This window comes from Acipenser ruthenus, chromosome 6 (assembly GCF_902713425.1).
Source record: "Acipenser ruthenus chromosome 6, fAciRut3.2 maternal haplotype, whole genome shotgun sequence".
In the NCBI taxonomy this organism is placed as follows: Eukaryota; Metazoa; Chordata; class Actinopteri; order Acipenseriformes; family Acipenseridae; genus Acipenser; species Acipenser ruthenus.
This window is the reverse complement of record NC_081194.1, coordinates 31,674,739-31,746,827: the sequence shown is the minus strand read 5'-3', so window position 1 is coordinate 31,746,827 and position 72,089 is coordinate 31,674,739. Positions and strand designations below refer to the sequence as shown.

The 72,089-nt window shown below is 41.2% G+C and overlaps 1 protein-coding gene across 1 annotated transcript; it reads left to right on the top strand.

Moving 5' to 3' along the window:
• Window positions 1-26,356: 26,356 nt before the first annotated feature.
• Window positions 26,357-68,709, top strand: zgc:136872 (uncharacterized protein LOC678524 homolog). Its single transcript, XM_059025951.1, has 22 exons — window positions 26,357-26,508; window positions 37,487-37,738; window positions 45,778-45,847; window positions 48,585-48,703; window positions 50,359-50,492; window positions 54,267-54,441; window positions 54,743-54,817; window positions 55,255-55,340; window positions 55,720-55,794; window positions 56,870-57,030; window positions 60,220-60,503; window positions 61,016-61,027; window positions 61,123-61,331; window positions 62,043-62,079; window positions 62,202-62,264; window positions 62,711-62,768; window positions 65,378-65,442; window positions 65,747-65,815; window positions 65,910-65,988; window positions 66,432-66,548; window positions 66,928-66,983; window positions 67,954-68,709. The coding sequence occupies exons 2-22, from the start codon at window positions 37,502-37,504 to the stop codon at window positions 67,978-67,980; spliced, it is 2,208 nt and encodes a 735-aa protein (XP_058881934.1). The 5' UTR covers window positions 26,357-26,508; window positions 37,487-37,501; the 3' UTR covers window positions 67,981-68,709.
• Window positions 68,710-72,089: the final 3,380 nt, after the last annotated feature.

The following is a 72,089-nucleotide window of genomic DNA, read 5'->3' as shown; positions in this document are numbered from 1 at the left end:
TCATTGCAATCAGCTGTGCTGTTCTCATCGATTGGCTGACGTGAGGCAGCGTGCTGATTGCAGGGGTGGGACTTGGCAGTATTTAAGCAGTATGGTTTTGCCATTCGGCCCCCTGTCCTGAACTGAAAACACGTGCTGTGCTTTGTTGTTGTTTTGTTTTATCAAACTGCTGTAATTCGCAGAAGCTTGAAACTTAAGGGACTTTGGTGGATTGCCGCAGTGGAAGAAACCCAGGACAAGCCAGTAATCCGTGGAAGGGGGCCAGGAGGCGGTGAGAGGAAACCCACTGCAGGAGCACAGAGAAACCCAGTGCTTCCTTTATTGTTGTGTGTAACGGGACGTTTTTGTTTATTCTTTTTATTTGAAACCTGAGTTTACCATCGCTGGTATTCCAGGTGGTTTTCTTGTTTATTTTCTGGAATACTGGACTGTTCTATTTTTGTTTGTTAAAATAAAATCCTGCCTGTACCATTGATGGTACGGGGCTCCAAGGACTAAACGACACTTCCGGCTCCTGTGTGCTGTCATTTCTGGTCCTTCCCTAAAGCTCCACCCACTACCCTCCCACATGCAGGTATTGTCATTTTTTTTGGATTATACACGATTTGTATGTATATGTTTATAGTATTTATTATTGATGTAAGATGTATATGCAGATGCTATTATTACTGTCTTAACATTATGATGCATTCCTCTCTCGCTTTCTCTTTATATATGTATATATACATATACGCATTTGTTATTGATTTATTTAAATGTAAATGTGAAACATAGTCATACCAAGAGACTGCAGAGTTATTGTAATTGTTGTGTATATAATTATTGTGTTTGTGAATACGATCAGACTATCAGCCTTGGAGCAGAGGGGTTTAGCAGGGCCTGGAGGCTGAGACTGAGCGCTGTGCTGTCTTTCTGTATATGCAGGCAGTAATAAAAAATTTGGAAATCGTAACAGCAGTGTCCATGAGATTTCTTGTCGATAAAAAAACACAACGCAGAGTAGAACTTCCACTTTTCACCCCTGTTTTATGTCACGAATCAAGACGAAATTCGACCTATGTAACAGTTTCAGGAATTCAAAACTTGGCGATGATTAAATAAAAAATAACAAAAGGATTACAGTAAGTAAAATCACTTATATTAAAAGTTAACTGAGAGAAAAAACATGAAAGGAAAAAAGAAAAACAGGTTTGCAAAGTGTGACAGGTTTGCAATCCAGTGTGACAGACGCTGCTTAGAGAGGGGCTGTCCTAGGGTCCGTGTTCCGTGACAGACAAAGAGCTGGTCAGATCGCAATGCCCACACTGGCCAGAGGAAATTCAATCTCTCATCCTCCATTGAAGCAAACGGAGGTGGATGAAAGACTCCAGTTCCACAGACTGGTTAATGTGGAAAGCTGGAATCACCTTGGGGAGGAAAGCGGGGTTGGTGCACAGCGACACCCTGCTGCCATCCTCCCAAATACCCATGCAGGAGCTGTGCACAGAGAGCGCCTTCAGCTTACTGATCCACTTAATAGAGGTGATAGCTAAGAGGAATGCTGTCTTCATAGACAGGTACTTCAGCACTCTGAAGTGTAAGGCTCAAATAGGGTCTTCGTGAGAGCCTCTAGTACAATATTAAGGCTCCATTCGGGGAGAACAGTCCTCCTAGGAGGGCGTAATCGCCATGCACCTTTAAGGAAATGGGTAGCCAAAAAAGCATCAAGCAGTTCTTATATGACTGGCATAGGGTAAGTGATGGGGACATGGTTTCTCGCTAGACACCGAGTTTGAAAATACTTCCACTTATAGGTATACAAAGACCTAGTGGAATCTGCCCTAGCACTCTGCATTGTAGCCACAACCGTGTCCGATAGCCCTAGGGCTAGCCAGCAGTCCCTTTCAGGGGCCAGACCCATAGCCGGAACCTGCCTGGTTCCGGGTGCCAAAGAGAGCCTTTCGTCTGACTGAGGAGATCCAAACAACGTGGAATCTCCCAGGGCTGGATATGCAACAGCTGGCACAGGGTCGAAAACCACATTCTCCTGGGCCACTTGGGAGCCACTAGGAGAACTGACACTTTCTCTAACCAGACTTTTTCTAGAAAAGCTGGGAGCAGCGGTAAAGGCGGGAAAGCATACAAAAACGCTTTGGGCCACTCGTGAGCTGCTCTCAGCTCCCACGCATTTATGTGCAGGGATGTCCAGCGATCCGACCATGGTCCGCGAACTCCTCTACCTGCCCAGACCGCCCCCCCAACCAGAGTTGGGTGTGTCTGTCATCACTAATTGACAGTTGTGTATCACTCCTATCCTTGCAGATTCGCTCAGATGAGAGGCTTGCCTCCACCAGCGTAGGGCTTCCCAGCATAGGTGAGACACGGTCAGCTGATGGTGTCTGTCGTGCTTGGGGTGCAGCCAAAGGCACTGAGCCACACTTGGATCGGGCGCTTCTGGAGTAACCCTAGTTGGGTGGGTGATGAAGCCGAGGCCATCAGACCCAATAGTTTTTAACATAACACCAATTGTACTGTGAACCCTTGTTGAACAGGGCCAGACAGTTGCAAATGGCAGCTATTCTGTCGTCCGACAGGTAGGCTTGCACTGTGTGGGCCACTGCTCCTTCCTGCGAATGGGCAGATCAACCAGTCGTTCAGGTAATTCATCACCCTGATCACTTGTAGCCGCAAGGGAGCTAGGATGGCATCCATGCACTTTGAAACATGCAGGAGGCTAAGGAGAGGTCGAATCACAGCACAGAAACTCAGGACGCTCCCCTGTAAGGTGAAGCGGAGATACTTCCTGTGCGCTGGACGAATAGGAACGTGGAATCTGCATTCTTTCAGTCCAGTGTGATAAACCATTTGCCTGGCAGGACAGCCTGGCGAGTACAGCGGATGCCAGCATCTCATTCTCTATCTGCCGAGACGCCTTGCGTTCTCGGTGGGAGCGCTGCAGCAATTCCTCAACCGCTGGTCCAAAGTAATGGTCAGGGGAGGTTGGGGCTGCTTCTGGAGGAAGGAGCCACCTTCTCATGAGGCCACGACATAATCGCATCATGGTCCTCCTCAGCAAAGCTGAAATCCGGTTCTGTAACATCCGGGGCAACCACCAGTGCAGGCGGGGTCAGCTCCGGGGCCGGCGTTATCGGCTGAGCTGGGGCCATAGCAAGGGCTTGAGCCTGCAGCCTGGCCAGGGGCTCCCAGCGCTGCGTACGGCTCAGCTGTGTATTGAAGCACTCAGGCACCAAGGGTGCAGAGGCACCGAGGACACTGAGTGAGGTAGAATACAGTACTGGTGCACCGAAGCATCGGGGGCACCAAGTGCAGGTGTTATTGACATGCTGTGGTGCTAAGCACCGAGGCATGGAGCATCTAAACATCGTGGGCGCCGAAGCACTGAGAGGCGCCCAGCCTTATCCATGTGAAGTCAACACAACCCGGGGTAGCGCATAGCATACACTGGGGTGGATACACAGACTCGAGTGGCTGCGGTAAGCAATCAGGAGAGCAGTACAGGGGAGCGCACGGTGCTGCACCATGGTGCAGAGCGGCGATAACCTGGTTCTGGACCTCGTGCAGTAACACAACGTGGCAGTGCATAGCGTATGTCAGGGTGGAGCACATGCTCAAGGAGCTGTGGCATGTTATTTCTTTTTAACTGCAAAGGCAGTAATAGGAAAACATACAGGCTTATACACACAGCCATTCAGCTATGAGAGAAACACATTCACCATGCCAGGCGGGTGACCAAGTGCGCTGAGTAGGCGGGCTGAAACAAGCCGGAAGATTAATCTCAACAGCAGGGCCAGCAGAGCTGGGTCCCGGAGGAAGAATCACGCTTGTATTATTTTTTATTTCTAAACTGCAAGGCAGTAAAGAAACGAATACATACACACTCCACAGCAAGCTGTGTGTGTAAAAATAATAGTTATCACAGCAACGCGGGTAACTAATTTTGTTTTGTTTTTACCAGCCCACTGAGTAGGCGGGCTGAAACAAGCCAGCGTAAGCAACAGCGGGGCACAGCATAGCTGGGTCCCGATGGAGGAATTGAGCTTGTATTATTTTTTATTTCTAAACTGCAAAGCAGTGAAATAAAACCGCACATACACGCACACAACAGCAAGCTGTGAGGGTAATACAGCAGACACCACGACAACGCGGGTGAACTGAATTTTTAAGCGCACCGAGAGGGTGGGCTGAGGCAGTCCAGCAGAGTCAGCTCCACAGCGGGGCCCGGCAGAGCTGGGGTCCGGTGGAGGATCACGAGTCTCTTTTTCTTTTTAACCTGCAATAGCAGTGGAAAAACACAAAACAGCTATCGCTGTAAGGTTTTAAGCAGACTGCAATCACAAAGCGATGTAGGCTGTTACACAGAAAAAGAGTAAACACAGCGTAGTAACTGGACAGGGGTGTCTAGCCTGGACTACATGTAGTCACACGACCGGGGCAGCGCGTAGCCTACCGCGGAGTGGAGCACCATCTACAGGCAGAGGGCAACGAGGCACCTCGTGCACCGAGCACCCGAGGGCGCTATGCGCACTGATGTACTAGACACCAGCCTACTGAGCACTGTGCACACAGAGTACCGTAAGCACTACGTGCACCGTGTACTGTGCAGCACCGTGTGCTCTTGCACTAGCTTTGTACCAAGCACCGCACGCAGAGGGTATACTTGTCCTCCTGTGGGATGATGGCGTTGCAGGCCGTACAGGGATGGGACCCTGATATGGGCCTGACTGAGGCACTGCTCGCACTACGTTGAACACTGGTAAGTGTTAACATAGTGTGTACACTCATTAGCGTTACAGCAAGGTATTAACACTGTGCACTGTGCGCCGAGTACCGTGGGCATGTAGTGCACCGCGTACTGTGCCGTATGAGCACTAGTGTAGAACCAGTTTACGCATGCACCGTGCACTATGTACACCGTGTGCAACGTGTATGCTGAGCCCCGTGAGCACTGAGTATCCTGTTTCACAGGTACTGTGCAGCACCGTGAGCAACATGCACCGCGTGCACTGCTTGACCCGTGCGTACCGAGCACTGTGCACACCGAGTACTGGGGCACTACGTACACCACGTACCGTGCAACGCTATCGTGCACTACTGCTGAGGCGCTGGACTATACATCGCCTGCGTTGAGGACTTGTGCACCGAGATAAAAATATCACGGGCTATGCATGCGCCGTGGTACCGCAGCACCGGGGAGGGTGCTACGCAAAGTGCATACCCTGATCGTGTGGTCAACACACACACCTGGTCGGCAAGAAGCGTGTACCGGGGGGGAGACGCAGGGCCAAAGCCACAGTGAGTGAGTTTAAGCAGACAATAAAATATTATATATCTACTGTATATCAGAAAGCTAGAGAAAGAAAGAGTACACCGTTAGATTACACTACCCGTCTCACCGCAGTGGTCGGGCTCGGCCGGCAGCTCCACTCGACAACTGCGATACGGCAAGGCCTAGCCCCGTGGAGGAAAGAGTGGCTGGAGGTCACTCGACAGCGGGGATACTGCCAGGCCTGGCCCCGAGGAGGACACGTGTACTCTCAAGAAGAAAAGACAACCATTCGCGGATGACTGCACAGACAGTCGCTCACATACGACAGACAGATATAAAGAGTGGCCTACCACGCAAGCGGAGAGACCACTGAAAGACAGAAAGATAAAAGGACTCTGTCTTTTTTTAAGTTGTTGATTCCTGGAAAGCAGCAAGCCAGCTTTTAGCACAAATGCCAGGGAAATACAACTGACTCGAATCGACTTGAGAAGTTCTAGCAACACGCTCAGCTCAACACAGAGGTCTTTCCTTACCGTATTGAGAAGGAAAAAGTTCTGTGAGTGACGGCTTTATACCCTCGGTGGGTGGGACCGAGTGCATCATCCCAGGAAGGGGCCTTCAGCAGCTCTGGTATAGAGAGCTCAGCAATACCTACCTCAAGGGCAGGAATATCCCATGCATAATGTTGGTGGTCATCTTCGAATTGAAAGGGAACAGTTTACTGTGCTTGCACCAAGATTGAAGCTATAGTGATTAACGCACTATAATGAAAGAACTTAACAGGGACCTAAAAATCCACTCTTCTGAAATGGACTGTGGTAACCAACAATAAAGGTAACCCAAGCATTAGATATGTCCTGTATATGTGCAAAGTAATTTGTTCCAGAATAAAAAAGTAGTACACATGGTTATAACATAGAGTTAAACTTAAATTGTAAAAGAAAGGTGCAGTGCCTGTGCAGCAGTCAGCGGTTGTTTTTTTGTGTTAGTTTAATGTGAAAACAGTAATAATGATAAAAACACTACTTTCAAGTAAGAAGGGGGGGGGGGCATTATGTTGCCCGACCGTCTCAGATTTTGCTAGAAAAATTCGTCTGGGGGTTTTCAGGCTCGCTGAGTTCAGAAGTGCTAATCTTTTTTAATTTTTTTATTTCCCCTTTGAGCTGTGGCAAAGGTCATACTAGGTGAATATACTTAATCTACTTACATTTTTTACAGGATAAAATACAGCATGCAAACCAACTGAGTTGTAACATCACATTTACAGGGGTGTCTATTATGTAACATTGGGGGAAATGCGCAAAGCCTTACTCAAATTGTTATTAGTAATTTGTTTTCTAGATAAAAAACACAGGTTAATAAAAAAAAACTACAAATAAAACTTAAGAATATGTTGTATTGCTGTAAATTGTTCATTTCAGGGTTTTTTTTCTTTCCAAAAATAGTATTAATGAAACAAGTTTTATTAATTTCCCCCCATTGTTTCAAGCCTGGACACCCAAACCTCATCTGAAAATTTAGACCCTAATCCTGCTCCTACTAAGTTTTCAATGCAGTCAGGGAAAACATAGCAGAGTAAAATTTGGATTATACTCTTACAGCTTGGATTGAATTTAAATATAAATTCAACAGCAGACTTTTTTTATTTGGGGGGTGTGACAGTCTGGCTGGCAGTGGTGAGTGTGATGACGTCACGGACCAGGAAGTAGAAACCAAAAGAATGGATGGGCGGTTGAAGCTGAGTGCAATGGCACTCAGCGTATTTATTAATAAACAAACAAAAGATTTACACAAAACAACAAAACACAAAACAAAAGGGCACGAGGGCCAAACGAATCAACAAACAAACAAGTAAGTGTCGTGCTGGAGAATCCAGCACGTTTTAGCAATTGTTTTTTTAAATGTGACTCGCTCTCTCCGCTCCCCGTACTCTCCTCTGTACACCCAAAACCACGAGTGCAGAGAGCTGCAGGTTTATATACTCTGGCCGAGGGATTAACTAGTAGTTAATTATCTTATTATCCCTCGGCCAGAGTCTACACGCGTTTGGTAAGGATGCATGACTGTCAGCTAGTTAAATAATCAGTAGCTGATCAGCCATGCATCCTCACGGGGTTTTTAAATATAATAATAAAAGACGCAGCGCTTTTACCCGCGCCGTAAACAAAAATACAAATAATAATAAATAGGGGTGGGACACTCCGCCACACATGCCCCCCCCTTGTGCGCAGCACACATGGCCTTTTCGGCCACCTCCCCCCTTAGTCCCCAAAGTCCCGGTTAGCAGTCCCGGCGCAGGGGCTTCGTGGGGCTCCGGCCAAAATTTCTCCTGCAGCGAAATTGCTGCGGGGGAAGCTGGTCTCCGGACCTCCCCCCTCTTTTCCGTGGCCGGCAGCTCCCCTTCATGGGGCTCCAGCCACAGCATTTCCTGCCGCGAAAGTGCGGCTGTGGGAGCTGGTCTCCTGACCTCCCCCCCCCCCCCTTTTCCGTGGCTGGCAGCTCCCCTTCATGGGGCTCCAGCCACAGCATTTCCTGCCGCATGGCAGGACTGGTAGTGACCCCAGGCAAAACAGGCCCCTCGGGAGGCGAAGGTAGCAGCAGCGGACCCTCGAGGGGCGACGGCAGCAGCAGCGGACCCTCGGGAGGTGAACTCGGGAGGGGAGCCCCTGGCCATGGAGTTGGCAGCGGGAGCTCCACTTCTCCCTCGTTCCCTGTAGCTGGTGGCTCTCCAGGCGATGCGGAGCAACAGGCAGCCCCAGGCGATGCGGAGCAACAGACAGCCCCAGGCGATGTGGAGCAACAGGCAGCCCCAGGCGATGCGGAGCAACAGGCAGCCCCGGGCGATGCGGAGCAACAGGCAGCCCCGGGCGATGCGGAGAAACAGGCAGCCCCGGGCGATGCGGAGAAACAGGCATCCTTGGGCGAAGCGAGGCAGGCATCCTTGGGCGAAGCGAGGCAGGCATCCTTGGGCGATGCGAGGCAGGGCAGGAGCAGTCCTTCCCATGAAGGTGGATGTGGAACCAGCAGGTATTCACCCTCTGCTGGTGGAGGTGGGAGGGGAAAGCAGTCCTCCCACGGCGGCTGAGGCGGAACCAGCAGGCATTCACCCTCTGCTGGTGGAGGTGGGAGGGGAAAGCAGTCCTCCCACGGCGGTTGAGGCGGAACCAGCAGGCATTCACCCTCTGCTGGTGGAGGTGGGAGGGGCAAGCAGTCCTCCCACGGCGGTTGAGGCAGAACCAGCAGGCATTCACCCTCTGCTGGTGGAGGTGGGAGGAGCAAGCAGTTCTCCCACGACGGTGGAGGCGGAACCAGCAGGCATTCACCCTCTGCTGGTGGAGCTGGGAGCGGCAAGCAGTCCTCCCACGGCGGCTGAGGCGGAACCAGCAGGCATTCACCCTCTGCTGGTGGAGCTGGGAGCGGTAAACTGTCCTCCCACGGCGCTTGAGACGGAACCAGCAGGTATTCACCCTCTGCTGGTGGAGGTGGGAGTGGTAAGCTGTCCTCCCACGGCGCTTGAGACGGAACCAGCAGGCATTCACCCTCTGCTGGTGGAGGTGGCGGAGGCAGAGGCAGCTCCTGCTGCTCTGCTCCTGGTGGTGGAGGTGGCGGAGGCAGAGGCAGCTCCTGCTGCTCTGCTCCTGGCTGTGGAAGTGGTGGAGGTGGCAGAGGCAGCAGGTATTCTTCCTCTGCTGCTGGAGGCCTAGGTTCTGGACCTGTGGGCTTCCCCCCCCCCGGGCGCTGGATGCACGGGCTCCCCCCTTCTGGGCGCTGGATGCACGGGCTCCCCCCTTCTGGGCGCTGGATGCACGGGCTCCCCCCTTCTGGGCGCTGGATGCACGGGCTCCCCCCTTCTGGGCGCTGGATGCACGGGCTCCCCCCTTCTGGGCGCTGGATGCACGGGCTCCCCCCTTCTGGGCGCTGGATGCTCGGGCTCCCCCCTTCTGGGCGCTGGATGCTCGCGCTCCCCCCTTCTGGGCGCTGGATGCTCGCGCTCCCCCCTTCTGGGCGCTGGATGCTCGCGCTCCCCCCTTCTGGGCACTGGATGCTCGCGCTCCGCCTCTTCATATTGCGTGGGGCATATGGCCAACGTGTGCCCATATGCCCACAGCCAGGGCACAACTCCGCCACGAGGTTCACAATGTAAACCTCACAGTCATCCTCACCGATCTCCTCCTGCTGCTGCGGTTGCTGTTGCTGCAGCCTACCTCTCCCCCTTCTCTTCCTGCTCCTTCTCCCTGCCTTCCTCTCCTGGGCCAATTCCTCCTCTTTGAGGCAGGTGAGGCAGGTTTCCTGATCCACCTGCGGCGATGGTATGGCCTTCAGGTGGATCCACTCCTCCGCAGTCTCCACCTCACCTCGATCAAAGGCCTGCACAAAGAGGGGGTCTTCATATGGGCACACCTCAGGGAGGTGCCCATACTCCAGGCAGGCAAGGCACCATGTAGCCCCTCCTTCCTTTAACTCCCTCTGATGCGCATGCCACCTCTCCATGTAGGCGTCCACTTTATCCATTTTTTTTTCAAACACAAAAAAAACACTATTTGAAAAAACGAACACAAAAAAAATACTTCCTTTGCTGTTCCTGGTCCGGCTGTTGGAGGCGTTGTTTATCCCACTCTGACACCATATGTGACAGTCTGGCTGGCAGTGGTGAGTGTGATGACGTCACGGACCAGGAAGTAGAAACCAAAACAATGGATGGGCGGTTGAAGCTGAGTGCAATGGCACTCAGCGTATTTATTAATAAACAAACAAAAGATTTACACAAAACAACAAAACACAAAACAAAAGGGCACGAGGGCCAAACGAATCAACAAACAAACAAGTAAGTGTCGTGCTGGAGAATCCAGCACGTTTTAGCAATTGTTTTTTTAAATGTGACTCGCTCTCTCCGCTCCCCGTACTCTCCTCTGTACACCCAAAACCACGAGTGCAGAGAGCTGCAGGTTTATATACTCTGGCCGAGGGATTAACTTGTAGTTAATTATCTTATTATCCCTCGGCCAGAGTCTGCACGCGTTTGGTAAGGATGCATGACTGTCAGCTAGTTAAATAATCAGTAGCTGATCAGCCATGCATCCTCACGGGGTTTTTAAATATAATAATAAAAGACGCGGCGCTTTTACCCGCGCCGTAAACAAAAATACAAATAATAATAAATAGGGGCAGGACACTCCGCCACAGGGGGGAATAAAGGAAATCATGCTATTTTGTTGTTAATTCCAAACCTGTAAAAATGATCTTGGCAGACTGACTTTTTGGGAGAGCTGTTCAAATGAAGTAAATTTGTTGTCACTATATAGGTCTTTCAGAGACCACTTCTATGTCGAATGCGAAAGGCCTGGTCCCCTAGTGAAGGTGGAAACAAGTGGTTTGCATCAACAGGTGCGTAAACAGACATGGACTACAGGCTAAGTGCTGTCTAAACTGTGTCCAAATCCTGAGGGACAGCCTTAGTGGTTTAGTACTGCGCCAGGAGGTGCATAGAGGAAGGGCAGGTAGATAAGAAGACTGGCAGGAAATGCTTCCATCTGCAACCAAGCTGGAGGTGGGATTGCATCCAGTAGGAAATGCTATGAATGTTAATTGCCCAGTGTGACAGGATAGGGTTGTGGGCCCAGGTGTTACTGGCAGAGAAGGAGACTCAGAGGCAAGCAAACTGCAGTTTAAGCTCTGGTGCACACTTTAATAAACAAACAAAAATACAAAATACAAAACAAAAAAGGCACACGGGCCAAAATAAAGGTTTAAACAAACACAAAAATACTGTTCAAGCTGAGCAGAGCCTTCACCAAACATTTACAAATAATACCACAGTAACACACAAGAACACAGGTTCATTCACCAAAAAACTCTCAAACAAAAGAATTTTTCCCCCCCCTTTTATACCAAGTGTCAGGAGCCTAATTAATAAATGATTCAATAAAGGCACTGTGACAGGGATGGCTGAGTGGTCTGACGTCAGGCAGAAGCAGGAACAAAAATACTGACACCAGGTACGTACTGCAGTTCAAAAGGCTTGCGCCGTTTTAATTCAAAAATAAATAAAATATTTAAACACAAAACACTGTGCTCACCGAGCAAAACAAAAGGGTAAACAAAAACAAATCACGAACACTACAACCCGTCAGGCTGGGCAATCGCCTTCACTGACGCTAGTTAGTTTCGGTTTTTAAATAAATTTCTCTCGCTCTCCTTCTCTGCTCGCTCTCTCCTCTTTAACACCCCAGTAGAGATGAACATGTTGATTTAAAAAGATTGCTGTCAGAGAGAGTAACTGTGACTCCAACTATTGGCCACAACTTAAAGGGTAAATCAGAGAGGGGATAGTTTTCAGCAGCTGGTTAATAAGAAATAATTAACTTTTGTTCAGGTTGAGTTTATATCCAGAAACCTTTCCAAATTATTCTGGAATTGAAAGGACATGGGTAAAGGAAAAGAAGCTGTGTCTGTAAGGGGTCATCCAAAATGACCATCAAGTATAAGCAGTTTTCATAGTGTACTCTCTCAAGACACCCCACCCCTCCACACCTAAAAAAAATGCATACATTCAAAATGTTGAATGCAGAAGCAGGCCCTATGTTTTCAAAATGTAATTACTCACCATAGTAAAAAGAAAATAGTCACTTTTAACTCGTCTATTGTATCCTATATTGTACACAAACATGTAGAAATTGCATAATTTGAGCACCGGTTCAAAATGTGATAATCTTTTATCCCGTACGGGGTTCAAAATGTGATAATCTTTTATCCCTTACGGGGTTCAAAATGTGATAATCTTTTATCCCTTACGGGGTTCAAAATGTGATAATCTTTTATCCCTTACGGGGTTCAAAATGTGATAATCTTTTATCCCTTACGGGGTTCAAAATGTGATAATCTTTTATTCCCTTTGACCGCTTTCAGAAAATGATTAAATTATATTGGATGGCCATCAAGGTAAATAAGCATATGGGAGGAAACTATTTGCTCGTGCCCATCCCAAATCACCTGTGATAAGGATGATGTCACTGGCCAGGCTGTTATAACCAGGAAGAGACTCAGAGGCAGAGAAGGCAAGTTTAACAGCTGGTGCACATGCTTAATACATAAATGAAAACGGTACAAACACTTAACAAAACACAGTTGACTAAATAAATGGCACAAGGTCCAAAACAAAAGGCTACACAGAAAATCACAAAATGTAAACACGGACACAGCAACACGAAACACCTCAACAGACATTAAATCCAACACGAACCATTTCAACACCTGTGATCACCTTAGTTACACACATGCGTTTTTGCAGGGAGGATTTTAATTCCCTCCCACACAATATCCCCCCCCCCCCCCCCCCACACACTACCACATCACCCCTTACAGATTCTGACTACTAGGGAAATTGAGAGGGGCTCAATGGCAATAATTAAGAGAAGATGGGAAAAGGGGGCCTAGTTCTGCAATGGAGTGATAACTATTTGGAAAGTGTATTATTTGTATGAACTGAATATAGTAAATTATTCCAAGAGATGAAATTGGAGAGTGGGTTACCTTCTGTAAAGATCTTTAGGAGGGAAATTGGACGATATAAACTAATAAACGTTCATGTATTATCATATTCAGGGAATATGTCCCACAGGCTCCTCCAAGTCAGCCCTGGTTTGGGGGTCAATTGCAGGAATATCACGGTTCTCAAAAAAAAAAAAAAAATTAAAAGGGGTGTGTGGCAAAGTGGGTGGTAAGGGGAACAGGTGTAGCAGTGATGCGGTGCAGGAATGACGGGCAGACAACGGTAATCCAGGAAAACAAGCTTTTATTTACAGTCCTGGTCTAGTGACCACAAATAATAAGCCCCGGCAATACACAACGATGTGTAAAGCTCGGGGCTGAAGAACACAGGTTGCAGTCCTGACAAAGGAAACAAAAACACGGTCACCCGTCTCGGGTGCGTGCAGTCGTGATGGTGGTGCGTGAATATACTTTATTCTGTGACAGTTCGTGAAGTGGTGATCCGGCTTGTGCTGGCCCACGGCGACAGCTCCGGATGTGCGTTTAGCTGTCTAGTGATTTCAAAGACACAGACAGTTAGTTTACAGAGACGAACAAACACAAACCCACACACACACAACTCTTTGCAGAGTAATACAGTGATCACGTCCTTCTCGGTCCTTGGCTTAACCCAAACGAAGGAAAAGAACAGCGTTACCCTGGCCCCTATATGTAATCCCGCATGATATCTAGGTAAACGGTTGCAGCTGCCTTATTACTTGCAGCTGCCCCTCGTTTACCTGTCAAATCAATACGGTCTTACAACAGAGTCTCGCTTCCTTCCAGGCTGACCCACTTTCCGGTCCCGGAAACGAAATGTCAGGCCAGCCCTTCCAGATACTTCTCCTCCCGTTCTTTAGCGCCCTCACAGGTCGGGAGGAAGATTTATCACCAGAACTCATTGTATTTCTGTCACAGGGTGATATGCTGGAGATTCAGAAGTGTAGAGGGTTGAATAAAAATTCTGAAATTAATAATTTATTTCCTTCTGGTTCACCGTGGTTGAGCCAGATTGTGTGTTAATCTATGTAATTGATTTTATATCAGAAGACTGGCAGAGCACTTCTTATTAATTTGGGCAGAATATGAGGATTACGTTCCCATAATGATAGGCATTCAGAGTATAGTCAAATCAATTTCTATTAAATATAATACATTTAAAATAAGTAATAATTTGTAATTTTTTTCAAATCGGCCAACCCTCCAAAAGAAAAAAAGGACACACAGCTCGCGCCTCCCTTGACACCTTGCCACGCCTCCCTTAGGAGGTGCGTCCCATAGTTTGAGAACCGCTGCCTTATAGCAATGTATCCAATATAAACTAGATACAAATTCAAATATATGCTTACCTTCCAGTATATGGAAGTGTAGTGTAGGATATATTGAAAACTAAGAACTGTCTTCAAAAGACAGAGACTTCTGAATACGACCAAACAGCAATCAGTTTTTAACAGGTAATAGGTCTACCTGCAGGGCGGTGAATGATTGATGAATATATGTTTGTCTGTTAATAATATATGTTTGTATATGTATTAGAGATCTGAAGGGTCAATGTATTGGTAATGTTACTAGACACTTATTGAATCTGTATTGGATTAGGTGCGGACGTCACTCGGACATTGTCCTACAGATCTACCCACTCTTAATAACCAATCCAAGTCAATAAAGGGATTTTCAGTATAGTGTTGATCGGTTTCACAGTCACCTTAAGGTAACAGGATAAACCTTGCAGTTAACTGCTCACCAAAGTGGGGTGGATAAAGGGTATTTGAGCGATAAACCCTAGTTAAGGCCAATAAGTGCACATACAAACATGTAAATTTAATGTGCAAGGAAATGAAACCACTTATAAAAGTATACACACAGAGAGGAAGTGCTTTTGCTTTCTTAGAATAATATTGGAGCAATATATTGGTAGAAACAAAACAAAAGTAGACACAAAAGATTAGGAAAGATGGCTGAATGTGGAATGCACGAGTATCTATTGGAGAAAACTTTAAATTGAAGGAAAAGATGGAGAAAAATGGCTGTTCATGTGATATGAGTCATGAGGCTCAGAAAGAATGGTTTGTGAAACAAAAGAAAGATGAATTGGAACAGGCATGTGTAATGATGGTATGTAGAGGTAGAGTATTGCATAAGGCATACTCAAGTGTTTTGCGTGTATGTGTCTAAGTGTAGTTTGGTTTTGTTTTGTATGGTGTTGGGTACGTTGTCTGGGGAAAAAGCGAGTCTGATCAACTCCAGGATGTCAAAAGACAAAAATGGGAATGACACGAACATGGAGCATAGATTATGTTACAAAACATGGTAAAAAAGGGAGCCTATGTGCAGAATAGCAATGAACCTGTTGCCACAATAGGGCTGCAATGCATAAACAGAAACGAGAGAAAAAAAATTAAGTTAAACAAGCTAATTGCATGCAAGCGATGTGATAGACTGTCGAGGAGTTACAAATGTGATATGATTTTACAAGGGAACAGTTTAAGTAATTGTCTGTTGATAATAAAGGTTTGAGAGAGCAAGTTAAGCAGTTAGAAACACTTACAAGTACTACTTTGGTTGAAAGGCAATTGTCTGCTACACAGCAATTGGAAATGAGTAAGGAAAATGCAACGCAAAGACAACAATTGATAGATTGTCAGAAAAAAGATAATTAGTTTGGAATTAAGTTTGGAAAATGCACAGATAGCCTATCAAGAGCTATGGAAAGTGCCAGGCTGTGCAGGGTCTGTGTCTCGCTGTCTTGCAGATTCAAAGAAAAAGAGCATTAACTTATTTGGGCATAGCAAGGCTTTGTTCCTTTAGAAAGGAATCTAGCAAGTAACAACTGCCAATTGAATACAATTACTTCTTCTTAGGATATTTAAGTGTAAAGGGAATTTGAATAATGTTTAAGCAAAGGCAAGATACAGGGGAAAATAGCTGTTTTCTGTTAAGAGCGCTGTTTAGCTGAACAACTTGGAGACAAAGGGGTGAAGTCAGCACAGAGAGAGAGAGTGTGATGGTCGATGCTACACAGACTGTTGGAATAAACTTTTAGAAAGAAAACAAATGTTTTTGGAGATCTGTACATCTGAAACACTATGAAAACTAATTATGCGTACAGGTAATTCTGTTCAAAACAATTTAAGGAAAAATGTTAAGGTTTTATCAAAGTATACTGGTAATGTTTAAATGATTATGAGTGAAGCCAGGCATTGTTTTATTCTGTTGTTGCATGAATTAGGATAGTAAGTTTTAAATTACAAATTAGCATCTGTTACAATATGAATCACGGATTGAAAAATGAAAAATGAGGAAGGTAACATTTCAGGCATGGATGTTATGGGAACAAGATGTTACACAATTGATCTCAGAGCTAAATGAGCTACAAAGATTTCAACTGCAGCAACAGGTGGCCAGAGACACAGTGAGTTGGGTGGATATAATCCACATTAGGATATAATATGTTTTATGTTTATCACAATTCATGTTTTACGGAGCTTCTTGTGAGTTTGTTTTTCAGCCGGTCAAACACAGTTTCTGCATACACAGGAGAGGTGATGATAACTAGATTATTGTGATGATTGAACCATAAATAAGGTTGAAAATGAAATAGGAGTGTTGGTGCGAAGGATTGACAGTACAATACAGAACAGACGCTGAGTTAATGGCAATACCAGGGCAGTAAGCCAAAGGGTGGCCAAAGTGGGGCCAAGCAATGCTCTAATTGTGGTCATAGAGGACAGGCAAAAGGAACTTGCTGGGCTGAGGGAGGCGATGCTGAGGGAAAAGGACCCCAGCAGCAGTGTGAAATGCTAGTGGATACTGGGGCCAATGTTTCCATCACTGACGTACAGGTTCCCCTCACTACTGACTATGTAACTATTGAAGGAGTTGGCAGGTGACTAGCGCCTCTCAAGTTGTTTCATGTAAGTGAGTTGAGTCCGGAAGTACAACGGGTATCTGAAAAGTATCTGTATGTATGGACATGCCACAGCAATGACTGTGGGAAGGCTAGGGGTGTGGAAATCACAGTGGAAGGAGAACCCCCCCCCCAATGTCAGTATCCATTCGAAGCTGAAGCAGCAGAAGTCATACAAGGCATCATACAGGATCTGCTTCAACAAAGGATAGTGAGAGAGTGCAACTCCCCTACCAGTATTTGTATACAAAAGGGAGTCCCTCTCACCTCACAAGTAGAAGCTGACCCCGTATATGCTGTTAATCATACCTTACACTTTATGAGACTAAAATACCCTCTGTGCCTGGGAGGGAACGTCCTGCGGGACTGAAAAGATACGATTATATGCTGGTTGCCACACATATATGGTCCGGAAGATCCGTATGGGGTGTGGCAACTAGGCATGTGGCAGCTTAATCAGACTAAGAAGTGCGGCGTGAATCACGATTTGTCCTAAGGATAGTGAGGGACCCAGCAAAAAGGGATGGGGCCTTGTTTCCTTTGGGCGACTGATTCACAGGGAAAACAAATGAAATTGGGGAACCTCTGGGTTTATTAGAAAATCTTATCTGGCATCGGGTTCAAGTTTATGTCAATGTCTGTGTTGACTTATTTAGTAAAAATTGTTCTACCTTTTATACTCTGTATCAACTGTTTATGGGTCAGGTTAATTATGCTATTAAACGATATGTCCAACAAAGTAAGGTCACCCTGGACGGTAAACCAATTAGAATGGACTATTACTGATTTACTGTCCGGATGCTGTCAGTGACTCATAGAGCTCAATTACAAGCAAACACTGAAGGGCCCTCATGACACCACAAACTTATCATATGAGTTGTTGAGTTCCTCTGGGGAACAACTGCGACCGCAGGGACTGATAGCTTTCTGACCTTTAGCAATGCAACAAGGTAATCATGTACAGTGCCTTGCATAAGTATTCACCCCCCTTGGACTTTTCCACATTTTGTAGTGTTACAACCTGGAATTAAAATTGATTTAATTGGAATTTTTACCATTTGATTTACACAACATACTTAACACTTTGAAGGTGCAAAATATTTTTTATTGTGACACAAAAGTTAATTAAACAAAAAAAAAGACATGTGTTGGTTGCATAAGTATTCACCCCCCTGAGTCAATACTTGGTAGAAGTACCTTTGGCAGCAATTACAGCTGTGAGTCTTTTTGGGTAAGTCTCTACCAGCTTTGCACATCTGGATCCTGCAATTTTTGCCCATTCTTCTTGGCAAAATTGCTCAAGCTCTGTCAAGTTGGATGGGGACCGTTGGTGAACAGCAATTTTCAAGTCTTGCCGCAGATTCTCAATAAGATTGAGGTCTGGGCTTTGACTGGGCAATTCTAAGACATTCAGGTTCTTGTTTTTAAGCCATTGCGGTCCTATGTCGGACCTGGTCCGACATCGCAATTTTCCCTTTCCGGTCATCCCCATCAAAAAGACGCAAAAAACAGGTCTCTAGTCGTTTTTTCTCCGGAAAAAGCAGAGAAAACCATTCAATGGCCGAGTGAGTCTGATAGGAGCTGAGAGAAGCCGAAAAAAAAGAGGGCGTATCTCATGAATACTGATAGACCTGACACCACATTGATAACACGGACATACACAAACAAGATAGCTGCTTCCACATCACAGACATTTGCAGAGCTTTTTGAGATGTTATAGTAATAAAATAACAAATTGGAACACATTATTGAGGAGTTTGGTGATAAAAGGAGTGATCAAGAGATAATTTATCGGTATGTACTATTATTACGAGTTATTTGAAAAATATAGCGAACGAGGGGTGGGTCGGTGCTGGAGATGCAGTACTGAGTGTCCTGTTGATATGCAGTGCCTTTTAATCCTGTTTTACTGTGAAAAAAATACTTTTAAACAGTGCGTCTAAAATAAACTGCACATGTGAAAATAAATTGGACCTAACGTTCCTGACACGCACTGAATAAATGGACCGCTAAGGGTTAAACCACTCCAGTGTAGCTTTGGCTATGTGTTTAGGGTCATTGTCCTGCTAGAAGATAAACCTCCGCCCCAGTCCCAGGTCTCTTGCAGACTGAAACAGGTTTTCCTCTAGAATTTCCCTGTATTTGGCTCCATCCATCTTGCCCTCAATCCTGACCGGTTTCCCAGTCCCTGCCGATGAAAAGCATCCCCAAAACATGATGCTGCCATGTGATAGTCTGGCTCGCAGTGGTGACGTCACGGACCAGGAAGTAGAAACCAAAACAATGGATGGGAGGTTAAAGCTGAGTGCAACGGCACTCAGCGTATTTATTAATAAACAAAACAAAAGATTTAAACAAACCAACAAAACACAAAACAAAAGGGCACGAGGGCCAAACGAATAAACAAACAAACAAGTAAGTGTCGTGCTGGATAATCCAGCACGTTTTAGCAATTGTTTTTTAAATGTTGCTCGCTCTCTCCGCTCCCCGTACTCTCCTCTGTACACTCAACCTCGAGTGCAGAGAGCTGCAGGTTTATATACTCTGGCCGAGGGATTAACTAGTAGTTAATTATCTTATTATCCCTCAGCCAGAGTCTGCACGCGTTTGGTAAGGATGCATGACTGTCAGCTAGTTAAATAATCAGTAGCTGATCAGCCATGCATCCTCACGGGGTTTTTAAATATAATAAAAGACGTGGCGCTTTTATCCGCGCCACAAACAAAAATACAAATAATAATAAATAGGAGCGGGACACTCCGCCACACATGCCCCCCCTTGTGCGCAGCACACATTGCCTTTTCGGCCACCTACCCCCTTATTCCCTAAAGTCCCAGTTAGCAGTCCCAGCGCAGGAACAGGGGCAGCAACGGGCCAAAGGTGGCGGCCACGGTGGGATGTCCTCCTCCCACCCAAACAGCCGTAGCGTTCCAATGGCCCACGCACAGGCCGGCTCCTCTGGCCAAAAAATTTTGGGGGGTGGTCTCCAGACCTGCCCCCCCTTCTTCATGGCCGGCAGCTCCCCTCCGTGGGGCTCCGGCCACCCTCTCTCCTGCAGCGAAATTGCTGCGGAGGAAGCTGGTCTCCTGACCTGCCCCCCCTTCTTCATGGCTGGCAGCTCCCCTCCGTGGGGCTCCGGCCATCCTTTCTCCTGCAGCGAAATTGCTGCGGGGGAAGCTTGTCTCCTGACCTCCCCCACCTTCTTCATGGCTGGCAGCTGCCCTTCACGGGGCTCCAGCCACAGTATTTCCTGCCGCGAAAGTGCGGCTGGGGGAGCTGGTCTCCTGACCTCCCCCCCCTTTTCCATGGCCGGCAGCTCCCCTTCATGGGGTTCCAGCCATAGTATTTCCTGCCGCGAAAGTGCGGCTGGGGAAGCTTGTCTCCTGACCTCCCCCCCCTTTTCCGTGGCCGGCAGCTCCCCTTCATGGGGCTCCAGCCATAGTATTTCCTGCTGCGAAAGTGCGGCTGGGGGAGCTGGTCTCCTGACCTCCCCCCCCCTTTTCCGTGGCCGGCAGCTCCCCTTCATGGGGCTCCAGCCACAGTATTTCCTGCCGCATGGCAGGACTGGTAACGACCCCAGGCAAAACAGGACCCTCGGGAGGCGAAGGTAGCAGCTGCAGACCTTCAGCAGGCAATGGCAGCAGCAGCAGACCCTCGGGGGGCGACGGCAGCAGCAGCGGACCCTCGGGGGGCGACGGCAGCAGCAGCAGCGGACACTCGGGAGGTGAACTCGGGAGGGGAGCCCCTGGCCATGGAGGCGGCAGCGGGAGCTCCACTTCTCCCTCGTTCCCTGTAGCTGGTGGCTCTCCAGGCGATGTGGAGCAACAGGCAGCCCCAGGTGATGCGGAGCAACAGGCAGCCCCAGGCGATGCGGAGCAACAGGCAGCCCCAGGCGACGCGAGGCAGGCATCCTTGGGCGAAGCGAAGCAGGCATCCTTGGGCGAAGCGAGGCAGGCATCCCTGGGTGGTGCGAGGCAGGGCAGGAGCAGTTCTTCCCATGACGGTGGATGTGGAACCAGCAGGTATTCACCCTCTGCTGGTGGAGGTGAGAGGGGAAAGCAGTCCTCCCACGGCGGCTGAGGCGGAACCAGTAGGCATTCACCCTCTGCTGGTGGAGGTGGGAGGGGCAGGCAGTCCTCCCACGGCGGTTGAGGCATAACCAGCAGGCATTCACCCTCTGCTGGTGGAGGTTGTGGAGGTAGAGGCAGTACCTGCCGCTCTGCTCCTGGCGGTGGAGGTGGTGGAGGCAGAGGCAGCTCCTGCTGCTCTGCTCCTGGCGGTGGCGGAGGCAAAGGCAGCTCCTGCTGCTCCGCCCCTAGCGGTGGTGGAGGCAGAGGCAGCTCCTGCTGCTCTGCTCCTGGTGGTGGATGCAGTGGAGATGGCGGAGGCAGAGGCAGCTCTTGCTGCTCTGCTCCTGGAGGCGGAGGCAGAGGCAGCAGGTATTCTTCCTCTGCTGCTGGAGGCCTGGGCGCTGGATGCACGGGCTCCCCCCCTCCGGGCGCTGGATGCACAGGCTCCCCCCGTCCGGGCACTGGATGCAAGGGCTCCCCCCCTCCGGGCGCTGGATGCACGGGCTCCCCCCCTCCGGGCGCTGGATGCACAGGCTCCCCCCCTCCGGGCACTGGATGCACGGGCTCCCCCCCTCCGGGCGCTGGATGCACGGGCTCCCCCCCTCCGGGCGCTGGATGCACGGGCTCCCCCCCCCCGGGCGCTGGATGCACGGGCTCCCCCCCTCCGGGCGCTGGATGCACGGGCTCCCCCCCTCCGGGCGCTGGATGCACGGGCTCCCCCCCTCCGGGCGCTGGATGCACGGGCTCCCCCCTCCGGGCGCTGGATGCACGGGCTCCCCCCCTCCGGGCGCTGGATGCACGGGCTCCCCCCTCCGGGCGCTGGATGCACGGGCTCCCCCCCTCCGGGCGCTGGATGCACGGGCTCCCCCCTCCGGGCGCTGGATGCACAGGCTCCCCCCCTCCGAGCACTGGATGCACGGGCTCCCCCCCTCCGGGTGCTGGATGCTCGCGCTCCCCCCTTCTGGGCGCTGGATGCTCGCGCTCCCCCTCAGGCGCTGGAGCCTGTTTCTTTGCCTTCTTGGCACCGCCCCTCCTTCCCTTCTTCGGGACCAGCAGTTCCACCTCCTGCCATGGAGGGGGTTGGTTGGGTGCTTTGTGCCCGACCTTGCCGACGGCAAAGCACCACTCCTCCCCTTTGAGGCAGGTGAGGCAGGTTTCCTGATCCACCTGCGGCGATGGTATGGCCTTCAGGTGGATCCACTCCTCCGCAGTCTCCACCTCACCTCGATCAAAGGCCTGTACAAAGAGGGGGTCTTCATATGGGCACACCTCAGGGAGGTGCCCATACTCCAGGCAGGCGAGGCACCACATAGCCCCTCCTTCCTTCAACTCCCTCTGATGCTCATGCCACCTCTCACTGTATGCATCAACTTTATCCATTTTTTTTTTTTCAAACACAACACACAAAAAAACACTTTGAAAAAAACAAAAAAAACGTCCTTTCCTTTCCTGGTTTGGCTGTTGGAGGCGTTGTTTGTCCCACGCTGGACACCATATGTGACAGTCTGGCTCACAGCGGTGACGTCACGGACCAGGAAGTAGAAACCAAAACAATGGATGGGCGGTTGAAGCTGAGTGCAACGGCACTCAGCGTATTTATTAATAAACAAAACTAAAGATTTAAACAAACCAACAAAACACAAAACAAAAGGGCACGAGGGCCAAACGAATAAACAAACAAACAAGTAAGTGTCGTGCTGGATAATCCAGCACGTTTTAGCAATTGTTTTTTAAATGTTGCTCGCTCTCTCCGCTCCCCGTACTCTCCTCTGTACACTCAACCTCGAGTGCAGAGAGCTGCAGGTTTATATACTCTGGCCGAGGGATTAACTAGTAGTTAATTATCTTATTATCCCTCAGCCAGAGTCTGCACGCGTTTGGTAAGGATGCATGACTGTCAGCTAGTTAAATAATCAGTAGCTGATCAGCCATGCATCCTCACGGGGTTTTTAAATATAATAAAAGACGCGGCGCTTTTATCCGCGCCGCAAACAAAAATACAAATAATAATAAATAGGGGCGGGACACTCCGCCATATGTCACCACCATCCTTCACCGTGGGGATGGTGTTCTCAGGGTGATGAGCAGTGTTGGCTTTGCGTCACACAAAGCGTTTTGCGCTAAGGCCAAAAAGTTCAATTTTGGTCTCATCAGACCAGTGAACCTTTTTCCACATGTTTGCTGTGTCTCCCTGTGGCGGAGTGCCTTACCTAATCCTGCGACTGCACACACTTTCCTTGTTACCTTTTTTGCCTTTTTTGCCTTTGTTCCATGGAACACTGCACAAATGTCAATTGCTCCTTAAGCAAAGCATTCTCTTGCTGACACACTTTCACCTTATCCAATGCTGTAGTCAGTGCTCCCTGCACCTGGGGCAGCACACAACACATAATAACAATCCCTTTCTCAGTACGATACTTGTCCTGCTTGCTCCACCATTCTTGGTGCTGTACTAGGGTCCACAGGGGATCCCAGCCTTCACCCAACATGGACTTCTGCCATTTACTATGTTTTGTTAACACATAATCAATAACGTCAGTCATGTTTGTTCACTGTATTTCGGTGCCCTCCACACCCAGTCTCTACAGTAACACCACTCCATTGGGTACTCCCCAAGTGAAACTTTTATTTTTGCAGTCTTCCTGCAACAACCAAGTCACTACAGTGCCTATTCTGCTAACTTTATGACCCCCCTCAGCGGTGCAGCAGACCACCCGAGTGAAACTTCAACTGCTGCAGTACTCCTACAACAGCCCCGGTCGCTTAGCCCTATTCCAATGACTACGACGCCGTCGCCTCGGGTACTCCACGAGGGGAACACAGTACGTACTTCTCTCAACCAACACCACCTCAAGACCCCTGCTCATGGGTGCCCATCAGTCATTACGTGTTTAACCTATAAGTTGTTCTTTTATTACACCTTACGCAGTTTTATCAGTCAAGTCTGCTAGCGGCTTAACCACTAAATATGGAAGGTGGTTTTCATTAAAATACTCACCCTCCTTGGCAGGCCAGTACCAGACAAGAAAGAATATACACTGCGGCGTATCCCATCCTGGTCACCAGGTTCTGTAGTCGGTAAAATCCTGTTTAATATGAAATGACTGATGACTCCACTCGATAGCAGTTTCAAGAAGCTTTAATACAATGCGCACAAGGGAAGAGCAGCAGCGGTTACAGGAACACACTCTCTCTTAATGATTGACAAGGTAAGACGATATTTATACTTCATTAGCATAGCAACAAATAGGCAAATTAACACGTCATGATTATAGAACTTTCTAGAACTTTCTCAGAGATGAAGACTCCCTTATAAGGGGTTGTTTTTAAATAAGCAGCTTTACCTCAAACTAGACATAACAGCACCCTAACTATCTTTTGAGAAATGCACCTCAAGCAGTTCTCACCAAAATGTGCTGAATGTTCTGTGCTCAGAACACAACACGATAACGCACAGTACTCACAACACCACACAATCGTTTTTAACCCTTTAGATATCACATCACATATTTCCTGACTCTTGTCCCTCCTTTGGACGGATTATTATCGGATTATTATACAATGACCAAATACATTCAAATCAGCAAGGTGGGATTGTTTTATTTTTCAGGTAGTGCTGATGTACCCTTTAAGGTCTGTGAGACAGGGTCTTGCTTGTGTCACATGTGTGGGTAGCCGCTGTTCAGACAACACAGAGAGACATTGGAGGTGGAGAACGCGGGCACAGGCGCGCAGGATTTATTAATAATAAACAGAAACAAAAGTAAAGGTGGTCATGTGACGTTACCAGCCATGGTAAAGCACAGAGGACACATACAGCAAGCTGTACAAAAATACAAAATAAAACACAGTACAACAACTACAAATAAAAGGTGCCACAGAGGGTGAGCGCTAGCCTTATAAAACGAGGCGTCCCGCTCCAGGAACCGGCTACACTACGTAACTCTCGCTGTACATGGGATCACTATCCCCAAAACTAACCTACTCATGAGCCGGTATTCATACAACGACTCCTGCTGCTTCATACAGCCTTGGCTGGGCATTGCCTTCACAAGCACCGCTCAGGGTTGCGTAGCTGTCTTTCCTGCAGAACGAACCCTCTCCTCCAGAGTATACACCGCTCCCCTCTGGCATGGCACTGCAGTTGCCCCGAGCCATCTCCCACGGATGTTTTTAAACTGACGGACACTTGGTCAAGACCCGCCCACCTGCTGATTGAGGTCCAGCACAGCCAATCACTTGCTGCCCTTCCCCTCAACCAAGCCTAGCAGACAGCGTGTCAATCGAGCACCCGTCTGTAAACAATAATTCAATCATACAGATCACCTCCAAAACGACACAATAAACCCATTTCCCCATACAAATTATACCAATACTAATTTACATAAAAACGAAAAAAAAATGGTGAATAAACTGGCACATGCATTCAAATACTTTAAATACAAATGTACTACCTTTTGACAGCATTAAAAACAACCGTCATAAACTAGTACATGCATTAAGTACTTGAAATACAAACGTACTGTTTTCTGACCTTAAACAGGTCACGTTTTGGTACATGTACCACATTCTGATGATGTACCATTTTCTGGCCCTACACCGGTATTTCACATATCCCAATCACAATGATGTGCTACCATTAGCAGAGTTTGAAAACTATTTTTTAAAAGACAGATATCAGGTGACAATTAATAATACTGCATTACTGCATTGGAGATTTTTTACATTGCATTCATTTTATACAGAATAACTAACGTCAGCGTTATTAACAAGTAAATAATCGTTTTTAACAAACCTTTCCTTTTACTTCTTTATCCAGTTTTCCCTACGTTTTTCAAGGAATGTTGAAGCAGATTTGTTAAAGTGTGCATTCTTGCAAAATATGTAATTTGGTCTTGCTGAGCCCCTGAAATGTATTTCAGTGTAGATTTTAGAATACACATCAAAAGGCAGGCTAAGTTTTGAAAGGGGGGTGGGGGGGGTATGTTTATTTTTTTCTTAAAAAAATTAAATATTGACAACCCTCTTAAATACTTTATTAATAAATCTACTTGGGCCTGTAGTACATCTCTGTATTCAATATTACGACACTATCAGTAGGCACAAACGTATCAAACCACTATCTAATACGATCCACATGTTTTAAACTACCAACCCCTTCTGAAAACTTGTAAGCAACCTGATGTAACTCACTTCCACATTTAGGGGGAATTTAAATTAAAAAAAATGTAATATTAGAAGAAAAAAAATGAATTAGCACAGTTTGCATAGAAAATAACTAAAAATAAATTACATCTTTGTTTCGACTATGTGCCTTCAGTAGTAAAGCCACCCTCATATTAATGGCATAGTTTGTTGGTCTCTTGTCTGGCTTTTGAAAAGTTTCACTGAATACATTTTATTCTGTTTTTATTTGTGATTTTCTAGCTCCGTAACAGCTCACCGGTCGTCACCGTAGCTCTTTTCGCCAGGTCTGGTTTAGACTTGCGTGCAAAGGTTGCTGCTTACGTGTGAAGCGTTTCCTTGTATTAAGAGGGTGGAGTTATCAATTCAGCACCAGCAGGCATAAAATGAAACACCCTAAGCGCACTGTTAACTCTAATCTCCAGTGTGACGACTCAGTGTACAGCATTATAGTTTTACAGGGGTCTTTACACGAATACAAGAAGACAAAGTGTTTCTTTTTTAGCAAATGTAGAATTGCAGTGACTGAAAAAGGTACATCCTCAGTGAACAAGGTACTGTTTGTGCATCTTTATGTTATTTGCTTCTGTTAAATGTGTCATGTGTAACTTGTAAATATTATGTTGGTTTTCATTTATTTCTGTTGTTGAAGATTTTAAACAAATGGGACTTCTAAAATACTAATTCATTACTGGTGTTTTATTTTATGTTTTTATTGAATTAATTAATTTTCCTACCAAAATAGTGTCTGTTTGCAAGACATTATACAGGCTGTGCTCTTTATTACTGTATAGCATAGTAAATTGGTAAAGGCAGGTTTCGATATACTTTTTTTTAAACTAAGTAAATTATATGCTAATTTGGGTGAGTAAATTTACAGTTACTAAAATGGTGTCATGCCAAAAACAATATCATTCAAAGTTTGTGTGAAAGTCAGCTCTGTTTTTTTTACGTTTTAAGTTGTTTTTCCCACAACAGTTAGATAAGCAACAAGAAGCACAATTTAATTAACCTTTAGTTTGGTAAAAAAAAAAAAAAAAAAAGAAACACACCCTACATACAACATATAATGATATAATTATACAACATATAATTATAACATTGAAAATAAATCCAGATAAAAAGACATTTCCAAATTTTCTCTGTAATGCATGCAACTGTATTTTAATAAAACCCTTTTGTCCAGAAGAAGGCTATTTGAATTGGGACCTGGGTCGTGTTTATCAGATTTTGTGGTTTATGTTTTATCAGGATTGTATTTAGATTTTTTTTTTTTTTAATACACTCAGGACAATCTATCAGTATTCCATTTGTGTAATCCCTATAACAATTAAAAAATGTATTTCAGGAAAATTGGATTTCACTTTTAAAATATCAATTAATATGTATATTCTAACTGGATTGTGATAGAAAACATGCAGTCACCACGTAGTTTTCCGTCACTAACTATTGTAAGTTGGCAATAGTTAAATGAATTAATGTTTTGTTAGCGGAATGACACTGCCCATAGCCAACTATGTCGCCTAGTCCTAGGGAATCTCACCCTAAGAAGTTTTTAAAAAAAAAAAAAATTTATGATATTAATTTACCAGAATGTATTATGTTAATTAAGCCTCTATGCCTCAAAGTCTGCTTGGGAAACGAACCGTACAGAGTCCACCGCTTAACATAGCGTTTTGATTGATCCTTGTCTGTCAGAGGAGTATGACACAACACGAGTGGGAAAGCTTGGAGGCATTTTAGCACTGTATTCGGAGAAAGAGAGATTGATCTGCTTTCCAGAACATTTCAATAAAAATATAATATGGTGTTTTGCTGTATTAATATAACAAACTATGGGTGGTTATTACCATGTTTTATTATCATGTTATACACAAATGTAAGAACTGGCTTTCTGTGGTGATGTACTTTTTTTCTTTCAATAGCATACCATAAAACTTCAATTAAACGCCTCCAGCGTTTATTTACAATATTTGTCAGCAGACCCGGCGCATATTGCAGACCAGTGATTATTTGAGACCGGCATTTATATCAGATCACTAGCTTCACATGCTTGATGCGGTCATTGAGAAGCCGCTAACACACAACCTTGTAGCAACATCGTAACTCAATTTAAACATTACAGCAACTGTGTTAAAAGGTTGTGTGTCAGTGGGAACTAAGTAACAGTTTTGTTTTACAACAAAATTACATTGTATTGTACACCCTCAAGTATAATGCGAAAGTATTAATACAGTATTTTTATATGCACTGGTTAACAAGGATACGGTATGCAAAACATTAGAAAATGAACAAGCAGAAGTAGGAATTTGTATTTAAAAACAGAATTAGATCTACAATTGTTAATAATAATAATAATAATAATAATAATAATAATAATAATAATAATAATAATAATAGCAGTGTGGAGTAGTGGTTAGGGCTCTGGACTCTTGACCCGAGGATTGTGGGTTCAATCCCTGGTGGGCGACACTGCTGCTGTACCCTTAAGCAAGGTACTTTACCTACATTGCTCCAGTAAAAACCCAACTGTATAAATGGGTAATTGTATGTAAAAATAATGTGTAAAAAATAATGTAATTGTATGTAAAAATAATGTGATATCTTCTAACAATTGTAAGTCGTCCTGGATAAGGGCGTCTGCTAAGAAATAAATAATAATAATAATAATTAACAGTTAAATCCACTAAAAGACTGCCCTGTAGAACACAGGCGTGTAGGCTACGCTTGTAGCATAATAATAATAATAATAGTTTTTTTTTTTTTCTTTTAGTCGTTGCCAATTAGTTTTTATTATTTTCTCCCCAATTTGAAATGCCCAATTATTTTTTAGGCTCAGCTTACCGCTACCACCCCTGCGCTGACTCGGGAGGGGCGAAGATGAACACACGCTGTCCTCCGAAGCGTGTGCCGTCAGCCGCCCGCTTCTTTACACACTGCGAACTCACCGTGCAGCCGCCTCAGAGCTACAGCGTCGGAGGACAACGCAGCTCTGGGCAGCTTACAGGCAAGCCCGCAGGCGCCCGGCCAGACTACAGGGGTCGCTGCTGCGCGGTGAACCGAGGACACCCTGGCCGACCTAACCCTCCCTCCCCCCGGGCGACGCTTGGCCAATTGAGCGCCGCCCCCTGGGTGCTCCCGTCCACGGTCGGCTGGACTCGAACCGGCGACGTCCGGGCTATAGAGCACATCCTGCACTCTAGCGAGTGCTTTTACTGGATGCGCCACTCGGGAGCCCCATAATAATAATAGTTTTAAAAAGATAATAGATTACACAGGTAGAAGCTAAAGAGAAAGTATAGAGGAAAGGGATAAAGCAATTAACAAATGTGTTACATTTTAATAAATACCATGAAGTCAACTGTACAGAACAGAGCATGTGAGTGGAGTGGCGCGCGAGTGGAACGAGGAGTGAAGCGGGACCATTTTGCTAGGAGCTTGGAGTGGAGTGGGTAAAGTGCCTCAGCAGAGTTTTATAGCTCTTTCATTTCATGTAAAATTAAATAAATTTTCTTGTAGCGTATTTCTTAATAAAGCTGGTTAAACTTCTCTTTAATCTTGTCTTTGCTGAATTGCTTTTAAAATTTAGATAATACATTTCAGTAGGCTGATCAGAAGAGACCCAATCTCTGTGTGACGCTATAGAGCGAGCGAGTCTGTTACTAATTTATGAAATTTTACCAACATACCCCTCAGTGGCACATACAAAACGGTTAATAATCCATAAATAAAAAAAATAAATTGAAGGGGGGATAGTGAAAAAGTGTGGGATAGCGAGATATACATTTTGGAAGCGATTTACACTAGCAGTGGCGCGGAGCATGTGGAACTGGCTGCACACATAGAAGCACTGGAGCAGAACGAACTGGGGAAATAAAAGCAATGGAGCGAGCGGTTTCAAAGAGGAAGAGAGCAAGGAGCGGCGTTTATCAGCGCTCCACTCAGCTCACATGTTCTGGTATAGAATGAAGGAAGTCAGTAATTAAAAAAAACATTCTTATCTTTGGGTGAGTTCAGAGACCAAAGGGAGAGAGTAAAATAATTATATTATTACTACAGTATTTGAATGGCGTTTAAATAAATAGTACATTCTGCTCTGCTTCCAACAAAGAAATTGCCTCACAGTACATTCCATTCACTTAAACTTGTTTTATCTTGTTGAGAGTACCTAACTAGTCATTTTAGGCTAGATATTCTTGGAGAGAAATTGGTTTGACTATACCCTGAAGGCCTATCATTATGGGAACATAATCCTCATATTCTGCCCAGATTAATAAATGCTTTGCCAGTCTTTATAAAATCAATTACATAGATTAACATACAATCTATCTCAACCACTGTGAACCAGTAGGAAATAAATTATTAATTTCATTTTTGAATTTTTATTCAAGCGTCTACACTTCTGAATCTCCAGCAGATTCCTTTTAATTTATTTTTTTGAGACCCCTAAACCAGAGCTGACTTGGGGGAGCCCTTCTCACTGGATGAAATTATGCAGGCAGTTAGGTTAATGCAGATTGGCAAGTCCCTGGGCTCAGATGGGTTTCCCATATTATTATTATTATTTGTTTATTTAGCAGACGCCTTTATCCAAGGCGATTTACAGAGACTAGGGTGTGTGAACTATGCATCATCTGCAGCGTCACTTACAATTACGTCTCACCCGAAAGACGGGGCACAAGGAGGTTAAGTGACTTGCTCAGGGTCACACAATGAGTCAGTGGCTGCGGTGGGATTTGAACCGGGGACCTCCTGGTTACAAGCCCTTTTCTTTAACCACTGGACCACACAGCCTCCTATAGACCTGCTAGATTGCAGTTCATATCGTCCCATTTCCCTCCTAAAGATCTTTACAAAAGGTATCACACTCTCCAATGTCATCTCTTGGATTATGCTACTATATTCAGCTCATACAAATAATACACTTTCCAAATAGTTTTCACTCCATCGCAGAACAAGGCATGGTTGCCCCCTTTCCCCTCTTCTCTTAATTATTGCCGTTGAGCCCCTCTCAATTTCCCTAGTAGTCAGAATCTATAAGGGGTGATGTGGTAGTGTGTGTGTGTGGGGGGGGGGGGGGGGGATATTGTGTGGGAGGGAATTAAAATCCTCCCTGCAAAAACGCATGTGTGTAACTAAGGTGATCACAGGTGTTGAAATGGTTAGTGTTGGATTTAATGTCAGTGGAGGTGTTTCATGTTGCTGTGTCCGTGTCCTGTTTGTTTACGTTTCGTGATTTTTTTGTGTAGCCTTTTGTTTGGCCCTTGTGCAGTTTATTTTGTCAACTGTGTTTTGTTAAGTGTTTGTACCATTTTTTATTTATGTATTAAGCATGTGAACCGGTTCTTAAACTTGCTTTCTCTGCCTCTGAGTCTCTTCCTGGTTATAACAGCCTAGCCAGAGACATCATCCTTGTCACAGGTGATTTGGGGTGGGCAGGAGCAAAGGGCTTTCTTGCATGCTGAACATTTTCTTCTTTACCTTGGTGGCCATCCAAATTTATTTAATAATTTTCTGAAGCAGTCAAAGGTTGTGCTTGGGGGGGGGGGGTTTGAAAGGCAATGTACACTTTTTGATTTTAAAAAAATGATGACATTTTTATATAGCTTGAAACATTCATATGCCACCCTGAAAAAGAACTGTAACCAACAGAGATGCAATTGCAAATACCTGCACAATTCATTCAAAAACAATACATGTAATAATATGTCTAAAATGTATTTATCATACAGTACATCATACCATACAAAAAAACTTATTTAAAAAAAAAAAAAAAAAATAACAACAAAGATTTAAAAATTCTGCCTGTCATACAATACTACTTGGTTTCATTTCCAAATCAGATTATATATAATATATTTACTGTGGCAGAGCAGATCTCTGCCTGGAAGAAATGTGTTGGGGATTGGCAGGGATAGGGTTAATTTCTGTTCCTTCCAGAGAAAGGTCGGGGTGTGGCTGTCGCAGCCACAGGTATAATTTATTTTTCTGTTAAAGTTAATGTCACCTGTCTGTAGCAGGTATTTAAATGTTTGTTCTGGGCAGTCTCCAGTTTCCAGTCTGTGTGAAGTGAGAGGCTGTCATGGTGAAGAGACCAGTGTGGTTTTAAAAAAAAAAGGTAGTATGTGAACCTTTTGTTTGTGGTGTATCGTGTATGTTTTGTAACTGGTAAACAGCTTAGCTGTCCAGTTGATTAGTTTAAGAACTGAAGAAAAAGTGTAGTTAGTACTCCTTGAGTGAGGTAGATTTTCGTTTTCTTTTTCTTTTATTAAGTCACGAAAGTGCTGTTAAAAATACCATTCTTGTCTCTGGGTCTGCTTAAAAAGGGCTATTGAACCTTTAAAATAAGAACAATCTTTCACTATATATATATATATATATATATATATATATATATATATATATATATATATATATATATATATTTATACTGTCAAACCTGTATTAAGAGACCACTCAAGGGACAGTCTAATAGTGATCTCTTAACACAGGAGGGCCCATAACTTATGAATTTTCTATTTGTCTCTGACATGCTTTCCTGTAATTATGTATATCTTACATACACTGTAAAAGCCAGAAGATGTAATATGAACAAAAGGAAGTATGTAATTTAATAACATTCATTTAGATAATGCGTTTACAAAACAAATTATTTTGTGAAAGTAATGAATGCTTGCCTGTCTCAGGTCACACAAAATGTTTTAAATCCTTTGCAAATTTCAATGCCTGTGTCTGCCTTTCATGTATGTGTTGATTCATTGCATCCTGAAACCAATGCCAGCATAAGCAGAAGATATTTTTCGATTACCGCACACATTGTTTTCATACTCTTATAAGTATGGCTTGGATTTTTCTGTGTTTATTTTTCTTTTAACGGTTTGTCTTTAAGTCTTAAGCCTCTACATCTTAATTATGAGAACATTCTGTTAAATTAGCGAGAAAGAACAACACAACATGAGACACATTGGAAGCTACCTAGTTCCCACGCAAGTGCGAGAACGAAATGCAAGTTGAAGTAGCATCTGGGGGGAGTGATTAATGTCATTGCTTGCTCATGTGTTCGAATAATGAAGAAGGTGAAACAGAATCAGCAAGTCAATCAGGACATCAAAGTAAAAAGAAGAGACTTTGTTTAGTAATTAACAGTTTAATTAAGATATTTAATTGGCTCAAAACACAGTCACGTGAGCAAAAATAAAAAACCTAAAACTTCAAGCCCTAGTTCTTTCCGTTTCAAAATGCTGTATCTGCGTCTTTCTAGTGCAGAATTGTTCAGCAGTTTTTCTGGCACTTACTGTCTTTACAAGTTTAATAACTTTAATTCTGTCATCTAGGGAGGACCTTTTGTTTCCTTCCTTTACAAGAAAGCACTATGTGTGCAGCAGTGTGGAGTAGTGGTTAGGGCTCTGGACTCTTGACCGGAGGGTTGTGGGTTCAGTCCACGGTGGGGACAGTGTTGCTGTACCCTTGAGCAAGGTACTTTACCTAGATTGCTCCAGTAAAAACTCAACTGTATAAATGGGTAATTGTATGTAAAAAAATAATGTGATATCTTGTAACAATTGTAAGTCGCCCTGGATAAGGCCGTCAGCTAAGAAAGTAAATAATAATAATTAATTACGGATAAAAGACTGCTAAAATGGTTACCGTATTCCTTTGAATTTAGGACGTATCATTTAAAACCATATTTTTCTTATAACAATAGCCCTGTGTAAGGGTGCTTAATATAGGTTTGAGTCCGTTGCTGGGTAAGAGAATTGTGGTCGCTGGTCGCGTTAGACAGGTGGTCGCTTAATACAGTTAAATAAAGCACAAATATCATTGGGAGGAATTTAAAGTGGTCACTTAGACCAGGTGGTCGCTAAATAAAGGTGGTAGGATGAGCAGGTTTGACTGTGTGTGTGTGTATATATATATATATATGTATATATATTGATAGATAGATAGACAGATAATATTAGACACACAGAAAAATAATAACATTTTCACCACTTTGGAAATCCATGAGCCAGTACAGGTACAGATCGTGATCCTCTTGCGAGCCATAGAATGAAAAAGATTATCAAATTTTGAACCGGTGCTCAAATTATGCAATTTCTACATGTTTACTATGGTGAGTAATTACATTTTGAAAACATAGGGCCTGCTTCTGCATTCAACATTTTGAATGTATGCATTTTTTTAGGGGTGGAGGGGTGGGGTGTCTTGAGAGAGTACACTATGTACACTTCTTATACTTGATTGTCATTTTGGATGACCCCTTACAGACACAGCTTCTTTTCCTTTCCCCATATCCTTTCTATTGTAGAACAAATTGGCAAGCTTTCTGGATATAAACTCAACTTGAACAAAAGTTAATTATTTCTTATTAACCAGCTGCTCAAAACTATCCCCTCTCTGATTTCCCCTTTAAGTTGCAGCCAATAGTTTCACAATTTAGGAGTCACAGTTACTCTCTGACACCAATCTTTTTAAATCAAATTGTTCATATCTACTGGAGCATATCAAGCAGGACTTTATCCGTTGGTCTACTCTACCTCTCTCTGGTTGGCCGCATTAACTGTTATTATTTATTTCTTAGCAGACGCCCTGATCCAGGACGACTTACAACTGTTTTCACATCATTTTTACAATTACATTATTTTTACATACAATTACCCATTTATACAGTTGGGTTTTTACTGGAGCAATCTAGGTAAAGTACCTTGCTCAAGGGTACAGCAACACTGTCCCCACCGTGGACTGAACCCACAACCCTCCGGTCAAGAGTCCAGAGCCCTAACCACTACTCCACACTGCTGCCCTACTCCACACTGCTGCCCTACTCCACACTGCTACCAGTTAAGATGAAATCCCTCCATAAATGTCTATATATCATTGAAAATACTCCAGTTACTAAAGCCTTTGACCAAATTATCTCTTCTTTCATTTGAAATAAAAAGCCTCCCCAGATCCTCAGAACCTTTTTTCAAAGACCAAAACCATTAGGGGGACATGCACTCCCAAACTTTCAACTTTATTACTGGGTGTGGCAGGGCAGAGCCCTGCCTGTAAATAATGTTTGTGGTGTTTTGGTGGTGGTTGACAGGGATGTGGTTAATTTCCTTTCCCTGCGAAAAATGTGAGAATGGCTGGAGCCTTTATTGAATAATTGATGATTAATTAGGCTCCAGCCACATGGGATAAAATGTGGGAAATCCTTTGTTTGAGAGAGTTTTTGGGTGAGTGAACCTGTGTTCTTGTATGTTACTGTGGTATTATTTGTAAATGTTCAGTGAAGTCTCTGCTCAGACTGAACAGTATTTTTGTGTTTGTTTAAACCTTTACTTTGGCCCATGTGCCTTTTTGTATTATTTATTTTTGTTTGCTTATTAAAGTGCGCACCAGAGCTTAAACTGCAGTTTCCTTGCCTCTGAGTCTCCTTCTCTGCCAATAACACCTGGGCCCACAACCCTATCCTGTCACACTGGGCAATTAACATTCATAGCATTTCCTACTGGATGCAATCCCACCTCAAGCTTGGTTGCAGATGGAAGCATTTCCTGACAGTCTTCTTATCTACCTGCCCTTCCTCTATGCACCTCCTGGCGCAGTACTAAACCACTAAGGCTGTCCCTCAGGATTTGGACACAGTTTAGACAGCACTTAGCCTGTAGTCCATGTCTATTTACGCCCCTGTTGATGCAAACCACTTGTTTCCACCTTCACTAGGGGACCAGGCCTTTCGCATTCGACATAGAAGTGGTCTCTTGAAGACCTATATATTGACAACAATTTTACTTCATTTGAACAGCTCTCCCAATAAGTCAGTCTGCCAAGATCACATTTTGGCAGCTATTTGCAAGTTTGGAATTAACAACAAAATAGCATGATTTCCTTTATTTCCTTGAACTTTGCGACCTTTTGCCACATTTCAGGCTTCAAACATAAAGATATGAAACTGTAATTTTTTGTGAAGAATCAACAACAAGTGGGACACAATCATGAAGTGGAACGAAATTTATTGGATATTTCAAACTTTTTTAACAAATAAAAAACTGAAAAATTGGGCGTGCAAAATTATTCAGCCCCTTTACTTTCAGTGCAGCAAACTCTCTCCAGAAGTTCAGTGAGGATCTCTGAATGATCCAATGTTGACCTAAATGACTAATGATGATAAATAGAATCCACCTGTGTGTAATCAAGTCTCCGTATAAATGCACCTGCACTGTGATAGTCTCAGAGGTCCGTTTAAAGCGCAGAGAGCATCATGAAGAACAAGGAACACACCAGGCAGGTCCGAGATACTGTTGTGGAGAAGTTTAAAGCCGGATTTGGATACAAAAAGATTTCCCAAGCTTTAAACATCCCAAGGAGCACTGTGCAAGCGATAATATTGAAATGGAAGGAGTATCAGACCACTGCAAATCTACCAAGACCTGGCCGTCCCTCTAAACTTTCAGCTCATACAAGGAGAAGACTGATCAGAGATGCAGCCAAGAGGCCCATGATCACTCTGGATGAACTGCAGAGATCTACAGCTGAGGTGGGAGACTCTGTCCATAGGACAACAATCAGTCGTATACTGCACAAATCTGGCCTTTATGGAAGAGTGGCAAGAAGAAAGCCATTTCTTAAAGATATCCATAAAAAGTGTCGTTTACAGTTTGCCACAAGCCACCTGGTAGACACACCAAATATGTGGAAGAAGGTGCTCTGGTCAGATGAAACCAAAATCGAACTTTTTGGCAACAATGCAAAACGTTATGTTTGGCGTAAAAGCAACACAGCTCATCACCCTGAACACACCATCCCCACTGTCAAACATGGTGGTGGCAGCATCATGGTTTGGGCCTGCTTTTCTTCAGCAGGGACAGGGAAGATGGTTAAAATTGATGGGAAGATGGATGGAGCCAAATACAGGACCATTCTGGAAGAAAACCTGATGGAGTCTGCAAAAGACCTGAGACTGGGACGGAGATTTGTCTTCCAACAAGACAATGATCCAAAACATAAAGCAAAATCTACAATGGAATGGTTCACAAATAAACATATCCAGGTGTTAGAATGGCCAAGTCAAAGTCCAGACCTGAATCCAATCGAGAATCTGTGGAAAGAACTGAAAACTGCTGTTCACAAATGCTCTCCATCCAACCTCACTGAGCTCGAGCTGTTTTGCAAGGAGGAATGGGCAAAAATTTCAGTCTCTCGATGTGCAAAACTGATAGAGACATACCCCAAGCGACTTACAGCTGTAATCGCAGCAAAAGGTGGCGCTACAAAGTATTAACTTAAGGGGGCTGAATAATTTTGCACGCCCAATTTTTCAGTTTTTTATTTGTTAAAAAAGTTTGAAATATCCAATAAATTTCGTTCCACTTCATGATTGTGTCCCACTTGTTGTTGATTCTTCACAAAAAATTACAGTTTCATATCTTTATGTTTGAAGCCTGAAATGTGGCAAAAGGTCGCAAAGTTCAAGGGGGCCGAATACTTTCGCAAGGCACTGTATTACTCACAAAATTTACAAATGTTTTTATTATTCTTTTACAGAAATAAAAAGAAACTATGCCTCCTCCCGGTGTGTGTTTAAACATTGTGAAGGATCGTCAGAGAGAAGACGGACAGGGAACTCCAAGCAACCCATGTAACTTTAATGGTCAGGATTTTCGAGTCTTGCGTGACTACTGTCTAAATAATAGATGCAGGTTTGTCGATAAAACATTCCCACCTTTAATTGAATCCATTGGACAGGAATTACTGACTCCAGAAGAAATGAGCAGAGTGGTATGGAAAAGACCAGGGGTAAGTACATATATCTTAAATTTCTATTGAAAAAATATATATTTTCAGGTTGCATTTAAACAGAGGTAATTGGCTAATCTACAGTTACCATGAAATAATAGTGTGACAAGGCTGTAAGAACCTTAGGGACCACTCTTCTGAAACACTTTTGATTTCAAGTCCCCCCCACTGGTCATTAACCCCCTCTGAAATTTGAATTTTTGGTATTTGGGTGATTTTTTGGAGCCCCCCCAAGTGAGTTATTACAGCCTAAATTTGGTAGAAATATCAACAATTCTAATTTCAGACCTTTGCCAGGTCACAGCTCGAAGGGGAAATACAAAAAATAAAAAAAAGATTAGCATTTCTGAACTCAGTGGGCCTGAAAACCCCCAGGTGAATTTTTCTAGCAAAATCTGAGACGGTCGGGCAACAAAATGTTCCTCTTATTTGAAAATAGTGTTTTTATCATTGTTACTGTTTTCACATTAAACTAACAAAAAAAAAACAACCGCTGACTGCTGCACAGGCACTGCACCTTTCTTTTCCAATTCAAGTTTAATGTTATGTTATAACCATATGTACTACTTTTTTTAGTCTATCATTTTGCATACTTTTAATTTAGAATAGTAGCTTTTATGAAAAGAACATTTTTTGGAAGAAAATATTCTGGAACAAATTACTTTGCACATATACAGGACATATGTAATGCTTGGGTTACCTTTATTGTTGGTTACCAGAGCCCTTTTCAGAAGAGTGGATTTTTAGGTCCTTGTTAAGTTCTTTCATTATAGTGTGTTTATCACTTTGATACACAATGAAACAGGAACACTTTGCAAACCTGTTTTTCTTTTTTCCTTTCACGATTTTACTCACTGTAATCCTTTTGTTATTTTTTACTTAATCATCGCCAAGTTTTGATTTCCGTTCTGTTTTTTTATGGACAAGAAATCTCATGGACACTGCTGTTACAATTTCCAAACGTTTTATTACTGCCTGCATATAACAGAAAGACAGCACAGCGCTCAGTCTCGGCCTCCAGGCCCTGCTAAACCCCTCTGCTCCAAGGTTGATAGGCTGAGCGTATGTTTTGACATTGAATAACAAACCACTGCAGTGACTTGGTATGTCTGTTTCACATTTACATTTAAATAAATCAATAACAAATGCGTATATGTATATATACATATATAAAGAGAAAGCAAGAGAGGAATGCATCATAATGTTAAGACAGTAATAATAGCATCTGCATATACATAATAAATACTATAAACATATACATACAAATCGTGTATAATCCCCAAAAAATGACAATACCTGCATAAAACAGAAAGACAGCACAGTGCTCAGTCTCAGCCTCCAGACCCTGCTAAACCCCTGCACCATAATAGAGATGTCACTTAATATACAGATATATACAAAAATAGAGCCTGTCATAATATAAAATACATGGGCAATAATATTCTCCTAATTGTTTTAATTATGTAATTATTTATAAGTTAAATCATATTTAAAACCAAGGTTTTCTATATATTCATACCCAGGGGCTTGTGCTGGAATTGAAATCTTAAAACACTGGTTTGTTTATCAAGTTTTTCTGTTATGTCTATGTAGGTGTATGAAATGAGCAATCAACTTAGAAAAGAAACATATAATACATGGGGTTCCCGACTGGCACATCCGGTAAAGGCTCTCTGCGTGGAGTGCAGGATGCCAGGGTGTCCTCAGCTCACCAGCAATCCCTGTAGACTGGCCGGGCGCCTGCGGGCTTGCCTGTAAGCTGCCCACAGCTGCGTTGTCCTACAGGAAGGATGCTTTTCAGGGGCGATGTATAAAATACTGACCTGCCTATCCTTGTATGAAATATGGGAGGGATCAGGGTGCTTGGACACCTCCATAGACAGCAGTTTCATTCAAGATTTTTCCTGCCAAGCACATGTTGTCACCACTTGGCTGTGATTGCAGCAGCCAGAAAAAATCGCTCTGGATTCGATTTGAGCGTCACCGTGGGTATCGTCCCATGCTGATCTGCCCAACACCATATGAAAGTAATGGCAGCGATACAGACGGTAAAATATATCACATGCTGCACCGCACATTTCTATCCTGGGCTTAAGATCATTTTTTTCCTGTCATCCTGTCTGGTGCTGTTGGTGTCAGTTTCTCAACACACACTAGTAATCACTCAGTAACAAGGTGCAAACTGCCGATTGATCGATCTGTAGGAGCATTTATTAAGGTCCCTTTGTTAAAAAAATTAAAAAAATAATAATTAAATCTAAATTTGTAACGATGATCAGCTTTTAAAAAGTACTCATGGAACTTTTACTCCTGGAATGATGTTCAGCTTTTAAAAAGTACTCATGGTTCTCACTCCAGGCTGCAAAATGTTTAAACAGCTCTCTACGGCACTTACTGCACTAGCAAAATCAATGTTCTCCCTCTGCATAAAATAGCATAATTTAAAATAATGTGCAGTTTTTCCTCCGATTGTACTACTGCAGCTGGACTCTAATGTTAAGTGAACACGAATACGAGCGTGTCAGTAACTGCACATTACGGGGGACCGTGTGCAAACCGAGTACATGCGTGTCCATAACTGCACGTTAGGAGCAAATACGTTCAGTTTGTGAGTGTCAGTGGCAGAAAGTGCAAATGCAGTACATTGATAAGCAGAAATCAATATTTTGGAATGGCTTAAGAAATGGTACTAGTGTATTCAAGAATATTAATTGGGCTATATTAAGAAATTCTGTGCAAATGTTGTATTTAACATACTGGTATGTTTTCTTAAACCACTGGAGCCATATTTCTAATATGATTGGCAATTGTTTGTGTAAATTATGTAAGAAGTGCTAAATGGTGTGTTTGCAAACTGGAACTTTAAGGTTTTGAGAGAAAAGCTGGGACATGATGAGAAATGATGGAAATGGGGATGGTCCCAGTCAAACCAGGACATCTGGTCCCACTACAAAGAAAAGAGTTACAGTTGCAGAAATAAGTCTGCAGTGACAGAAATAACCTACTGTATTGATAGTTACTGCATGTGAAATTGGAAAGCCTGAAAGAAAGGAGAGGCCTTTCTGCTTGACAGGCCAGGAGGAAACTAAATAGACATTTAGTTGGTGTTCACACACTACTACTCTATGTAACCCTATGTGACAGGGTGGGCGAGTGGTGACGTGAGGCCAGAAGCAGGAACCAAAAACACAAGAAGTACTGCAGTGAGAAAAGACGTGGCGTGCGCCGTTTAATTAAATAATACAAAAATAAAATAAAAGGTTCAGACAAAAACACTGTGCGCACAGATCAAAATAAATATTTAAACAAAACAAATCTCAAACACAAAATACAAAACCAAATAGGTCAGGCTGGGCAGATTGCTGTCACTGTTCCTGTTGCCGTTCCTGTTCCTGTTCCTGTTCCTAATCCTAATCCTAATCCTAATACTAATCCTAATCTTTGTTTTTAAATAAATTGCTCTCGCTCTGCTCCTCTGTACAACCCAAACGAGTCCAGAGAGCTGCAGGCTTTTATTCAGGTGACCATCTCCCGATTAGCAACAATTACACAACTAATTAAACTCTGGAGATGGTCACCTTCTGCACAAGGTTTTTAATTATTCCTGGCAGAGGACCAGCACCAATCTCGCCTCTGCCAGAACACGACAATAACAAACCAAAACGCACGGCTACGCCATCATATTTAAATACAATAAATAAATATAAAAACAATACTGACGACGGTTCTGCCGTCATATAAATACATAAATCATAAAACAAAAAAACAAATACAAAACAATAAACTGCACAGGGGCGGAGGGGGAGACCCCGTTCTAAAAATAAATAAACAAATCAATGTACAGGGCTCCTAGTCCTGTTACATCCTAACAAAGCATTGTGATGGGGTACTCCCCCCCTGTGCATATTATGTATTATTTTGTATTTATATTATGTTATGTTATGTTTTGAAGGACGGGCAAAATGTTTTAAATACCTCGTGAGAATGCGTGACTGTCGGCTGGTAATGAATTAGCTGACAGTCACACAGATTTAGTAAACTATAGCCGAGGGGTTAATAAGATAATTAATAGCCAGTTAATCCCTCGGCATTAGTATAAAAGACCTGCAGCTGCACAGGGTTGGTTATCTGGAGGAGAAAAGAGACGAGTAAGAACAGATACTAAAAGTAAACCATTGCTACTCATGCTGGCTTTAAATCAGCACGATACTTGTTATTATTGTTTGTTTGTTTTGGCCCTTGTGTCTTTTTGTTTTGTGAAACAGTTTTGTTTTGTTTAAACTTTTTATTTATTAATAAACTTGCCGCAGCACTTTTCATACTCCAGTCAGCTGTTGTCGAGTTTCAGTTCTTGGTCTGACGTCATCCACCAGCCATCCTATTCACAAGCATCTGGAAGTTTGAACACACCTTTTAATTAATATATCTTTAGTAAAGTATCAGAATTTTATATACAGTAGGGTTATAGGATCGCAAACTTCTGTGTATGAGGGGAGTACCAGCATGGGCAGACGTGACTGGAGCAACTGGACTTTGGGCTTTATCATAGGTATACAAGTTACTTTATATATAATGTCGCCTTGCTTGCTTTTTAGTCTGTTATTAAGGCGCGGTGGTCAAGGGTTTTGTGAATTTAGGAACATTGAACTTTACCAACACAACTTGAAATTCCACCTTAACAAAAAAACAAAAACAAAAAACAAAAAAAAGCTTTTTTCACGGTTTAGCTAATGATGTTGAATTAGCTTGGTTGCCTTACTTTGCAATGTAGTCGTTCACACTTTCCATTTTTTCAGCGCTGTCAATTGATTTAAACATACAGGCAGGTGCAAATCTGCTGCCCGATTTTTTCAACCAGCAGCTGCATTTTTCAATGCCTGGTGGGTCTTTGACCCAAATCAAACGAAGTATCTATAGCTGAGAAATACGTGTTTGAGGCCATTCTACTGTTTGAAGACAACTGTGTAGCACAGCATGAATGTCGTGCTTACTACGAAATTGTCAGTGAAATGAAATGCAACGTTTACCAGTGCTGGAAAAACATGGAAATGAGATTCCCAACTCTTGCTGTGTAATCATTTTCTGCATTTAAAAAAAAAAAAAAAATGTACTGGGATGACCAGCGCTCCGGAAAGGCATCAAATATGTACAACATGTATCAGAATAATATGTAAACAAACAAACCAAAAAGTTAAATAACTGTAACACAGCAGACGCAACAGATGCACACAGGAGACAGTCTTTTTGAACTTCAGAAGCTGTTTTTTTAAAGGTATGTAAAACCTACAGTTTGTGTTTGCTGTACTGTAGAAACCCCACCACATGTTATGTAAAACGAACATTTTTGTTTATAGTTGTGTATGCTGTGAAGCTTACCGATTTACATGATTAAAACATGAATCTGATGTTGTGAAAACCATAATAAATAAATATTTAGATTCATTTTCCCTTTTTCCTACTTCTATAGGCAGTCTAATTGTATGTTTATGTAGGTAATGTATATTGTATTAAAAAACAAATAAAAAATAAACATAGTTGAATTTTCATCCCTGTGACTTCACACATTTCCCGTTTCCTCCTCCCAGTGACGGAGCAATATCAGGTGCAGCTGCACACGGGCCCACGCACTCAAAGGGCCTTGGAGGGGTTAGAAATTTATTTATTTATTGTTTAACAATGATAATATCCTTCGCATTTATATTTGCACATGTTACACATTTGTATCACTGTGGCTGCCGGTGTGCAGTGCCAGTAATTCAGATTGTATCCTCCCTCATTTCAAAAGGTATCGAGGCACGTCTTCATCATGGAAGGTTTTGGGGTACTATTCAACACAGACATTTGCAGTTGTGTGTGTGCACGATTCATCCTGTAGTTTAGACAGAAGCTGTTGGGTGCTGCTACGGGCACCAAAATAAACTACAGTAAAAATCAAGCCCGTATTTCTGATTTTAAAATAATAATTTCTGCAAATGACTGCAGAATTGTGAATTCTGTTAATAATTGCCGCAGAATTGGGGAATCCTCGTAGGGTTAGTGATTAAACCTGTTCGTTTATGATTAAAAAATAGTGTAGTGTTGGATTTAAAGATGTACGCAAAATAAAGTAGGTGAGTAGAAAACATTCTTATTATGTACTGTTTCATACATGCTAATATTCTGACAATTAAATATAGTTAAATATTGAGCACTTGATTTGGTATGTTTGATGATTATAAATGAGGGTTAAATTAACGTTTGGGGAGGGCGGCCCACATAAGGTCCTGCACCGGGACCCATCTTCCTCTTCCTCCGCCACTGCTTTCTCCGTGATTTTTACTCCAAATTTCCATGACAAAATCTCAGCATTACTTATCAGTTATTAAAATAGGAATCACTAATCAAACAAAAAATGTCACTCTCCTAAATCAAAAAGATCGAGGTTGGCTTGTCAGAAATACCGAGAGGAATTTACCACAGAATGGCCATGCATTAAAGAAGTCGAGTGTCTCAATCACACCTCAACTGTGAATACTGCCAGACAGACTTCTCTGTGAAACATGGTGGGCGTCATGACATCTCATCAAGCAGCTTCTTGACAACCTGGGATCCCTCAAGAAGCTGCTTGATGAGATTCTGGGATCAATAAGCTACTAACAACCAAACGAGCAAGATGGGCTGAATGGCCTCCTCTCGTTTGTAAACTTTCTTATGTATCACTCACGTAGATACGAAGAAACACCAACAATAAGCAAAATCTGACACTCCCCACTACTGTCTGTTTGTGCAAATGGGTTTTGAGGTTGAACTCACTTTCAATAATTAATTAATTACTGGATACTACACAGCATTTTGTGTTTTGATAGTTGCAGAGTAGTAAAAATGTAAATAATAAAAAAAACTATGTTAAATCTTTCTTGATGTTATTTTTATACAGTTTTGAGGTTGAGTATTTGTCAAGGTTTGATAGCATTTACTCTTCATTTCTAATATTTAAATCCAGAATAAATAGAATTCCAAATTTTAAAAAAAAATCAGTGTTGAAGTATTTTCTTTTGGGATTGTTAATCAAAAACGGTCTGCCGAGAACTCCACAGAGCGGGATACCATAGTGGTCCAACGCCCTATTAAGTGACTTTACATTGGTGTTTCCCTTTTTTTGTCCACTACCTGTATTTCTTCATATACCACAATTGCTATTGCAGAAATCGCATAGCTGCAGTGTTGCATTCTACATCAAGAGGCAGTTGAATACCAGGGAGTTAATTGCTGCTTTTCCTATGACTCATATGTTTTCAGTGTTTTGAGACCTCTTGAAGGACAGACAATGTGCAGACTTTGCAGTATTTAATACCTTTGAAGACAAGTACTGTACCGTTGAAAAAATCCAATACACATTTACCATAATGGGTGTGCCGTTTCTACTTGATAATAAGAGCCACAAAGAAATAACAATACAGTAGATATGATTTACTGGAAATATTTTGTTAGCTTTAATGCAGTACAGTAACAGCTGCACCCCGGCCTCACGAGTCAATACAAATAAAAGTTGCCATTACAGGTGAGGTTTCTGTCAGCCATGCTATTTTTGGAGGTTTAAATATGCACATTCATGTTTATAAAAAATGGTATGAATGTAATTTCATAGTACTGGTATTGCTTTAAAGCTCAAGCATACGGTTTGATTTCAGTAGTGTGAATACAGTACAGCTGTGGTTTTTACAAGTTAGTTTCATCAGAACACCCTTACAATGTATAAAACTGGGTCTTATCATTCCACATAAAGAATTTGAAATTAATATTAAGGAATGAAATGTTTGATTAGTGCTTTTACCTGTGTTATCGTGGCATTAGTCTTTATGGTATATAAGTAGCCAAACTGTTTCTACTTGTCTTTTGACTGGTTTCACTGCCCTTGATCAGAATTAAAATTAGACTAGCTTGCCTAAGGTACGGTTAAGTAGCTAATTTGGGTCTTTGAAATCTGTCTATCTAATATGCTAACTTTTAGGAAGAACTATACAGTATATTTATTTGTTTTTAAATTGTCTTTATTTCAGAACCTACACAGTGATCCACATTTAATAGTGGCTGGGATAAGCAGATTTGATATTTGTCAAGGATCTGTGGGTAAGATAAAGTCTATTATTATTTATTTATTTATTTATTTATTTATTTATTAGCAGACGCCCTTATCCAGGGCAACTTACAGTTGTTACAAATTATCACAATACAAAATATCGCATTACAAAATATCACATTACAGAAAAGAGCAGTCATAAAGTACAATAAAATCTGTAGAAAATAAGATCAAATTTAAATAAGAGCAAAATAAAATAGTTACATTTAAGAGCGAATTCGACTAAGAGCAGTTAAACTTATAGTAAAAATATTTGCTTATAAGAGTAAATTCCATTAAGAGCACGTAGTAAGTACAATAAATGGATAAGAATGATTTAAAATAAAAGCAATTACAAAAACTGTGAATACGGATACCTTTTAGAGTAGAATCTTATGTTCAATTGGCTGTACTGAACATTACAATCAACCTGATCAGGAAAAACAGTAATAAAAACACATCTTGTAAGGCTTTCTTAATAATAAAATGTATTTAAAGGTTGTTTTGAAAACTGGTTGACAGACAGCTTTTGTCAATTTTGAAAATAAAACTTGTGGGCAGTAACTTCATTGTAAAGATACATGATTAAGTTTTGATTACTATGTTGTGCAAAATGGGTTGGGATCCAACAGCATAATATGGGACAAACCACATAATTGATGCAAAGTATTTTTTTTTTATCTGCTGTTTAACTATCACAGCTGTAATTAAGCAATACTAGGCAGTGGTGCACAAACTTGGGGCCGCGCACCCCTGGGGGGGGGCGTGGTGTGTCACTAAGGGGGGTGCAACTAAAGAGGCAGTTCTGTTAATAAAAAAAATAAAAAAAAATGAACATTTTAAATAAATACATAAATGACTGCTAATTAGGCCAAGTTCTTACCTTTCAAATGTACAGTTGACGATTACTCTAGGTAGGACTTAGAACCAGAGAAATTATGTTTGAAGTGGTGAGTGTGTCAGTGAAACTGCAGTGAACAGTGCCGATAAGTGTAAAAAAAATGTCCTGTATTAATGTAAATTGCATATTTTTTGTGAGATTTAACAAAAAAAATGTCCAGATTTAGCTAAATACGTAAATGTTAACAAACACAGTCTTAAAAGTAAGAGTGTAAGCACAGCTCTGCAACATACAATGCCAAATCAAACACGTCAATGGGCATGGGCTTGCATGTTAAGAGCTATGCACACCGGACCCGAGCTTGCGAATCAAAATAATTAAAACTATTGATTTAAATGGAGTAATGCACAACACAAGCGAAGCGAGTGGCATAAGTGAAGTGAGCAAATATAGAAATACATTTGTTTTATTTATATTTTGCTATGCACTGTTCGCGTCGCAATGGACCAATCAGAAATAAGGTCAAAGGTAGCGGCTGTCAGTGTCTCGCTCACGCAGAGATTACCACAGAAATAAAAAAAAAATATCTACTTCAATCATGGGGTTTCCATGCGGGTCAATTTACATGTGAAATGGCGATTTGGGAGAATTACTCGGGTAAATCAGGTTTGTGGCCGAAAAAAACGGCCAAAGAGAGGGATAGGGTAAATCTTATTTACTCGTGTATATGACAAAACACACGGGAAATCCACGCCCAGTTTCGCATGGAAACCCACATTTCACTTGTAAATGTTAATGACCGTGTTTATTCTTAACTATATTGTAATATATTGCAAGGGAGCAGGTCATTTGTTACTGTGGATTCTAAGACGGCAGAAAGTAGTGGCTGATGGGCGATTTTATGGTTAGCAGTGGAGTATTTCAGCTTAATGATAATGCGGGCGTTTTTTTTTTTAATTATTTTATTTTTTATTGTGTTTTGCTGTGTCTGGTCTGTCATATTGTAAATCTCTTGTGGGTTTTCAGTTCTGTATAAAACCACTGCGTTATGCCCGTGTTATAGAATTAATGCAGCTGTTTGAGAATACGCTTGCTGCTTAAATGTCTAACTGAATTAATTCCCGTCCTTTTTTTTTTTTTTTATCCCAGCTATGTCCAAAGACAATGCGTGTCTGCCCTCCACGTTAGTAAATATAGTTTGTTAACTGGATGTCATGAGCCAGCTCGATCGCCCAAAACAGCGCAACAAACATCCAGCAAGTTGTTGATGCTCTCTCAGAACTGACCAAATAAAATTGTAAATGAACATATTGATTGTGTTTTATTTGTTTGCATCATTAATATTTGACACAACACTAAATCCAACAAGACTTAAAAGAAAGGAGAGAATCTCTGATAGCACGAGCCTCCTCAGATCGCTCCTGTCAAATTGAACCTGCGACTGAGGTAAACTTCACAGTTGCCATGGTGATCTGCAATATCTGTTGGTCAGTTTTATTTTATACCTTTGAGTTTATTTTTAATTAATGAGTCGTAAGATACATTAGTTGAAACAGTATTCACTACTAATGACATTGTGGACAGTAAAGCACTCTTTTGATTTCCATCTTTTTTTGCTGAGACTGTTAATCTCGGTGGGTATTCTGTATACTAATGTTCTTAAAAAAAAAAAAAAAAAAAAAAAAAAAAAAAAACATAAACAAACTGTTCAGACACAATACAAAAAGCCAGCTAACCTTAGAGAGACATGTTTGAGAGCATGTGATGACTAAAACAAAAAAATTATACTAATAACATAATTGTTCATACTAATAACATCAACCATGGTAAAATTATATACTGTTATTATTTTATTTATTTATTTATTTATTTATTTATTTATTTATTTATTTATTTATTCTTTTTAGGTAACTGCTGGTTCCTGGCAGCCTTGGGTTCGTTAACATTTCAACCAGACATGCTGCACCAAATTATCCCCCAAGACCAAGGATTTACACAGAAATATGCAGGGATTTTCCATTTTATGGTATGATACACCCAAATGTGTGTTGTCAGCTATATTTAGCTCAAAAGTAAAATTAGTAACAATAATGGGATGGTTTACAAAACAATAAAAATGCCACTGAGATATCATTATAATACCCTAGAACAGTGTTGTCCAATATGAATCGCTGACACACAGGTGCGACTACGATGATACTGTTTTAGCCACATACTCTTATTTTAGTATAAAATGCCTTACATATGCTTACACAGTACAGGTAAATGTACTTCAGCTCTGTACATAAAATGTTATATATAACACAGACCTGGTGTTCAAACAGGGATAACACAAGGTAGTGGTAAACTTAACAAATAACACAATATTGTGTTTGTTTAACACAAGTCTGTGTTTGTGGTAAAATCAACAACAACAGAATGTTTTTTTTTTTAACACAAGTCTATGTTTACATGTATATGTACTTAACAAACATCTACCACCATTCAGTATGAAACTTTGCAGTCTTTCTCTTTCACCAAAGTTTGTAATTCTGGCATGAATTTATCAGACACAGTACATCTTCGAGGTTTGTGTCTAGCAGTTGCAAGCAGTACTTTGACTTAATCAGAGGGATTGTTGAGAATGTTGATTCACACAAGCTGAGCCTGACATGGAACACAGCAAAAGCAAGGCCAGCTAATAATGAGCAGCGTCAAGGTGCTGAAATCCATCTTTTTCACCCATGTTAAAGAGGATTTTTACAGACACAACTTGAGCAAAGCGAGGCAAGCAACACAAGTCACGTATGTGTCAATGCACCTTCATACGCCATATTAGCAGATAACCAGCAAGTAGTAACCAAGGAAGTAAAGAACACAACTATCAAAAACATGCTGTTTTCGTCTTACCTTTTTAACAACAAACGTACAAAGTGTCAAAGTACACATGCATATATGAGTATTGCGATCCCATGCCTGATGATGGCGTCTATTACTCATTTTTTATTTACTAATCAAAAATGCAATTCGCTGCATCTGGAGTCCCAATTCACCACATGTAGCTAGTGGCTAACGTATTGGACAGCAGTGCCCTAGAAGAACCATTAGAAGACACTGACAGCAGCTCAGTTGGATTGGGACAAATACTGCACTGTGGTCTTGATACAGTAGCTTACATTGGTACTACTGATAGTATTTCACAGTTCCTCAGTACTGGAATGGATTGTCACAATGCATTGGTATATCACAATCTGAAAATAATACCACTGTAGGACAGCATGCCATTGTAGAGGCACTGTGATGCCATTGAGGATCATTTTGTAAGGATCCTCACATTTGTTATATTGGATTAAAGGCAGTATGTGATGCATTTCTATATGGAGGTCAAATTCCACCTTATTGGCATAACCAAGAATTGTAACAAATTATATCTTGCATTGTCATTGATTTTTGCCAGAAACATATTGGCATACTTTTGAGCACAGTTGATACCTACAGCTGTTTCATGGCTTTTCATGCTTGATTGCCCATTTAAGTAATGGGCTAGAGTCTGAGCTTGCTAAGGTTTATGCCTTTGTGACATCTCTACTGAGTCATAAGGTATACCGACTTGTAATCCCTGTAGAAGCAAGTGGGCGTTCAATGCCAAGGTCGTCAAATATACCAATAGCTGTGGATTATCAAATGTTTTTGTTTTTTCAGTTTTGGCGGTTTGGAAAGTGGGTGGATGTAGTGATAGATGACAAGCTGCCAACTCTAGATGGGAAATACTTGTTTGTTTACCCAAGAAACAAAAGTGAATTCTGGCCATCCTTGCTGGAAAAAGCATATGCCAAGTAAGTACATTTCGATCGGTATTTAAACTTTGCTTGAAGTTTAATGTTACTATCCTCCTAAAATGCTGGCACTAATGTCACAACTTGGATTTAAAAAAAAAAAAACATTTCCGAATACATGGAAAGATATATCTTCCAACTGCAAGTAATACATTTTATCCATAACTTCATGTCCTCAGGCATAAAGTCTTCAACAGAAATCAGGCTAGAGTATAATAGCTAACAAATGATCAATTACAATTACAATTGATACAAATGTATACTGCAAATCACAAATACTTCATTACACATATTAATTCATTACACATGTTAATTTATACTACAAATCTTTTATATTAATAAAATAGGACATTAGATACATCATACTGTTGTATAAGTTGTAAAAAAACAAGTACTTCCTCCGTCTCCCAATTGCACATCTAACTTTTTGTAACCTTTGTATAGCCTACCCGAATAAAAGGGAAGAGAAGTGATGTGTAAACTGGGGGATTGACTTATTTTATGCAAAATAAACCTGTTTCCATTCAAATGCATGCACACTAACGCACCTCAGTTCACATTTTCTCAAAATGTCAGCATTTAAAATATGCTAAAGCCTAGCGTGCTTAAAAGTTTACATAATTGCTACATTTATGCAAATTATACCTGTTTCCATTGCGCAGAAATGTATTGAACAAATTCACTGCAATGGAAACCTATTTTTCAACCCTTTTCACTAACACATAATTTTATTTTTGTGTAGTAATCATATCATTAGTGTTTGTGCATAGCCTAGTTCTAAGCATGAACAATAGGCTTAGGAATTGTTTATATCAATTAGCATCCCATGCCTGGCATAAAGACATCTAGCTGATAATTGTATTAGTCTCAGGAATGCACCACCTTGGCACATGGGGGCTTTTAGGCTCCTGTTTATTTGTAATGCATATGTTTTACAAAATATTTGAAATGTAGTCAATAATATCCTATAACAAAATTAATTTAATTTACACAACATGGACAGCATCAGATATTTTGTAGAACTGCAGCCTTTTTATGTGACTTAAAAAATACACAGATTAATTAACAATGTGTTTGAGTCTTTATCTCAGTCATACAGTACACAGTAAAGTATGGTGAGATTAATCAGAGAAGGAAAAAAATCTGCAAGACATTCTATTTATTATGTGAGTGTTAGTTGCGGATATGTATTGAGATAGAGGTGATTGTGTACTAAAAATAATATTATTTTTCAATAGTATGCTAGTGGCTGCTTATTGAGTGCATGCTCAAAAATGCACAAAATGCACAGGTAATTTTAAGTAAGATAAAGTGAAGAAAATACAGAAATTCTGAATTTATTTATGAAATGTAGATGAAAATGTTACTGTGTATTTATTACCTTTCAGTTCAGGGTGGAGAGCATCGGATGTAATAGCCACTAGAGGCTGCTAGAGGGTGCAAAACACTTTCTACACCAAAAGGCAAACCTGCTTTTATATCTCTTTGTCTTAACACTGATTTCCCGTTGACAGTTTCTCAATGGGCACCACACCTTCCTACTCAGCAGCCCTTCATTCTGCAAAATTTCTATAATTTCTCTGTCTTGTTCATCCAAAAATCAGAAAACTTCAACAGAACTAATTGAACTCAACGTCATTGTACACCTTCATTCCCCTTACCTCATTTACAATTCTTAACACCATTTATTTGTCCACGTACAACTTCAGTCCATGCCACATCATATGCTACTTACACCTATCCCATGAACTTAACCCCTAAACCTAACCTCTAACCCTAAACATAAACCTAACCTCTACCCGACCCCTAAACCTAACCTCTAGCACCCTCTAGTGGCTACAGCATCCGACGCTCACGGCCCTGAACTGAAAGGTAATACAGTGCCTTGCATAAGTGTTCACCCCCCTGAGTCAATACTTGGTAGAAGGACCTTTGGCAGCAATTACAGCTGTAAGTCTTTTTGGGTAAGTCTCTACCAGCTTTGCACATCTGGATCCTGCAATTTTTGCCCATTCTTCTTGGCAAAATTGCTCAAGCTCTGTCAAGTTGGATGGGGACCGTTGGTGAACAGCAATTTTCAAGTCTTGCCACAGATTCTCAATCGGCTTGAGGTCTGGTCTTTGACTGGGCCATTCTAAGACATTCAGGTTCTTGTTTTTAAACCACTCCAGTGTAGCTTTGGCTGTGTGTTTAGGATCATTGTCCTGCTGGAAGGTGAACCTCCGCCCCAGTCCCAAGTCTCTTGCAGACTGAAACAGGTTTTCCTCTAGAATTTCCCTGTATTTGGCTCCATCCATCTTGCCCTCAATCCTGACCAGTTTCCCAGTCCCTGCCGATGAAAAGCATCCCCATAACATGATGCTGCCACCACCATGCTTCACCGTGGGGATGGTGTTCTCCGGGTGATGAGTCATCAGAACAGAGAACCTTTTTCCACATGTTTGCTGTGTCTCCCACATGCCTTTTGGCAAAATCCAAACAGGATTTGATATGGTTTTCTTTCAGCAATGGCTTTCTTCTCGCCACTCTTCCTTAAAGCCCAGCTTTGTGGAGCGTCCAGGTTATAGTTTCTCCCATCTCTCATCTCAGTATTACGGACTAACTGCGGGTCAAGTTACCCAATATCAATTCAAAAAACCTTTTTTTCAAAGTATATTTTAATAAATTATATTTTAGAAAAGTTGTTAGGAAATCCCCTTTTCAAAGTGAAAGTAATACATCTATGGAACGTTCCACCTGCCTTGCACAACACAAAATGAGCCTTAGCTCTACTGTTATATCACGTTTCCATGAACCACATGACCCGGGTACATGCTCGAGTTGCCCCCCCACATCTCCGTTTCCATGTTTATAAATTACTCGAGTTGGCTCCCAATTCGGGCGGAAGCCCGAATGATCTGGTCCGATTTTTCAGGCTGGCCTGAATTCTAAAGTCTGAATTTGAGCTGGGAGGAAATTACAATCACTTAATGTCAATAAAAAATGTTGTAGGGGGCGGGAACATACCATATAACGGGATATTTTGGCTGGTATTAAATTCGACGGATTTGCTGCCTTGGGGGATTTTGACGGTTTTTGAAATGCCGTTTTTCACTTTGCACGGTCACAAAAAAAAGGCAACGCAGTTTTGCATTTATACTTTTAATTCCAAAAAGATTCCAATAAATGTTTACTTAAGTAAAAGTGTCTGCTGAACAGTATCTCATTTACAGTGACTCATTATACTAGCATCTACAATGTCACTGCAGCAACTTGGAGAACAAAAAAGGCCTAATCAGTTAGACTAGCAAGCACTGGTAAAATCAGCTCCATTTTATACAGTGCAGAACTAATTTATTTTAACATGAAAAATGCTTAACATAAAAAAGAACAGGCCTACTACAGTAACAGGCACAGTTTACAGTGCCTCTGGGTTTCTGATCACATCAGATCAACTCCAAATTTTTTAAATCCTTTGATGGAAATGTCCAGTCTACTTTTAATGTTTTCAAGCAAATTGGCTTCATCACTGCCATTCTCATATCCACTTTGACATCTGACACATCATTTCCTTTGTCCAGCGCTTCTTTCCTTGTTCTGCATACCAGTTGGACAGAGGTATATGTACTTCATGAAACAAATGCAAAAGCATATCTAGATGGGTTTATCTTTTAAGTGCACGTCTTGACCTTTAACTCTACTTGTAAAAAATGGCCATACTTATTACAAATACTCGTTTGTACAGTATTTGGACTCGAGCAAACCCCTAGTATTTATCTCTATTTTCTCTGACAGGTTGTGTGGCTCCTATTATAACATGAATTCTGGCTTAGTCAGTGAAGCATTAATGGACTTCACCGGAGGGGTCAATATCAGGTTCAATCTAAAGGAGCCAGTGGCAGATCTTTGGCAGATAATGAAAAGAGCTGAAAACCTGAAGTCCTTAATGGCATGTGGAACACCTCAAGGGGTAAGAAATAGCCACACCTTTTCGGCTCAGCTACAGTTAACTATGACTTTTTTAATTTCAGAGAAAATCAGAAAATGTAATATTGCACGTGGGGACAAAATGTAATATTTCTAAACAAATACCAGATTATGTTTACAATGAGTCATTTACAGGAACGCACATTTGTTTGCATCAGGGATGACTTCCAATCATGTGCATGCATGAGTAAATGTGTGTTCAATTTATGGCTCCATACAAATCATATAACCCATATATGAATATAAAAAGGAGGAATTCATTTACCACTTTTGTTTGTGTTTAGAAAACACCACAAAACACCATGTTGCCAAGTGGAATAGTGGAAGGGCATGCCTATACAGTGACTGGTGTGGCTAAGGTACTGTACGTCTTTTTAGATACTTTTGATACTCGCAGTTGGAAACCTATGTATTGTCCCATTACACCCTTTCCCAAGCTGTCTTTTTTAATCCTAAAGTTTTCTGTTCTTTTAGATGATAATAATGGCAATTATTCACATTCAGCATAATGCAGCTATATATGGTAACTAAAAAAACAACATTTAGAATGTCCTATTATGTTTTCTCTCAACGAAGCAATTCCACACAACAGCTCACAACATAAATGCCCAATATTCATTTTACAAGGGGCTTATCAAAACTTTGATAATATAAAAGCTCTGTCAAAAAGCAAAGTTTCATCTTGGTTTCAAATACCTAAAAGGCTGTGCTGTGGAATTTATTTGTGTTTTTTTTTTTTTTTTACTTAATCCATTAATTTTCTTTGTTAAAAGCAATTATATTGTATTTTCTACAGGTGCAGTGTGATCAACAAATAGTGGAGTTGGTTCGATTGTGGAATCCATGGGGCAAAGTGGAGTGGAATGGTCAATGGAGTGATGGGTAAAATGACTTTACTGTACATAGCATAGCCTATGGCCCTTTATGAGTGCATCAGCACTTTCTAAACTTCAATTTCACAAACACAATACAAAAATTCCATAAAATGTAGTGCCTGCCGTTCACTACTGTACATGTTTGCACAGTATGTTTCTATTGAGGACATTAGAGCAAACATGGATTTTTGGTTTAAATAAATAACAATGAGCTGTAGGTTGGGGAAGAGAAGGATGGCACAGACTGCAAAGAGAGACAGGTCATCTGACTTCTGGTGATTGTTCAAGGATTTTCCATTTTCTCAGAAGTACTGAGTTTACTGCCTGAAACTTTAGATAGCTTTACATTTAGTTACATAGGTTCTGCATTTGTTGTTTTCTGACAGCTCTCCAGAGTGGAATTACGTGGATCCAGCTATCGGACATGCGCTACGCAATAAGCGAGAAGATGGAGAATTTTGGTATAAAATAATTTCATTTGTTAGGCTAATTTAAATAATTTTTTATGTTATCCCTTTATTGTTGATGTCTGTAATAACCATAATGCTTTACAGCTTCTAAGAGCAACATTTGAACATATTATAGAGCCTTGTGGCTTTTATAGTATTATAAAATGTAATTATGTTTGATAATTTTATTATTATTATTATTTGTTTATTTAGCAGACGCCTTTATCCAAGGCGACTTACAGAGACTAGGGTGTGTGAACTATGCATCAGCTGCAGAGTCACTTACAACTACGTCTCACCCGAAAGACGGAGCACAAGGAGGTTAAGTGACTTGCTCAGGGTCACACAATGAGTCAGTGGCTGAGGGGGGATTTGAACCATGGACCTCCTGGTTACAAGCCCTTTTCTTTAACCACTGGACCACACATGTTTCTGGTTATTTTGTAGTATGAACAGTTTATGTACAGTCACATAAAAAACAACATAAACAAACAAACATTATTTAAAATGTCCATAACAACTAAACACGTAATAATAAACAACCATGCTCTTTAGCAGATATTGAAAAAACACAAGGAACAATCCTCATTAATCGATTAATATTCCCAGCCTTAAACGACAACTTATTTAGAAGAGACATTACTACAGTACCTGGGTTCAACACCTCTGGCTTTAGATTTGAAATTATAGGTTAGCGCATACTAAATTTACAAACTAAAAAATAAATAAAACTTTCGTTCTAATAGAATTACAGTAGGTTCTGATTCTGAGAGCAAAAAAATATATATTGGTAATTTGGGGACATGCATGACACATTTGATAGGCTAAATAGGTACAGTATGACTCAGTATGGCACATTATAAATAGCTCCACCCTTTGCTTGCATATAATCATGAGAAATGTAACGCAAAAAGTACTGGAAGTATTTTATTAAAAAATAATACAAGGAATAGAAGTTTCGGTAAGTTTCAACAATTTGCTTGACCCTGTATAAACTCTTTATTAACTGATTTTACAAATTGAACATGACATGCATTGATTTTGGCCCATCTTAACTAATAGTCACAAATCATATGTCTTTTTACAGGATGACCATGAAGGACTTTAAAGCAAACTACACAGATCTGAGTATTTGCAATACATCTCCTGATTTTCTAAATTCAGGGACTACTTGCATATGGGCCAAATCTGTCCACAGTGGCAGATGGGTGAAAGGCACCACAGCCGGTGGCTGCTTCAACAATAGAGGTATGAGTTGAAGGAAGTGTTTTTAGGTAATGTGGTATTTTGAACACATGAAAATTGAAACCGGGTTCTGTATCCATATTAAGAATTTGATTCTCAAAGTTTTTTTCTCCTTGTCTGTAATTTACTCGTTTGCTTTTCATAGTTTTTTCTCACTATTACTTTACTTCTTTGTGATGTTAGCAACCACTCTGTGGTGCATACTGCAATTACTCAAATGTTGTGTTGTTTCTTTTTGGTATAAAGTGCACAGATCAGACAAAATAATATACCAGCAAATCGTACTTAATATATATTGTGTCGTAACATGACATGGAGGTCAAGGCTGGCCAGCGGCAGAAATAGCATCCCTAGGCACAGTAACTGCAGTTAAATACTTCTGTGCTCTTTTATTATTTACAAACAAACAAAATACAGGAACAAAATAACAGTTTGAACAAAAACACTACACACAGAACTCTTCAAATTTCTTTGAAAATGGCATGGATGATTCGAGATTTGGCAGCAACGTTTTGTTCGTCTTTTCTCAGCAGTCACATCACGTTGCTGTTGTGCACTCGAGTAGTCGTCTTTTGTTGGCGATTTTTAATACAAGCATCACTACTGTACTCGAATTTAAGACACAGGATATTTGAGAAGTAAAAATGGTTCAAAAAGTGCATCTTAAATTTGAATACAGTACATTTACCTATGGCTGTGCATGGGCAGCCACAAAACACACATTTCTTAGTGTGCAGGGCCTCTACTCAGCCTCCCCCTACTCTCCCACACATCCTCCCCCTTGTGCACAGCATACATGGCCATTCCATGGCCACCCCCTTTTAAACACAAGCATTTATCACACAGTTCTTGCTGCTGGTGGGTTGAAGGGCGGGTCGGTCCACATTCTGGCGCCTCCAGGAAGGCACCGAGAACTGGTTACAAGGGGACCAGGGCGATGTGGATAGGGTGTCAGGAGCGCAGGACGGTGACCGAGCCCAGGCAACTGTGCAGGGACATCTGGTTCACCAGGGGGAGCGGAACAGACCAGAACAACGTGCCTAGTGGTACAGCAATCTGGGAACTTGGCCCAGTGACCAGAGGTCCAGACACAAAGGTCAGATGTCTGGGAGCCCAGGTCGAGGGATCCAACTCCCAGGCACCAGACTGTGTCACAGGGGTGGTGGTCAGGGCTGTGGTGGAGATGGTCTCTTCATCTCCTCCCCCTTCTCTGTAGGCAGTCTCCTTTTGGTCCAGTTTTGGAGATGGCGACGCTTCTCCCTCGGGTTCTGGATACAGCGGGAATTCTCTTTCTGGTTCTGGAGACGGGGGGGGGTCTTCTCCTTTCGGTTCTGTGGATGGCTGGGCTTTTCCTTCTGGTTCTGGAGATGGTGGTGCTTCTCCCTTCACAGCAGCATCTCCCATCTCTTTGGCTTTGGGTATGGGCAGTCTTGCCATCCATGTCCAAACTCTTCACATAATCCAGTGGTGGGTCAGTTCCCAACAATACTCAAACTCTTGTTTGGTTTCTGCAAGGAGTGTGCTGGTAGACCCCCCCAGTCCCCCAAAACCTTTGTCAGCCCATGAAGGCACAGTTGCCTTAGCTGAGCTTGCTCATGGCGGGGCAGACCATTTTATTGTATAATTTTTTTCAGCTGCTGGCTGGGTCAGTAGGGGGCGCTATCTCACAACGCCACTATCTGTAATAATGTGACAAGCGGTCAAGGCTGCAGTTAAGCGCTTCTGCGCACTTTTATTGTTTACAAACAAACAAAACACACAGAAACAAAATAACAGTTTGAACAAAAACACTACACACAGAACTCTTCAAATAAACAAAACAGCACCCAAGCACAGCTATCACGGTATCTTTCTCGCACAGTATTTTCTCTTACACTCCTTCTCCGCTCCACACTCTTCTATACAACCCACACCAAGCATTCATCCTTTGGTTTTTTATGGGGTGTGACCAGGTGTAATTGACAATCAATCATTTAATTACCACCTGGCCACATTCCACACTTCAATAAAACAATCACACATTTCAGTTAAACAATTGAACAGTTACATTCACCTGTGGCTGTGCATGGGCAGCTACAAAACACACATTTCTTAGTGTGCAGGGTCTGTGCCCTGCTCACATGCTCCCCCTACTCTGCCACAATTGCCATCATTAAACTGTGTTTATACATACAGTAATCCGTCGCATATCCAACTGCAGTGGGACCAGAGTAAGGGCGGATATGTAAGAACTTGGATAAATGAATCCGGTTTTAAATACCATTATACACAGCTATAACAATTATTATATTTACACAATTATTGTTTTGAGATTCCGCTTTTATTAGGGAGCCCCCCTAAATCCCTTGTTAGGAAGATACAGGGTATTAATGCTTGCGACAGAGTAGCTGTCTGCTGTGTGGGTGCATGCATTCACTGCTGAGTGACAGGCAGGCGATCGAGACGTTGAAGTTGATACGCCCCGCAGGCGAACAGGATTTATTTATATATCAACACACTCAACAGCTCACGAGACACTACTAGCAATGGTACCACAGGGAGCACATACAACACAGTGTATGGAAACTTTGGTGGGATCTACAATCTCTGAACTAATCTTCTCTGTTCAATTATAAACTAACGTTGCTGAAGAGCTTGATCGTGGTGAATAGACAGTTAGGGCGGATATGTGACAGGTGGATACACGGCAGATTACTGTACTATAGTATCAATAAATCAATTAAGCATAAACTGTACACTTGTTATACTCAGACAATCCCAATATAAATGTTTGGTTTTAGTTGTTATTTTTCTTTAACATAAATAAAGGCTTGACTATAACATCACCTTTTACTGTTTACATGACTTATGATACACATGTAAACTGCACTCAAGTAAACCTGTGCACCTTGTATGTGACGCACATCCGGTGTATAGCGCACCTCAATGCTTATACAGTTTGTAAAAGGGTGTATGTAATATTATGAAAATTATGTTATCTGTCATCCTGTTTGTCACCGAGTGTTCATTCCTGAGATAGTGTATATAATTCATCAATAACAAGTCACCATCAGTGATATGGGTTGGTAATTGGTATGGATATTGAACAGTACTATTTATATAATTTAGTTTATAGTTCTGGGGGTAGCACACTAATATTATACTGTGTGTGTAGCATTCACCTGACATGGTAGTGTCTACTGTGCCTTATAGATACATTTTGGATGAATCCCCAGTACCGGGTGACACTGGCTGATTCTTCTACACAGGAAGGCCTAACAACCTGCAATGTTGTGGTGTCTCTCATCCAGGAACCCACAAACAGATTCAGACATCAATCTGAAAATAAATATATAGGGTTTACAATGTACAAGGTAGGCCAATGGTTTCTTATTAAAAGTGATTCTGTAGATAGTGTATGTCTACTTATTTTTAGTTTTGCTGGGATTTGTATTGTACATTACGTTGTTAATGTTTTGTGTGGATTAATTAATTTTAATTGATTAATTTTGTGTGGATTGTTAATGTTTTGTGTGGATTGTGTTAATGATTGTGTGGACACTAGGGCTAGTTTTCAAATAGGACATTTCAAATAGGAAAAGAACAACAGTATTCAAAGACACCCCGACTGTCTGTGCTTATATATCTAGACAGCTTAGAATGTTTGTTTTCCAAAAATATAGTTGTGTGGTAATTTAATACGACAATGATATAATAACTATATGAAAACAGTAATTATTTAGATGGTAATAGCTGTAACAGTTGTACAAAGTATATACAAAGCAATAGTAACTGAAAGAATAACAATGTTAAATATAAAAACAAAAACATGACGATATGACGTATTTGTACATTATATATTTATCTAATTTTATAAAGGTCACAATGAAAATATTTATACATCACTTTATTATAAGTGCTGTCAAACCTAGTGTTCTTTAAATTAGTCATTATTACTATTTAAAGTGCCCAAAAATAAACTTGCCTTATATTTTCTTTATTTTTTTAGGTGCCTCCTTCAGTAAGTATTTAAAATAAAAGTGTTTACATTTAAGTTTCTATCCTTTAAAATGAAATGTAGAATATTGAATTAGTTTTTCTTTTCTTTTCTCCAAGCATCAGGGAGTCAATGAAAGATTACCAGCTGAGTTCTTCATGACTGAACAAATTATTGCCAAAAGTAAAAGTTTTGTAAATGCCCGTTCAGTTACTGAGAACTTCATGCTGCCGAATGGGGAGTACTTAGTTGTTCCATCCACTTACAAGAAAGATGAAGTGGCCAGCTTTGTTTTATCTGTCTATTCCAAGACCAAGAACTACACAGAGTAAGTTTTCTACATTTTCAAGCTTTGTCTGATCTGGCAAGTAAAAAAAAAAAACAATAATGTGGTTCACATAATTACCCTTTTAAATGCAGACATTTTAAAGAGCAACTCGGTAAGGGTATGAAATATCAGAGTTACAGTGTATTCTTCTTCATGTTTAAAATAACTTCCAACTCATTGTCTACAGTATTTTGGCCCCTGTACACTAACATGGGCTCTCCGCATGTATTCTCTCTAAGTTAATCTGGTACACAAAATTGTAACCATTAACTTGCCCCCCTGCAACACATGTCCCAGTGAATGCAACAATAAATACCACATTTGTTCTAAGTGGTACTTGGGACAGGTTAATAGTTACAGATGTACCAGATGTGTGTAGGTTAGACGGGTGTACTTGGAGAGAGACCTTTTAAAGCCCCAGGGATGCTGTAAGTCTGAGTGCATTCTTACTAAATTGATCTTAGGTCAGCCCTGTAGTCAGAACAATTATTCTGGAGCAAAGTGCCACCAGTGTCTTGTGTAGCCCTTGAATAGCTAATTGATCATGTGATTACTTCAGCCAATGGCATCTTGCTACTAAAAAATGTCTTTTATATCAAACATAGACCATTGTGTTTTAAGATGTGGCATATTAAAAAAAGTGTACACTGTTAGATTAGATTAGGAAATAAATATGTTTCTTGTTTGTTTGTTTGTTTGTTTCTTGTTTAGAGAAATTGGCTCCAATCTAAATTTAAATATTCCAAAGGTAAGGACACTATTGTTTTTCAATCATTATTTTTTATAAAATGTAAGCATTATTTTCTATATTTTTATGTTATCCCTATCTGTGCATATTAAATAGGTTAATGCTCTCTTTTGAATTTTTAGCATATGAATTCTCCTCTTGACGACAATACCCATGAGAAGATTTTTAAAAAATATTCTGATGTGGTAAGAATAACATGCTGTTAAATACTGTATTCTACAAATATAGACTGGAGTTGAGCCTTATAGTGGAAATGATTGCCTTGTGGTTGACAGTGGGATAGTGAAAAAAGAATTAACGCAAGAAATAAGACAATAAGATATTTTTGGTCATGTGACCGTGTATTTGCCAATTGCATCACAATGTAAGGGTCTAATAAACAACATTGGATTTACAACACAGTCGTCAATCCTGCACTATTCTGTTGCATTGATTACAATACTGTCTGTTATGGTATTGAATTGATTACAATACTGCTATCAATATTTTGTAATCTGGGGACGATTTTGTATAAAACTGTGTGTGAGGGGAAAGGGTGCTTAAAATGACTGTGGCAATTGTATCCATTAACAGTATGTATTTGTTCATCAGTATTGTTTTTGTAAAATGTTCTTTCCTCTGATTTGAACAGGACGAAGAAGTAGATGCTGCCCAATTGCAGATGTTACTTAATGAAGCAGTTCTGGAGGGTAAGACTTCAGTTTTTAAATATATATTAAATATATTTAAGAAGATTGTACTTTTATTATAGCTCATTAAGGGCATGGGTAAAAAAAAAATGATTGTCGAGCTCGCTAGATAAATTATTTCTGAATCTTGTCAATACTGTGGTAACTGTGTGAAATATTGAAGATAATTGATCTTGTGATCTCTATAGCCATTGCATGCGTACTGCATATTTATAATCCTATGTATACAATCTCAGCTTTGTAGGTTCCTATAAAATGTTATCAGTATATTATATATCCGCAGCATATACAGTGCCGTGAAAAGTATTTGCCCCCTGTCCGATTTTCTGCATTTTTGCACAATTTTCACATTGTATTTGGTCAGATTAGGTTTTGGTTGAAGATCTGATAACATTCAGTGTCAAAAATATGCAAAAATGCAAAAAATCAGACAGGGGGCAAATACTTTTTCACGGCACTATTTCCGCAGCAATGTTTCAAAGCTGCGCTGGGCTGTGCAGGATCTGCACATATTTCTGCGGGTGGAGTTGAGTGACGTCACGCAGCAGCCCTCAAAGAACATGCATCTATGCGATTCTATCCAGAACTGCAGATCTGTGGAAATCTGCACTATGTGAAGAACGCCACCACTGTACTACTTCAGGACAAGAGAAGTGTGGTGTATTGAGCTGCGTGTGACTTATGTTGTGATGATGCAATTTGGTGACTTCTTTATCTGAAAATCCCTGTTGTCGGCAGTGAAAGTCACTAGATTTGTCGCTAGTCGCTTTGACAATGTTTTTGTCGCTAGGGAAACCTGTAGCGACAAAATTGCAATACTGGTTCCGCTCTGAATGGCTAGGCGTCGTTGTCAGTCAACTCAGTGGTCTGTTAGTACTGTGGTTTCACTGTCATTGTCATTTCACCCTGTTCTGACATATCTCATTGCCTGAAGCAGCGCTATAATGCTCTCTTTCGTTTAAATGCCTGTCAATCACCAGACCGGCACCGACTGCACTTTCATTTGCTACAGTGTCAGTCATTCAATGCGCCGACTTTGAAATTAGCGGGTAAGGTATAGGTAAGCTTTTGCTATATATACGGTGACAGTTGCTTATTAGATTTAAAAATGTGGTGCAAGAAAAAACACCAAATGAGTATTGTGCAGAATACCCTGAATTTGAAGTGAAAACTGTAAAGAAACGTGGGGCAGGAGATGAAGAAAATATCCTGGTATGTAACTGCAAAGCAGAAGTCACCACGAAGGCAAACAGAGTGGTTGAACACGTGCAATCACAACAAGGTCATAAAAATATGAAGGATAGCGCTCAATGGAAGCTTGCTTGGTGAAAATGCAGGAAAAAACAAGAATCTGGTGCTGGTTTCACTCATGATTTAATGTATGCTCTGTGTTTTGAAGCGATTCTGCTCAGTGCTACCAGTTGAGAGAGGTGTCATGGAAACATCTGAGTCTAGCTGTGAGAGGGGGGGAAGGTCAGACTGAATAATAAGTGCAAGTCAATTATGTTCAACTGTCCGATTGTTCTGTGCATATTTTTACTAGTAAATGTATGCGATAAAAGTCAGTATAATAAACGTTTATATGATGCATTTTCTGCGGTTTATTTGAGACATTTTTTTCAGTTGTGTAGATCTTTATAGAAGGCACAGCTCTGCATTGACCAAACATAATTTCAATTTGAATGTTCAATTTGAATGGGCTTTATAATGGCATAAACAGTCCGTTTTTAAGTTTAAAGGTCGATTTCACCCATTCTGTGCTTGAATTGAAAAATAAAGATTGAAAAAGGCTCCCATTGCATAGCAGTTTGTTCCACTCCTAGTTTTACTATGAGTTTAAAGAGACACACCCAAGCTTGTAACATGTATACTGTGGCTAATCAAGCTTTTATTAAGATCTGTATTGAGTGAAACTGTGATGCAATTTAAGTCTTATTTCCATCCCTGAATCGGTTGCATTTGTTAGTTGTGCAGCATATTTTCATTGTCAGATTACCGCCTCTATCTATATGAAAGTAAAATTGTTAGCGCTCTGTGTGAAAGGATAATTAACTTCAACCAGACTTTGAATTAACTCAATGGGAAATTAATTGCCATTGATTTGTTCTCAGTTGTAAAAGTGAGGGAAAGGCAGCTTTTGTTGTTGTGAAATTAACTCAAAAAAACTTCTTAAAGGAAAGTACTTGGAAAATCTGAGTATACACATCACAACTTTCTACCAATAATTTTGCTCTATAGCCATAGATTTTGTCATGATACACTACAGTTTATTTTAATTTTAGAAGAGCATAAAATGACTTGGCAGACAAACACATCTCATTACCACGGCAACCATGGAGACTACTGCAGAAAACAAAAATGTCTAGATTGAATCAGTTATCTGAGAATGAAAAGCAAAAGTAAGAGAACAAAACACATTTTAAAGTAAGAAATGCGTAAAATAACAATGGTTTGTTTTTAAGTGCTTTGACTCGGAGGTAAACATTCTAAATTCTAAGTGTCTATCAATGTACTGTAGTATGAAGCCTTTGAGGTATATAATGAAAGCAGCCTTTTGATTGTTTAATGTTAAAATTTTAAACATTCACTTTTTTTTTTTTTTTTTACAGGAAGGACATCTGAAACAGGGGGGTTTGGCTTGGATTCTTGCAAAGGAATTATAGCTATAATGGATGTATCCTTTAAAACTGTCATTGTGGGTGAACAGTTTATATAAAGTAATCATGTACAGGTAGAGTGCTTTTAAAGTACATGGGGCTACAAAGTAATTCCAGTAAATGGTACCGAATATATATTGTCATAATCTTGTTATAAATACTTTATTCTACACTGAAAGTTTATTATAGTTGAGAAAATAAAATGTTATAGTTGAGAAATTAATAAATTAAATAAGATAGTTCCACAGGTGGTCCTGAAAAAACACTATTCACTTAAGCAAAACAAAATCCTTGAAAACACTAGACCTTAACCACATGTAGCTCACAACCTCTGGTAAATTAAATGCTGACGAATTTTTACGTCTATGGAAGAGGATTACTATCTACAGGGTAGGAAAGTCATATTTCTTTAATGTATTGTCATTTCATTCAAAATGGTATTTAATTACTTAAAGGCTAACCTACAACTGTATTGTCTTCTAAGGAAATCTTCCGCCAAAAAGATGTGTCACGAACTGGATTCCTTTTCTTACATGAGCTTCGGAATGCAATACAGGCCAGAGGTAACTATTTTTCTGTTTAAATGAAAACGGGGAGGAACAAAGTATGCAAAACTGTATATAATAAGGATGCCATTCCAAGAAGGGTCTCTTGTGACATGTGTAACCACAAGAGAGGAGCTCAAGTGGTTTATCACTGTCACCAGGACCCCCAATATGGATTATGTGCTCTCTTATAATAGTGTGAGCTTTTATAGTTTAGAACCAGTTATAAAGGGGCAGAACTCACAAAGGACAGCGGGGCATTTTAAAACTACTTTAGTAGCAATGAGAGCTGCGTTTAACCTGGTATACCAGATAAAAGTTTCTATGACACATGCTTCTATCCACGCTGCACATGTAAGACCTATGTAGCCCATGAAAATGCCGGACAGCTACACTTGATGGAATTCTTCCATTAGGTATAACCCCTTTAAATACTGTAAACTTCTTTATTATTTCTTTAGGCATTCAATTAAACGATGAGCTGTTGAACCTCATGGCTCTGAGATATGGAGACTCCTCCTCCAGGATTACTTTGGAGAGCTATCTGTGCCTCATGCTGCGACTGGAGTGCATGGCGAGTAAGTTTTATGTTTGTAAATGACATGTGTACAAAGGACCGAAAATACAATGCGCCACAAAATCCATTATACATTTTAGGCTGACATCAAAAACAAATTTTAGTAGTTATAACGTGCCCCGCATGTGCTGTAACTTCAGTTGCATGGTAAATGTTCAGGGGGCTTAAATAAGACCATGTGCTTGCCCCAAGCCAGTTATTCCAGTGAAGTGATAACTCCAGGAACGACACTGTATTGTTTTATCAGTGAACTAATAACCAGTTGCAACTGATGAAGCCCTTTAATAAAAAAAATACCATTTACAAATCCTTACCATGATTATCTTTGTTTTTAACATGCTTACTATGCCTTACCATGATTTTATATTTATTTTTTGCAGAAGTATTCCAAAAGTTATCATCTGACGGAAAAGGCATGTACCTTCAAGTGTCAGAGGTAATGGTAACATTTTAAATATAATTATAACATGTGTTGTACCTATGAAACAATGAAAATGTAATTAAGACACAAACCATTATATTGAACCAGACACATTTGAACAGGTACAGAAAGATGTATTACCTCCTTTCCACTACCGGGGTCGGCATTGTACCGATTCTCAATATCTGTCTCCTGGCTTAGCATGTATTAGTGAACATTAAGGAGTTTACTTTTACACTAAAGAGACACTCTTTTGATGTTTTTCACAACCACACAATACACATACTGTACTATATTTAAATGAAAGTGGTATCTGATTTACTGCTGCTGAGATCAAGTAATTGAGATAAATTAATGGTGGCACATGCTGTTAAACACAATGTAAGCCAGTGTGGACAAAAAGTGAAAAAGGCGAATTAACTACTTGTATTGTAGTTTTCTAGAAACATTAAAAAATTGAACGCTTGGGCTCCTGAGTGGCGCATCCAGTAAAGGCGCTCCGCGTGGAGTACAGGATGTGCCCTATAGTCTGGATGTTGCGAGTTCGAGTCCAGGCTATTCCTTTGCCGACCGAGGACGGGAGCTTCCAGGGGGCTGCGCTCAATTGGCCGAGCACCGCCCGCGGGGAGGGAGGGTTAGGTCAGCCAGGATGTCCTTGGCTCGCCACGCACCAGCGACCCCTGTAGTCTGACCGGGCGCCTGCGGGCTTGCCTGAGAGCTGTGTTGTCCTTCGACGCTGTAGCTCTTGGGTGGCTCCATGGTGAGTCCGCAGTGTGAAAAAAAGTGGTCGGCTGACGGCACACACTTCGGAGCACAGCGTGTGTTCGTCTTAGCCCTCCCGAGTCAGCGCATGGGTGGTAGCTGTAAGCTGAGCCTAAAAATAATTGGCCATTTCAAATTGGGGAGAAAATAATAAAAAATAATTGGCAACAACTAAATTATTACAAAAAAAAAAAAATTGAACGCTTTTCTTTTTTTATTCCAGTGGATGTTTCTTACCATGTATTCCTGAAATACCAGAACTACCTGAAGATGGTATAACTGCTGATGAGCTACAATTTAGACTCTTCCAAACTATGTTAAAAAAAAAAAAAGCTTTCCAGTTTATTTGAAATGCATTTTGAAATTGTATTGGTGTGTAATAATATTATAGAACTGTATTTTGGTATATAAACTGTTGCAAAGATATCAGTCTTATCAAAATCATACTAATCAGACATTATATATGAAACCTTTTGTTTTATTACAATTACTGTAGAAATATTTCATATAGGACTTGTACACCAAAACACTAGGTTTAGACAAAACTAGGGTTAGGGCCACCATTAGCAGTCAAGATGGTGGTGAATTGATTTGACAAGCAGTTTAATTTACTTGATGATTTATGTTGGGGTGGAAGTCTGCTATCCAGAAATGGACATTACTCTTGAGACAGACTCTCGTGAAACAGCTGATAAATCTTGGATACAGAAGGACCTGTCACTGGATCGAATGCTATATTTATCCCTGAATCAAAGTCTGTCAGATGTACTATGCTGCATAATTATTATTATTATTATTATTATTATTATTATTAGTTTATTTAGCAGATGCCTTTATCCAAGGTGACTTACAGAGATTGTGACTGAAACTGACTATCTTAAACAATGCTGTACATGTCAGGAATCATATGTAGTAGTTTAATTTTGAATGTGTGTTTAATTACTTATTCAAAAATAAAAAATACAATTTAAATGTATAATGCCATGGTATTGCCCGCCAAGGCCAGCACAAGTCTCCCTCAATTGTGAAATGCCATGAATCAAGTCAAAACTTTTTTTTTTTTCCCACACAGCTTCAAAGCTTGCCGCTGCACAAGAAAAATCTTGAAGTGAATGTAATTTTCTTTTCACAATATTGCTATATGCAACAGTGGCCCCTAGTGGCAGAATTTTGCCAAAGAACATTTGACAAAAGCTATTGTGCTACGTGTGTGTTAATCATCACAAACTCTGTGGTCAATTTTGGTGCTTGTTGATTGGGTGTTTTAGTTTAGTGTGGGGAAGGGGATCAGATAGGCACATGTCTTTGTAAGGTTGTAGTGGACTAACTATTAGAAGACTGCAAATTAATACCAATATCTTCTTTGCTATATTTTAATGTAAGTGTTAAAAAGTCCCATATTTACAGACATCATGTTTATATTCAAATATGAATCTGTATCTATGCTGTATTACTGATACTTTAAAGTTTTGGTGTCAGTTTTAAATAGGTGTGTGACAGAGAACTGCTGAGCTGCTACAAATCTCTGAGAAACCTAATCTTTACTGTTCAATCTTTTTCAAGTTACTGTTTTTGTAATAGTAACCCCACAAAATTGGGCAGGTGTTTCATCATAAAATGTAGAATATTTACTAACTGAGCATTTATGAAGTACAAACACAAGTAGCACCAAATGGCAGAACTTGTTCCAGTGGCATATCTGCATAGTGCTGTACAGTACTAATTTCAATATGCAGCTTATTAAAGGGATGTGTTAAACACAAAGAATAGCATGTACAAAATGTTATAATATGGCTTGCTTATTGACAGTTATATTGACGTATGTTAACAGTTAAATATTTGGTGCTGATAGGTTGAAACAATAAGCACACACCCTCACATGGCAATTCTTAGTGTTATTTGGTTTACACACTAAATGGCAGCCCCCACGTGGTAATGTTAATTGGTTGAAACAGTTGATTCATGATATTGGTACAGGCAGTACAGATCAACCATGTTCATGCGTTAAAAAGAGAAAAGTTGTGAGTGCGGCGTCACTGCAAGCACTCCCAATTCTCGCATCTTTGGGCACCAAAATAAATAAAAAAAACAGCAATAAAAAAGGATTAACTACTGGGGCAGGTTAGTATGTGCATGGGTGAAAGTCTTCTGTCTGTCGACAGAATTCCATCAAAATGTCCTCTCCCATGTCCATTCCTGTGATTTGTGTAGAAATGCCCAAAAAATCGGAGGGGGGGGGGGGGGTATATATTTTTCATTGTGGGAAAACTGTAAAATATTTCACACGTACTTGTTTTTTTTCTCCTGTTGAATTGTAATTTGATTGAGACCATAGGTGCCTAAAGGGGCGTTCACACCGGACAAAGCACTAGCAATTGTTTTCAATGAAGGCTGTCAGATTCGCACATACTCTTTTTATTTTTATTTTATATATACCAAACTCTTAAACTCGGGAGACGTTTAGGAGGGCATAAAGATGTTTTGGACTCCTGTAAGTGGATCATTCGTGCACTGGGCTTTTGAATGATGACTTTTAATAATCAAGAAATTCACACAGACTCATTCAATTTGAAGTTTTAATGAATCAGAGTAGTATTAGTACCCCTTCGGTTTATTAAATGCTTAAAAATGGATTGAGTAGTTACAGACTACGTCGAATCCCAGCTGACAGGCACCTGGGCGGGCCTGTGTCTTAACAGGTATAATAGCATTAATACTTCAATACATTTGTGGTTACAACATGTTTTGCCCTAAGGCTATGCATGCATAAAGCTAAAAACGCTCTCCACTACAGTAAGTCCTAAAACATCCAATATATCAATCTCATAGACTAAAACATAAGTCATATACTTTATAGCAATGCATCAATATAAAAGAGATATAGATTCAAAATATATGCTTACTTTCCAGTATATGGAAGTTTAGAATATAATGTAAGGACAGAAACTGTCTTCAAAAGGCAAAGACTTCTAAATACGACACCAACAGCAATCGGAGATCTTCAGAGCATGGATCACATCAGCTTGTAGTTAGCAAGTTGAGTGACACTTGATTAGGGTTTTATCTTGGTTTTTATAGAGTTTTTGCCTCGCTTCTTACATCAGAAGCCTCAAATAAGTCTTAAACATTAATCAACCTTAACAGCTCCTGTCCCTCAAGCCAAAAAGTTCCATTTTAGTTTCATCAGACCACAAAACCTTTTGCCACATGGCTACAGAATCTCCTGAGTGTTTCTTTGCACACTTCAAACGGGACTCAAGGTGGTCTTTCTTGAGTAATGGCTTCCTTCTTGCCATCCTACCATACAGGCCAGGTTTGTGGAGTGCTTGGGATATTGTTGTCACATGCACACTTTAACCAGTCTTGGCCATAAAAGCCTGTAGCTCTTGCAAAGTTGCCATTGGCCTCTTGGTAGCCTCTGATCAGTCTCTTCTTGCACGGTCATCCAGTTTGGAGGGACAGACTGATCTAGGCAGGGTCTTGGTGGTGCCATACACCTTCCACTTCTTAATAATCGTCTTGACCATGCTCCAAGGGATATTCAAGGCCTTTGATATTTTTTTATACCCATCCCCTGATCTGTGCCTTTCAACAACTTTGTCCCGGATTTCTTTTGAAAGCGCCTTGGTGCTCATGGTTGAGTCTTTGCTTTGAAATGCACTACCCAGCAGAGGGAACCTATAGGAACTGCTGAACTTATCCTGAAATCGTGAATCACTACAATTTAACACAGGTGATGTCCACTTAACTGTGTGATTTTGAAGGTGATTGGTTACACCTGAGCTAATTTAGGATTGCTATTACAAGGTGGGTGGACACTTATCCAACCAAGCTATTTCAGTTTTTCTTTTTAATTAATTTTCTACAGATTTCCAGAATATTTTTTTCACTTAGAAGTTGTGGGGCAGGATGTGTAGATAAATGAAAAAAAACTATTTTAATGCATTTTAATTCCATGCTATAAGGCAACAAAAGGTGAAAATTTTGAAAGGGGGTGTAGACTTTCTATAGGCACTGTATGTTCCCAACACTTAAAACACAGACACCTAGTTGAAGAATAATGCAGTGATGTTGCTGTAACAATTATTAAATAGGAAGTGTTTTTTTTAATTGTGCTGTCCATTAAATTGTGTATCCTACAGAAGATGAAATTAATGATGTATGCTTGCTTTCCTATGAACATGCTGAATCATTATGATTAATAATAACTGAGGATTAGGCCGACATTGAAGTCAAGCAATATTTTTATTTGACAATTTTTGTAGTAATAAAATGTTTTTCAAATGTAAAAAAAAAAAAAAAGACTTATTTTTTTGTTGTTCTAAACCACACACCTCACGGCTTGCAGTGATGTGCTTA

Coding starts and splice junctions, on each gene's coding strand:
- zgc:136872 (XM_059025951.1), top strand. CDS start 37,502: ATGCCTCCTCCCGGTGTGTGTTTAAACATTGTGAAGGATCGTCAGAGA. Junction 55,795..56,869: donor CGAGAAGATGGAGAATTTTG/GTATAAAATAAT, acceptor GTCTTTTTACAG/GATGACCATGAAGGACTTTA. Junction 66,984..67,953: donor TGTACCTTCAAGTGTCAGAG/GTAATGGTAACA, acceptor TTTTTATTCCAG/TGGATGTTTCTTACCATGTA.